Below are 72,089 nucleotides of genomic sequence, written 5' to 3'. Positions count from 1 at the left end.
CTGCAAATTTTCAGTCAAATTGATGATCGTTAAGGTATCGAACTAGATTAAATCAATGAACGAACTGAATCTGTCCAACCTGAACCGTTCGTGTTCATAATTGTAAATCGCAGTTTTGAATGCCTTAATGATTATCAATTTGGGTTAAAATTTGCAGAGATGATGTACTCATATGTACCATGTAAATATGCAATCAAAAAGTGAGTCTATTCAAGGAAATCCTTAGATTTTAATATCTAAGGAGATCCTTAGCATAGAAAGACTATATATATTCATTTAACTTGTAGTTTGATAAGCTAGAGGACCTTCTCCTTTTCCCCTTTTTTTATTGTTATATATTTTGTATCAGACTAGTTCCTGTGTGTTTATTGATCTCAGCTGTAAAAGTTCATAATGTACAAGAGCTGACAATTTACCTACAAATTTAACCCTAAGGAATCAAAGGCCTAAACTTAAGCAATTTAGATAATTGTGAAGAGCGAGTACAAAAGGAGATTGTCATATGGTTGCTTTTGCTGGACACTGGATGCAGCTTTTGACCCATGTTTCAACTTTGCTCAGAAATTATGGAGTAATAGTTCAGTTCTTTTGATCACATACTTGACTGTGATGTTAGGCATGCCGTGTAGGCCATGGTGTATTTTCACAGATGCATAATCTTTTAAGTAAGCAAAATGACCTACCTGCTCAGCAAGTTATTAAGTTTTGCAAAATATTCTGCTACTTTCTGATTATCCAAATTCCAAATTAATCAGGACACCTTCATGACTGGTGATTTGTAGTTCCAACTTGCTTTGACTTTTGGTTCTTGATTTTATGCATTACATTTTAAAGGAGGTTGTCTAACATCATAGGTCATAAGTTTTCCTCTTATATCAGCGTACTGTTTGTTTGTTTGGTTCCTCAGGCTGGACGAGATCTTAGATTCATTAGTCTATCGATGAGTAGCTGCTTCTCTTTAGGTGCACTTCTGCTGCTGGTAGGTTTATGTCTTTCACTTCTCTGGTGTTTTAGAAGAGTATTGATTCTTTATGTATTTAATTACCATCCCAATTTTTGTTTCATCAGCTTGTGAGTAGCCGAGGATGTGGTTTAGTAAGCTGCTGGTGGACACTTGTAGCATTTCAATGGGTAAGAGATCGTCTATAGCTTTCACATGTCTAAATATTTACGATTCAGAACTTATCTAAATACAAGTTTTAAATCTTAGGCTCGGCTTTTCCTTTCTTTACGACGCCTTATATCACCTGATGGCATACTCTACTCTGAAGATATGAGCCTGTATAAACTGGAAGAAGTCAGAGCTGTATAGTTTAGGAATCTCACGAGTGATGAGCATACAAGATAAATGGTTGCATCTTGGTAAGGGTCAAAATTCTTGTATTAATGTCATCCTTATTATACGAAGTATCCAAAGATGAAGTCGACACTAGTCCTTTATTTGCAACAAGGCAGAGAGCACGACCAAATGTGGAGTCAAGATACACTGAGCACATGGAAACAACATATGGCATCAAGAAATTAATCTCAAGTAGCTGCTGGTTCGCTTTGGATCAATTGTTGTAATTGTTCTGTATCTTACAAAATTCAGTCCTAAAGTCCAAGCAATTCAAGGCTCATATTCAAATTCTTCTATCGAACTATTTTCCCTTGGTTCTATAATTTTTATATTTTGGTGGTGTATCAGAATAGTTCCGAAATGGGAAAGGAAATTAAATTCTAGCATACTAGACGCTATTTCCCCTTCAATATCAATGCGTTGCTTCTGAAAATGACTCAAAATGGCTTCTCTAAATTCCATGAGGAATGAGTTTGGAATTCTGTTGAGGAAATAACCTGCAGTCCATAATATCATTGATTTGGAAAGAAAAATGCTAATACAGTTCCAGAGGTTTCCAATTTCCGAAGATATTAAGCAGTAACAACGTCATGAGGACTAGCAATAAAAGTATGGAGAATTTTAATAACAAACAGACATAAAAGACTCCTGCCAAACAGTCCAGAGCCACATTCATTTCTGCAGTTAGGTTCTCCTATCTTAGCCGCAAAGTTCCACAAATGAATCACGAGTCCAAGTAGATTATCTCCGAATGCACCGAGGCACGCCCAAGCCGGAGCAACTTTTTTAGCAGTTCTGAAGAACCATTGACAGAAGCAGGCTTAATAGTCATCCTCTGAAGCACAGGTGAACTTAAAAGCAAAAATCTAATGAAATCTAATTCAGCTTTGGCACCAGAGATGCTGGTTATTTTCACAAGTCGCAGTTTAGTGAATGACCAAATGAGGTTGTCATCTAACCAAGAGTTCACTTCTCCCACAACAGCTCGATCCTTTGGGAAGGCCTACAGAAAGCCTATAGCGTCAGAACATTGAACTTTCAACAAAACAGCTCTTCAAAACAAATTTCTAGAGTAGAGTTGGTTTGTAATTTTTACTTTAACCCATCAAAATATTGCTTTCATCAGTAGAGCAAAACTTACTGTGATTTCTAGTTCTTGTAAAGCAGGGGAGCTTCTCAGAAGGCGTACAGCAGTTAAAATCTCCTCCAGATCATTAAAGTGTATCTCTATAGTAAGAAATTTCAGATGCAAACATGGTTTAGGCACCTTTCTTGTCAAGGCACTAACAGCCAAATACTGGAGCAGGAAGGATGCAGAAAACAGCAGACTCAGTTAATATATGATCTCAAATTCCAAAGGCCATGTAAAATTGTTGACCATCTGAGAGTATGAAACCACGAGTCCATTACCTTTAAAAAGTTACTCCTGATTGCAAGTCTTCGAACACGAGGCAGGTGAAGGAAAAACAAGACCAGATTGCTAGAACTACGGGGAACCCATCTTTGGTCAACATTAGCCTCCAGATAAATGGTAACAGCATCAAGATTTATGGTGTTTTCAAGAATAACATCATCAAAACGACCTCTAAAGCCTAAGAATTGGAGTTTTGGAGCATCAATCTTGAGACGGGTGAAACCATCACAGTCTATGAAAGTCAATGTCTTGAGAAGAGGACAACAAACAATAAGATATTCAAGAACATCTTGGGCCAAGGTAACGCGCACAATATCAAGTCTCTTCAAGCTCCTGAAGCCTTTGAATGTGGGCAAAGGTTTTAGAAAACAATTCTTCAGCTTTAAATGAATCATATCTTGCCAAGAAAACAAACATGAAGGAATGTTGTAGCACTGCCCTTCGTGAAGTTCAAGTTTAAACTCTTTGATAGAGTGTCTTGATAGATGGACAATCCATCGATCGATATCTCTACTGGCTAGAAAGCCTTGTTGAGAAAGCTTGAAGCTATGTAAGGGGCCAATGTGAACTAAGAGTGCATGATCAACAATGGTCACAAAAGATGTGTGGTTTTGAGACGAGACACACTGACCATCAAACACAAGCTGTGGAAGCTTCGCCCATCGGTACCTCCACTTGTTAGATAAAACACTTGTCCTCACTGCATCCCTAATTGGCAAAAGTAACAATATCTTTTCTATAACATCACTCGGTAAGTTGCTAAATTTGTCCAACCCCATTTCCATTTTCAAACGGCACTTGGGTGGCATTTCTGGCATCTGAGATATTCAAGTAAATAAATTCAAAACTCACTGATCCAATGAAATAACCAATGATGTCAAGATCACATACACCGTGTCCTTGAGTGTTTGAATGTTGTTCAAATTTCTACACTATAGCCAAACATGATATGGTCATTCCTAGTCTATCATAGAACCAAATTCCAACAATACCAAACAAGATTAACAGGCAACAAACAAAAATGAAGATAACAATTTAAAAAATGCAGGTTAAAAAGGACTACAAGTCTGAAACTTTCAAAAAGCAACTGAATTAGTGTAAAGCTAATTAAAAGCTCGAAAGGAAGGGAGGATTCCCTAATTCCCTTCACTCCAAAAAATTGAGAACAGCACAATGCACAAGCACAGAAAATTCTCTATACTGTATTAATCAATGCAATGAAAATAATGCAAATTTCCCCAAAATAAAGCGGAAAACTTACCATCTCACTTGCCTTGTTTCAAGAAATGAAGATAGCGAGCCAAATACTAAGTACCCTTTTCTGAGATCAGTGAGAATGCACCAAAATAACACAGATTCAAACTAAATCAAGAAACTCGTTATCATCTCTGACATTTTAATGCAAGAACAGGGAAGCCAATCGAGTTTGGGACAGGAACCGAGCCCTACTAAACCCAAAGAGTCCAAAGTCTTAGAGAGAGAGAGAGAGAGAGAGAGAGAGGGGGGGGGAACTGTTTTCCTTTTGGTCTGAAAACTTGAAAAGTGAACTCAGTTCTGACTGCTTTGGTGTTTAATTTTATTTTTTATTTTCCTCCTCTTTTTGTCTCTTTTGTTGGGAGATTCTCTTTCTCTACATTTTTTTTTTTAAAATCGTTCAAACAGTGTCTGAACTTTTTTGGATTATTAACTTTCATACCTATATTTTGAAAAATATCAAAATGGTACCTGACGATTTAAACCCGACCCAATCAATATTCATACTTAGCAACTAGTAAAAACGTTAACTCCGTTAATTTTTCAAGGGTATTTTCGTCCGTTTAGTATTCATCCCATACTACACACCAAATCATCTGTAGCACAATTTGGTTAGCTATCAACCTGAGTTCGACTCCTGGTAGCGGAGTTTTTTTTTTTTTTTTGTTATTTTCCTTCCCTTCTTTCATGTCCCTGGTTGAAATCGACATCATCACCCATTAACGGCCATGACGGTGATGGCACCCAAAACCCTCTCCTCCTTCCTTTCTCCCTTCACTTTCACACTACCCAACACCAACCTCCACAACAAACCAGGCTACAACAAACAAGGGCTGAAACCCTTTTACAAACCGAGAAACAAAAACACTGTCAAATCCACAAGAGGAGAGGTGAATAAGCCAGAAGAAGGAAGGCTTGAGGTGACTAGCCCAACACTGCACCAGTTTAGTCGCTTAGACATTGATGGTTTATTACTCCAGTCAACTGTGAGTTTATCACCTTGTAGGCTGAACCAACTGTGCATTCAAATGGTGATAATTAAAGTACTATAGTCTTCAGCCAATGTATATGCTCAATTCATTTTTGATGAAGAAAGGCCATGATTAAGAGCCTGTCGTATATGGTTATACAGCACAACCTTGGACAAGCCCTTGAAGCTTTCCACTGCCGTCGTTTGGCCGTGGTTTTGACGACCCGCTTCGGCGATCGATTAGTTCAAGACGCTCGGAGGAAGTTTAACATCTTTCACATGCTTTGAAATCCTTCATGGTGATTAGGGGTGGGCGAAAAAGCCCGTAAGCCCGAAAAACCGGCCCGGACCGCCCGGTTTGGTCCGGGTTTACAAAAAAAAATTGGTATCATTCTCCGGTCCGGTCCGAACAGACTCAAACCCGGTCCGGTCCCGGTCTGAGGTTTTGAAATATAATAAAGCCCGTTGGGCCCGACTATTAATTAACAAATATTTTTTATATGTTTTATTAGTCTTCCTACCAACTTTTCTTTTCCTCCTTCTCTCTCCACGTTCTTCTTCTCTACTCTAATTGTCCCCGGGTCCCACCCCTCCTCTTTCTGACTCTCTCTTCTTCTCTTTCTTCTTTCTTCTTTCTTCTTTCTTCTTTCTTTTCAGTTTTCCCGTCCCTCTCCAGTCCCCCCCCCCCTTCTTTCTTTTTCGTTTTTTTCTTCTCTCTTCTTAAGTTCTTATCTTCTTCCTCTTCTTTTCCCCAAACGCCTCCATTGTCTTTTTTCTTTTCTTTTCCCTTTTCTCCCTAGCCCTCCTTCGGTCCTTCCCCATTAGATCAATTGTAGAGAAATTCCTAATTCTTCTTCTGTCGTTACTCACTTACTCAACCCCAAAATCTCTCTCTCTCTCTCTCTCTCTCAATGGTGGTGGTTAGGTGGCTTTGGAAGTTTGGAGGGTGGAGGAATGGGTTTGGAGCAAGATCTGAGAACAGATCTGTTTGTTTTTTTTTTTTTTTTTAGTCTTTTAAGCCCGAAAGAACCCGAGGACCGGCCCGGTTTTTTTCGGTCCCTGAAACTTAAAAACGAAATTTGAGCCCGACCCGAAAAATTCGGGCTCGGTCCCGGGCCTTGCAAATTAGGTGCCGGGCTGGGACCGTGCCCAGGCCTAATGGTGATTAACCCAAATACTCAACCAGGAAAGAGGAGTTTCGGCCAAGAATTTGGGGATGGAAGATAAAGAACCTTGAAATTGCAGCTAACCCAGGAGAAGAAGCCAACAACACCCCAATCAAACCCACTGAGAAAGATCATTCTTGTGGCCTTAATTGCTGCCTGAATCTAATTCGGATGGGCGACAATGACCGCTGCACCTCCCGCTTTGGCCAACGTCATCTTTTCATCGCCGCCAGCTTCTCTCTTGTCGCCTTCGCCATCTTTCTTGCTTGGTCACCTCTTAGGCGAGTCCCTCGACAAACCCACCAAACCATGCGCCATCGCCGTCTTCGTCGTCGGGTTTTGGATCCTAGCGTACATCTCCGGCTCAGACACCAAGAAGGGATGAAATTAGGTTCTAGAGATCGATTTGGGGAAAAGGATTAGGGTTCAAGTGAAGGGATGAAAATACCCTTGAAAAGTTAACAGGGTTAATGTTTTTAGTGTTGCTAGGTACGAATATTGGGTCGGGCTTAAATCGTCATGTACCATTTTGATATTTTTTAAAATATAGGTATGAAAGTTAATAGTCCGGAAAAGTTCAGACACTGTTTCGACGATTTTCTTTTTTCTTTTCAACTGAACTTCTTACCTCTTCCAATATCTTGTTGAGAAAATGCTTCTCTTTTTCTCTTGATGAACAATGAGTTAAAATGTGAAAAGTAAAAACTTAGAAGTTTTTTTTTTTTTTTTCTTCGAGATATAATGTGACCGGAACTTGGTACAAATTTTTGACAAACTAGTAGTATCTCCCACGCTAATTAGGACAGATTCTCTATTGATTAAATTGAAAATTTCAATCATTTGTTGGTCCAACATGGAATTAAATTTTAATCTAATCCTATTGAGTTCTGATTCTCTGATCAGTATAGCTATTAAGATTGAAATAGCATTTTCAATTTCCTAGAGCACATACTTTGTTATCAACTTCTTTTCCACGCCTCAAATGGTTACAGCCTGGATATGCTCTTGCTTCTCAAATGGGCTAGCTGCTTAGATTTGCATGAGGTTGGTACTCATAATCATGATATAGGGTGGATTTAACTGATTCAGTTTAAATCGGACAAATTTAGTTTGTTTGCTAATATAGTCTATTTAGTATATTAATAATTTTTAATTTGATTGAAAATTTGTAGAAGTCTACTTATGGACAGGGGCGGATTCAAGGGGGGTCGAGTCTAGGCAGTTGCCTAACCTCGAAACTTAAGATAAGCTATGGAAGTCTCATTGGTCTTAGGGTTATGCAGAAATCTTTTCTGAAAGAGAGGGCAAGAGGGTTGGGGACGATACAGTGCACATCCTTTTTGTTTCTTCTCTCTAATAAAGACGCCGCTTGGTAGTTTTTTTCTTCTTTTTTTCTTGAGGGATATTTCCCGTATGCCCAAAAATTCCATGTATTGTGCCCAAATACACCAACCTTTTCGTATCTTACTATTTGCTTAGGAAAAGACTAAAAAGGGTAGTATCCTATGCTGTCCTGAGATTTGGATCTTTTATCTACCTTAGAAACTTTGTAAGAAAAAAAAGACGAAAACAAGACTAGCCTTCAACATGCCTAAGTTTTTCACATAACGGCTCCCTGCCTAGCGGTTACTTTAACAGGCGGAATCACTGCTGCTTGTCTTAATCTTAGTTTTAAAACTGGTTTTTTCTGGTAAGCAAAACATCTAAAAACTTCAGACTGCATATAGGAAACGGATAGTGATAGCTTACTGATAGAAAGCAAAACTAAGAAACAAATAGCGATAGCTAAGGATATTTAATTTTGCTACTTTTGACAAAATGGGTGGGTAATTCTTATTTTATTTATTCAAATAGAAATACATGCTAGAAATCCAGAGCCTCATTCTCAGATAAACAGCAAAAGGCTGTTTATCTGTTCATGAGAGCAACTACTTACTTGAAATGATTGCCCACTACTGCACACCGAACAGGAAGAAAAAGCACACTGCTACTATGGCTTTCTTACTTCTTGAGAGAAGATTCTTCTACTCAATTTTCTGATGCCTTACAAATGGAACTTCAAACTCCTTATATAGGGAGCGGAACTCAAACTAGAATTCAAAACATAAAAATGTACAAAACAACTCCGTGAACTTCTGCTTTTCTGAGTGCTCCTGCTGGTGGAGGTCGTACAGGGAAAAGCCAAAAGTCTAGGTAGGTGAGAGGTGAAATGTTTTTTACTTCTCTTTTTGAAAAAGCAAAAGGTTGCTTTAAGCAGAAGTCTTAAAGACAACAGTTGCTAATTTGGTGCTATTCTTCTTCACCCGTGACTACTTCACATATTCTCATCTGTTTCTGAATTGTGGCCAAAGACAAAGGAGTTGTTGTCTGTCTGGGCCATTTTGACTGTTGTTGCATTGTCTTCGACATCTGTATCAACATACATCTTGTAGTAGTTGTCATTTTCAAGCTTTTCCACCCACTGCATGCATGTCATTGTCGAATCTATCTCTTTTCTGGTGAGAGATAAGAATAGGTCATTGCTGACTACGTCAGGATGATCGTAAGCAGTGATAATAGTTTTTTCTCCTGCTGCCAGGAAGGTATTGCTGATGTCTTCAGAGATGATCTTCTTGATGTATTCTAGGGCCATGGCTTTCATCCATGGGATGCTTGAATTTGGTTGGCCATTGTACCCGACACAGGTAGGTTGCAGATATTGTCTTTGAATAATTCTCACATAGTGATATGGAGAAATGTACTCAACCTTACCATTTGCCTTCTGGATCCATTCTGGGGGAGTGGATCTGAACTTCAGACGAAGCGTACAATCATTTTTTCTAATATTTTTTACTGTGTTGACAATGATAGGGGGCAAGCCTTTGAAATCATCATTTGCTTTAGTCCATAGATTATGGACAAAACCGTTTTCAACAAGCCAAAGCTTGTGTTCTTGAGGATGTTCACTCTGAACATTTACCAGGTATCTTCCAACATAGGGTCCTGCAATGATGAAGAGGGTTGGAGGAATACGATCTTCATAATTATGACTTCCTATCAGACAATGGAATTCATGCCAGTCTGATTCTTTGAGTGCTATGATAGGGACCCTAGCACTTTCTGGATCTTCTAGGAAGTGAATTTTTTCTTTCTTGACAGCACTCTGCTGTAGTTCTTCAAACTGTGGCCTTGCATTTTCATAAAGTTCTTCAACTAATGCAAAGAGAGCTGGAAACATCAGACCACTGCTTCTTTCCTGAAAGGCAAATAAAAGGTTATCCAGAATTGCCTTCTGGTGGTAAGCTAGTCTCCTGCCAGTTCTGAACACTGGAGTATCGAAAGTTCGAAGTTCATAATTGAAAACATTTATTACTCCAATTGGAATAGGTTTGCTTTTTGGCAAAGCAACAGTCGTCAACGGTCTTGATGAGCCTTTACCGTCTGCCGTTTGAGACTGGCTAGCCAATCCTTTACCCTGGGATTGATCAGTTGTAGCTAAGTCTTTTGAACTTAGCAGGAATCTTTTGAGGACTTCTTTTTTCGGGTCCTCAGCAGTTTCATGTTCTACAGTTTCATATTCTTTCCCAGATCTTCTGCTTCTGGGATTGCGACCTTCGTCGTCATCTCTTCGACTGAACATGGCTAATTCCCTTATTAAGGCGTCTGGAAGATAATTCTTGTTTCCTGCAATTAATTCAACAACGTAATCGTATTGGTTAAGAAATAATTGACAGTTGGCTAATCTTCCTCTATCAGCAGCTTTATCAAGTTTGAAATTTTTGAAATTCTTTACTCTGGCACAATCGGTGCGAACAGTAAAGGGTTTTCCAAGAAAAGCTGGAGAATTTAAAATCGTTTTCTTAACAGCGAAAATTTCCTTTTCCCCTGTGGGATAATTTAGTTCTGCAGGGCTGAACTTGCCGCTACAAAATTTACAGATCTTTTCAATGTTAGTTCCAGGCGTTTTTGCCAGAACAACACCGGACCAATAATTATCACTCGCATCTGTTTGGAGGATAATCTCATCATTCTCTTCTGGTTGTTGAAGAGGAGGGAGGTTTTTGCAGAGATTTTTTATCTGCTTCACAGTTTTTTCATCATCTTCTGTGAAGTTCCATTTTCTTTTGGAACTTGTCTTAGGAGATAACATCGCTGTTAACCCTGAGATCTTGGGAATGAAATCTCTCCCATAATTTATGACACCAAGGAATCTCTCTAGACTCTTAGCATCAGGAATTCTATCTGGGAATTTCCAGATCTTCTCAAGTATATGAGGTTGAAGTTTTATCACTCCATTTTTGATATTTATTCCTAGGAAATCAACTTCATCAAGGATAAAGAAGATTTTCTTTTCTCCTAGGATAATTCCATGCTGAACTATCAGTTTTACAACCTCATGGAGGTGTTTCATGTGTTCTTCTCTGTTTTTGAAAAGACCAGAATGTCATCTATGTAGACGACGCAGAACTCCGCAACATGTTTGAAGATATTGTCCATATTTCTCTGGAAGATTGAGGGAGCTTGCTTTAGACCAAAAGGCATCACTAACCATTCGTAATGTCCTTGTGGTGTTCCAAATGCAGTGAGAGGTACACTCTCAGGATGCATTTTGACCTGCCAAAAACCCGACTTTGCATCAAATTTTGAAAAGACTTTAGCTCCTCTGAGCTAGTTGATCAATACTCTTACTTGAGCGATTTGATAACCGTCTTTGACAGTCTTCTTGTTGACATCTCTGTAGTCAATCACCATTCTAGCTTTTCCTCTTAGCGTTTCTGCATGGTTTCTCACGTAGAATGCTGGAGCATGATGATGGCTAGTGGAAGGTTGAATTAATCTCTTGTTCAGGAGATCTTCAATATCTTTTTTGAATTCTTTTTTATCTTCCTTTTTGTACTGAGGAATGGCTTTGACATGACAGATGGCATTCATGTCATGTAATCTCAATTCACAGACCACTGGGTCTTTTTCCCAAAACTTCTGAGGATCTACATTGATGTTCTGTTTGAGTGGTTTCTTGATTTTCTCAAGAGTGGGAATTTTATGAGACTCAAGCTTATTCTGAAAGTGCTTGAGATTATGCTCATGAATGAAACTAGCTTCTTCTTCTTCACTAGTTCTTTCTTCTTCTTCTTCAGAAGATTCGTCAACAAGTAATTCTTCTTGTTGTTTGATTTGGAGTATGGGTTCAAATTTGGGTTTGTAGGGGGTAAGATCACCACTATTCTGTTGCGATCTCTGATATTGGGTAGTAAAGTGAGGACCTACTACACTTTTGGCTTTAATAAGCCGATCTGCCCAGAACACCCGTTCTCCTTTTCTGAAGCCTATCGCTTCTTCATCCTGAATAAATCTCTGTTGGAGAATAAAATCATTTCCCAACAAGAAATCTGAGCCTTGGCCTTCAGATTGCCAGACTTTATGGATGATAAATGTTCCTCCACCAATGGTGATATGAACATTTTTTGCTACTTTATTCATGGTGAGATGGCTTCCATCAAAAGTAACACCTGTAGCTGTTCTTTTCTTATCTTCTTTCCAGAGCTCTTCTGGAATTGGAAATCTCTTTGCGACTGTAAATCCTGATCCATTATCTATAAAGGCATGTAGATGATATTTTTTGTGATCAGGGAATTTTAGTCCAATCTCTATGTAGTTGCTGTATCTACTAGCAGAGACGACTTTCGATTGTTGAAGCTCATTTTCCTGAGCTTGTTCCTTTGGAATGAATGGTTTACATTCTTTCGGAACAATCTCTGGAGGTTCGACCAGTTCAATCTCTTCATCGATTTTTTCTTCATCTATTTTTTCTTCCTTTATTTTTGAGGAAGAGGGTTCCATGATTTCTTGGAACAAGGCTTCTACCTTCTTCTCTTTTTGTTCAGAGAAATATTCTTCATATTCTTGTTCTACCAATTGGCTAACAAGGCCATTCTTGGTTTTTCTTCTTGCCTCAGCTATGAAACATTCTTTGTGATAAGTCTTTTTTAACTCTTCACAAAACATAGGGAGACCATTCTTTTCGTGACATAGGCAGTAGTCACAAACAAATGTACCAGGGTTCACCTGATAAGAAGACATTAAGGATTCTGTCTTGCTTTCTTCCCAGTTTTTGATTTTCAAAACGTTCATCTGTCTGGATTCGAAGTACTCTACTTTAGAATCTGTCTCAGGCTCAGATAATTCTTCTTCTTCAGACCAGGCAGAGTAAACTGACCTGTCGTCTTCTTCATCATCAGAATAGACTATTTCGTAACCTTTCATATTTGCTGATTCTACTAGATGCTCATATTCTTCAATGAGAGCCTTAGTAGATCTTTTACCCTTTTCCGGGCATTCATTGGCATAGTGCCCTTCAGCTTTACATAACCAACATCTGCAAGCTTTCTTGCTTGGTTGTTTATGTTGATGAGTATTCTTCTTTTTCTTGAAGAATTTCTTTTTAGGATCTTCATCTTGTTGTTTCTTGTAATTGGAATTTTTCTTGAATTTCCAATCTTTTCTTTGATTACTCTTTTTGAGTTTTTTAGAGTAATATGTTCCTTTCTTTTTTCTGTGGAACTTGGATTCATGACATCCCCAATTGGTTGGCATATCCAGTATTCCGTAACAGAAATTTTCAACTCCTTTGAGTTGTTTCTTAGCCATCTTAGCTCTAAGATTGGCTTTGCATTGTTCTTTTAGTAATTGCCGGATTCCGTCGGCAATTCCTCCAACTGAAAATCTTTCAATTGGTTTTTCAGCTATGCTTTCTCTCACAGCTGTCCTCCATGGTTCAGGGAGTTTCCTGTGCAACAGGTTGACTAGATCAGTATTCTCTAGTTCACCAATCGTACAGTAATATTCTTGAAACTTATTCAAGTATTCTTCAAAATATCTCATGTCACAGATTTTGAGAGCATAGATATTTGATTTGACCGTTTCTTTAGCCTTTTCACTTAGATTTGAAAGATCTCCACAGAACTGATCGTACAGGGGTACTGCAAAATCATACGGAGATTTCGAAGTTTTGATCTCTTCCAGCCATTCTTTTCCTCTGGCTGTCTCTTTGAAAGAGAAGTAATACTTCTTAGCTACTCCGGTAATGGTAGTTTCAAAGTACATCTGAAGATCAGGAGCTTCAAATTTTCCAAGGGTAAGAGCAGAGGCCATCATCAGGCTATCTACCCATTGGTCAAGAGTTTTTCTCTTGTCTAGAGCTTTGTCTAGATCTAACCAGATACCATAATTAGAAATTGGTACTCTGGGTATCTTGTCCTCTGGGACAAATCTTTGAGAATTTCTTTCTCCATTTCTGCCCGTAGGGGCTTTCTGTATAGGGAGTTTCAGTTTTCCTTTTTCTCTAATGATGAAAGTTTTGGAGCTTTCTCCTTCTTCCATTTCAATATCTTGGTAGTGAAGGAGCTTTCTTTCCTTTCCTGGATTGAAGTTTTTCATTTCTTCGATTAGTTTTTCTAATTGTAGAATAGCTGTAAATCTTATGTAATTATGATTCTTATTTATTTAGGTTATCATGTAATTATAGGAATGATTGTTTCCTATTAGGGTTAGACTACTCCTCTTGTCCTTGTATATATACCCCTTTGTGGGATGAATATATAGTATATTATTATTGAAAACCCTAAATCAAAGTATTCTTTTCTACTTGGTATCAAAGCAGGTTCAATCCTTTGAACTTGCCTGCATCCTTTTGAATCCTGAATCCTGAATCCTGAATCCCAAAGCACACCACAAACCGCTGCGTACCACCACCATTAAAATCAAGTTATCCCTGTTTTTTTTGAAACCCTAGAAAAACCAAACCTAAAAAAAAAAAAAAAAAAAAAAACCCCAAATTCCTCAATGGCCGGACCTGCAATTGAAGGCGAACAGTCAAATCCTGAGAAGACAATGGTGTCAGCCTCACCGATCATCCATCACCACTACACCACCCAACAAGACAATTCTTCTTTCCCCACAAGTGTTGTCTTGAATGAATCCAACTACACCATATGGGCTCCTCTTATGCGAATACGCATTGGAGCACGAGGGAAGGTTGGTTATCTGACCGGAGTAAAGGCTGAACCCGCCATGAATTCTGCAGAGTATGAAGCTTGGGCCACGGACAATGAAAAGGTGAAAAGTTGGCTAATTGACTCCATGGAATCCTCTCTCATGAACAAGTGTTGTCTTGAATGAATCCAACTACACCATATGGGCTCCTCTTATGCGAATACGCATTGGAGCACGAGGGAAGGTTGGTTATCTGACCGGAGTAAAGGCTGAACCCGCCATGAATTCTGCAGAGTATGAAGCTTGGGCCACGGACAATGAAAAGGTGAAAAGTTGGCTAATTGACTCCATGGAATCCTCTCTCATGAACCGGTATATTCGTCTTCCTACTGCGAAAGATATTTGGGAAGCTGTAGAGAAAACCCTTTATGATGATTCTGATGAAACCCGAATCTTTGAGTTGAATAAAAAGTGTTTTGAAGCAAAGCAGAATGGAAGGCCCATTCCGACCTACTACAATGAGTTAGTGGCAATGTTCCAGGAGATTGATCAAAGGGTGGCCTCTCAACATGATAATGTTGCAGCTGTCGTTCAAGAAACTTCAGCAATGTCCTGGATGCGTGTTCACTTGTTTTTGAGTGGACTTGACCCAGAGTATGATCAGGTGCATGGAGAAATCCTACGCAAGGAGCCTAAATTCTCCTTGGAGCAGAGCTATGCTTACATTCGCAAGGTGCAATCAGAGAAACAAGCTATGGGGCGTTCGGTACCTACCGAATCTTCTATTATGGCCGTTCAACGCCGACCAGGTCCTCCTCCAGGCTTCTCAGGTCCTTCTCCACGCCGTCCTCATGACAAACCAAACCCATACGCAAACAAAAAATGTGTTGTCTGTGGGGAAGTAGGTCATACCAAGGAGCGGTGCTACGAAGTGATTGGCTACCCTGATTGGTGGGACTTCACCAGGAAACTGCGAAAGAATCCGTGCAAGGCGGCTATTGCTACTACAGAGGAAGAGCATCTCGACAATGCCTCCGCTAATGTAGCGCAGTCAGGTATGAAGGGTAAGGCTACTTTGAATAATACATGGATAATTGATACAGGTGCATCTGATGATATGACCAATGACCCTAGTCTTGTGAAAAACCTTAGACGTTCCTCTCAAAATATTGTCTCTACTGCTGATGGTACTCCAACTCCGGTCACCGGAGAAGGTTCTATTGTTGTATCTGATACCTTAACCCTTGAATCTGTCCTTGTTGTTCCCTCACTAGCTTATAATCTCCTATCTGTTGGTCAGATTATTTTAGCACTTGCATGTATTGTGACCTTCTATCCATCTTTCTGTGTGTTTCAGGACATTCTGACTCGGCGGATTCTTGGTTATGGTGTTAGAAGGGGAAAATTATACTACCTGGATCTGACAGAAACTGGAGAAAACCAGAAGCATCTTTTGGGGCAAGCTAATCAGATTAATGGGGTAGAGAATGCAAAGGAAGCAGTATGGTTATGGCATCGCCGTTTAGGTCATCTATCTTTTAGTTATCTTAAGAAGCTGCAACCTCATTTGTTTTCGGTTGTCAGTGATTTGGATTTCCATTGTGACATTTGTGAACTAGCCAAGAGCCACCGTATTTCATATTCACCAAGTCTTAATAAAAGTCCTGTTCCTTTTATGAAAATTCACTCTGATGTCTGGGGTCCTGCAAAGATTCCTTCTCTTTCTGGAGCTCGGTATTTTGTAACGTTTATTGATGATTGCACTCGCATGACATGGGTGTCATTACTGAAGAATAAGAGTGATGTATTTGGAATGTTTACCGAATTTCACAAAATGGTGGCAACTCAGTATCAACAATCCATCAGAGTGTTTCAGTCTGACAATGGTGGAGAGTTTGTGAATGGCCCTATGATTGAGTTTTGCCGGTCACATGGAATTCGTCATCAAACCTCCAATTCTTATACTCCTCAACAGAATGGTTTAGCAGAACGAAAGAACAGACAGTTGATGAAAGTTGTTCGTGCTTCCTTATTTGGCATGAATGTACCTCGGTCCTGTTGGGGAGAAGCAGTAAAATCAGCAGCATATCTTATCAACCATACTCCTTCACGGGTGATTGAGTTTCAGAATCCTCATCAGAAGCTTCATACACTTTTGACCATCCCTTCTATGCCTAATTTGGAGCCCCGGGTGTTTGGGTGCACAGCCTATGTTCATATTCCCAAGCCTCAACGCAGCAAGCTTGATCCCCGTGCCCGTAAGTGTATCTTTGTTGGTTATGCTGACTTCCAGAAGGGTTATCGATGTTATGATCCCCTTACTGGCACTTTACATGTCTCTCTTGATGTTGCTTTTCGTGAATCCGAGCCTTATTACTCAGGGGGAGCTTCTCAGTCTTCCCTTCAGGGGGAGAGAGGTTGTGAAGGGAATCCTCGTTCTATTATTGATTTTGATGTCTTTGAAGACTTGGAAAATTTGGAGGATACATTTGAGGGTAGAAATTTGGAAACAGAAAATGCAGTTGCCGAACAGAGCATTGTGAATTCCGAAATAGACAATGCGACTGCCGAACGAAGTGTTGCGAATTCCGAAACAGAAAATGCTACTGCCGAACAGAGTGTTGTGAATTCCGAAACAAAAAATGTAACTGCCGAACAGAGTGTTGTGAATTCCGAGACAGAAGAGATGACTTTTCTGGATAGTTTGAATCAAAATCAAGACATATCTGAAGCTCACACACAAGATATTCCCCCTTCTGCATCACCAACTGAAGATCCCGGTCAGAATGATCCTCCTCAGGTACCCCTAAACTTTAATGAATCTTCTGGGTTAGAAAGTGTCGAACCTAGGAAATCACAAAGGGTTACCAAGGGAATTCCTAAGAAACAATATGAACCAGATATCAAAGCCAAAGCTAAATACCCTATAGCTAATTTTATGTCTAACCATAGGATTTCTGGGTCACATGCACTTGTTATTGATCAATTATCTACTGTATCTATTCCTAGTAATGTGCAGGATGCATTGACAGATCCAAAATGGACAAAGGCGATGAATGAAGAATTGGAAGCTCTTCAAAAGAATGCAACATGGGAGCTAGTACCTATGCCGGTTGGAAAGAAGACTGTAGGGTGTCGTTGGGTATTTACTGTGAAGCTTAATGCAGATGGAACTATTAATAGATACAAGGCGAGGTTGGTTGCCAAAGGATACACACAACGTTATGGGATTGATTATGAGGAGACTTTTGCACCTGTGGCAAAGATCAATACTGTTCGGATTCTAATCTCACTTGCAGCAAACAAAGATTGGCCCTTGCACCAGTTTGATGTGAAGAATGCGTTTCTTAATGGGAATTTGGAGGAAGAAGTGTACATGGATGTGCCCCCAGGTGTTAAGAATTACCCAAGTGAAGTTGGCAAGGTGTGTAAATTGAAGAAGTCTTTGTATGGCCTGAAGCAATCTCCAAGAGCCTGGTTTGGGAGATTTTCAAAGTCCATGAGAGCCTTTGGGTACAGACAGAGCAATTCTGACCATACCTTGTTTATCAAGCGCAAGAATGGTAAGATTACAGTTCTTATTGTGTATGTTGATGACATGATTGTTACAGGGGATGATCCGAAAGAGATGAATGAGTTACAAAAGTATCTGTCAAAGGAGTTTGAAATGAAGGATCTGGGGCAACTGAAGTATTTTCTGGGTATTGAAGTTGCGAGGTCTAAGAAGGGAATTTCACTGTCACAGAGGAAGTATGTTCTTGACTTACTTACTGAAACGGGGATGCTAGACTGCAGTCCAATTGAGACACCCATTGAGATGAATCACAGACTTGTCATTTATCCTGATCAAATTCCAACTGATAAAGGAAGGTATCAACGTCTTGTAGGAAGGTTGATTTATCTTTCACATACTAGACCTGATATTGCTTATGCTGTGAGTGTTGTCAGTCAGTTTATGCATTGTCCTAGTGAAGAACATATGGATGCAGTTTTTCGGATTTTGAGGTATTTGAAGATGGCGCCAGGTAAAGGATTACTGTTTGAGAAAAAGGATGAATTGGAAGTTGGGGGATACACAGATGCAGATTGGGCTGGTGATAAAACTGACAGGCGTTCTGCATCTGGGTACTTCACTTTTGTAGGAGGGAACCTTGTCACTTGGCGTAGCAAGAAACAGAAAGTTGTGGCCAGATCAAGTGCAGAAGCTGAATTTCGAGGTATGGCACATGGAGTCTGTGAAATGTTATGGATTTGTAATGTCCTGAAAGATCTAGGGTACAAGCTTAAACAACCTATGGATTTGCATTGTGATAATAAAGCTGCAATTGAGATTGCACATAATCCAGTTCAGCATGATAGGACAAAGCATGTGGAGGTTGACCGTCATTTTATTAAAGAAAATCTTGACAGAAAGGTTATTCGTTTTCCATTTGTAAACTCAGAAGAGCAGTTAGCTGATGTTCTTACTAAAGGAGTGTCCAGGAACATATTCGACAGCTCAGTTGACAAGTTAGGCATGATAGATATCTATGCACCAACTTGAAAGGGAGTGTAGAATAGCTGTAAATCTTATGTAATTATGATTCTTATTTATTTAGGTTATCATGTAATTATAGGAATGATTGTTTCCTATTAGGGTTAGACTACTCCTCTTGTCCTTGAATATATACCCCTTTGTGGGATGAATAGTATATTATTATTGAAAACCCTAAATCAAAGTATTCTTTTCTACTCTAATAGCTCAGGATTTTCGCAGGATTCTGCCTCTTCATAGAGATCATAGAGCTTTTGTGCTCTAAGCATATTAACTAGTCTGTTTAGATCAGCTTCTAATTCTTCTTCAGTGATGGATTCTGAAGGTTCTTCAGCGTTTTTTGTACCACTTACACTAGCTTCTCTAGTGCTGTAGCTTCTTCTGAGAAGATTTTTGTTTATCCTGATGTTCTCAGGACAGACATCACTTTTGCTATGATTGTCAAAATTTAGACTGATTTCTCCAGTCTTTCTACTTTCATAAATTTTTGCTTTTGCACTTTCTGCTGGTAGCTTCGGACTTGAAAGTTTCCATTCAATAGGAAAAGTTACTTCATTCCAAGTAACCTTATGGATTTGTTGTGAATGGTTCTTTTGACTGGTGAGAAATCCAGTAGTAAGACCAGGGATGTTTGATATCCTTGTCTTTGGCTCTACTGTAGTACTCATCAATTTATAGTATATTCTGTATACTATTTCCAATTCTTGCATATCATTTTTCATAGATATGCCATCTGTCTTGACTCTCAGTCTTAGACAGTGAGCTGCATCTTTCAAGCTGGTTGAGAAGTTTGGGAAGCAGTTGAAATAAGCCACTTGATTGCATAGAGATGCTTCAAGGGTTCCCAAAAGACTAGCCTGAAAATCTGTTAGTCTATTGTCTTGTAAGACACATAGAACTTAACAGTTTATGCCTTCTCGAGCAAGAAGTTTTATGCCTACTTGGACTGCTCCAATATGCATAAATTGATAATTTTTTGCTTTTGCTCTAGCAACTTCAGCAGGAGTGATCAGTAGTAGATCTGTTTCTCCTGTTGTAGAGGGGATTGTAAATTCCAGTAATTTGAAATGATGGCTATCCATCAGGTCAAATGTACCCCTTTTGTAGATTTGTTTGAAATCTAGCTTTGGAATTGAGGCGTTTTTTACCTCATGCTCGATTTCGTTGTATTCGAAGCATTTAGGAGTTGTACTCCTTTCTTTTTCCCGAAGATGCTCATCATTTTGACATTTCGAGTTTCTTTTGGTTTTTCATACCGAATACTAGTTGAAGGATCCAGAAAAATCATGTTTGGAACAGGATTCTTTTCCGGTCTTTCTAATGGTTTGAATCCATTAGCTTTCTTTGTTTTTATTGTAGGCACTTTCTTGTCCTTCAGTATATTCTTCATAGAATCCAGCGTTTTTTGCTGTTCATTGATTTTTCTACTAACACTTGTTAGTTTTTCTTCTTCCGTTTTTGGAAGTTCTTTGATATAATCCAGTTTGTTTTCCAATTTTTCCAATTGGTGGATTATAACAGGAATTTTTTCTAGATGCTCTTGATATCTAGATATTTCTTTCTGCAGGTTCTGATATTTTTCATCAGATGATTTTAATAGAGAATTCAGTCTCTCTATTATTAAATCAGACATTGTCCCCATTGGGGATTCCCCTGCTGAGCTCTTTACAAGCTCTGATACCAGTGATTTGCGGATCTAACCAATGCTCAAATAATCAAGAAGTTTTTGTTCCTCTTCCAGAATATATAAGAGATTATCGATATCTTCTTCTAATTTATAAATTCTGGTTTGAAGTCTATAGATAATATCTCAGTAGTTGGGAGTTTCTCTACTAAGACATTCTCTATATTCTTTCAATTTTCTCAATTTTTCTCTCTCCTTATGCAATTCTTTGCTAGTATTTTTACAGATAGCATTTAACTCAAGTCTGTCGACAATCGAAATTATGAATAGTAAAACGTACTGTTTACCTTTTAGAATAGAAGATGAATTCTAGCACTTCTTGTTTAAACAAATAACTTTTAGAATGGGCCCACCACGTTTCATCAAATGTAAAAAAAATGTTAAAAATGCAAAGAACCAACAGAAGGGTACTGGTGGAAGAAAAATAGATAAGCTGGGTAGGTAGGAAAGAAAGGGACAGGAGTCTGGGTGAGGAGGAATAAAAATAATTTGTTGGGGTTTTTGGGAGGTATTTTGCTTCAGGGTGTATGAGTATTAACCCTTTTCTTGATGACTGAAATAAAGTTTACAAGGAAAAAATAAAACCATGATAAACACCTCCTCCCAGCTGATCCAACCGAAACGCTGGGCACATAGAAAGGGGTAAACAGTAGAACCAGATTTTAAACATTGAAAATTATAGGCTAAACAAGCTAAATGATCAACTACAAAATTCGCATCTCTATAAATATGCCTGAAGATGATATCTTGACATTTATCCACCAAATCTCTAATATCTAGAATCAAAATCTTCATCACCCAGGGAATTGTTGAGGACCACGTATGCAATAAGGGAAAAATTCACCAACGGTGTCTGGACACTTAGGGGACTTTCAGAATGATACCTGAACTTACAAAGTTATCAATGTGATACCTGGACTCATTTTTTCGTATCAACGTCGTACCTATGACCAATTTCCGTAACGGCTCCGTGACGGAAATTGGTCATAGGTATCACATTGATACGAAAAAATGAGTCCAGGTATCACATTGATAACTTTGTAAGTTCAGGTATCATTCTGAAAGTCCCCTAAGTGTCCAGACACCGTTGATGAATTTTTCCCATGCAATAATGAGTAGCTTGGAATCACCCTCCACTATTATACTGTTCAGTCCTTCAAGTTACACGGTATGCGGTATGCAACCGCCTGGTAGTTTGAAATCTTTAATTAGGGATAAGAGTCATAAATAGATTTAAATACAATTAGGGTGGTGTTATTCACACACTCTTTTTCTATAATCAAACACCCCATTTACTTTTCTATTACTTTAATTCAATTTTTTTTTTCAAATTACCCCAACTACCCTCTCTTGCAATTCTATTTTTTTTTTCTTTTTTCAACATTAGGTTGAGGAAAAAAAAAACTTTGGAACATTACTTCTAGTATGTAACAAGTAGATCATATGCAATAATATCTCAAATGTTGCAAAATAGCACTAACCAGCATAAAATCAAAGCACCTTATAATCAACCAGCCAAAAATCCACAGCCATATATACAGTGTCATAGTGATGAGTAGTGATTGTTAATCTTGCAATTAAAAATAATAGGAATGTATTATGCAAGGCCAGAATAATCAAAATATGAGAGAACATACAAGTGTCAAAAATGTTAGTTAATTAGCATCTTCTAAATCATGTAGAATGATAACCTCAGCTAAATTTCATGATAGCACCAGTACTTTATACTACAACACTATAGTTACTCTAGTTTGCAATATCCTGAGGAATCTCAAAAAAGACTCTGCAACCGTTGTTTCCAATCTCAAAAGAACACGAAAAAATAATACAGATAATTGCTGACTGCAAAACAGTAACAATCTTGCAAATATAAAAAGTTACAAATAAATAAGACTATAGTTCATTTCATGTCTCCATTGCAAATCAGATGTAACATTTTCTCCAAAGATGGGTCTAAATTTGCGTATTCTGCCATGATTGAACTTCAAAGCATCACATTAGAGAGACAGAATGACTATGCTAGAGAACTTTTTGATGGAAAAGAAAAGAGGGAATCAAAAAGAGTTTTAAAGTCCTATGTGTTTGCGGGAAAATAAAGGTTTAGGATTTAGAGATGATTGACTTGGCAAATAGAAATAAGAAAAAAGAAAAGGAAACATAATTGCAATGGAGGGTAATTAGGGTAATTTGTAAAAAAAAAAAGAATTAAAGTAATAGAAAAATGAAGAGAGTGTGTGAATATAGAAAAACGGTGTCTGAATAACACCACCCTACAATTAAATATAAATAACATAATACTTGTCAAAGATATAACATAGCACACATGGCATCAGCATCTCTATTCTGCACTAGGTTTAGGGAATTGTGTATGTCACGCCCCGAATTTTGAATAATAAATTCAAATCCGAAACCTGAATAATTACAATTACAAAAAAACAAATCTCGAAACTTCGAGTTCATTATTACAATTCACTCTCACAATATATTATAAAGCTCAAATGAGCATAACACACCTCACAACTTACAATTGTTGTAAAACTCTAACAATTGCTCTAACCGCACGATCACCGTCCTGGTTCTCCTGTCCTGTAGGATTACCCGCTACACAATTTGAATAGTGTACCGGGAGTTGCAACAACACAAAACCCGGTAAGCTTTTTACAGCCAGTATGAGTAAACAAGAAAGAACTGTTGATTTATTAGATTTCAAGACTACCACAAACCCACGTTACTTTCTCACTCTCATATATATATATAGACACTTATGAGTTACTCTCAATTTAGCTCATAAGATCACTCACTCTCATATATATATGTAGACACTTATGAGTTACTCTCAATTTAGCTCATAAGATCCCTCACTCTCATATATATATATAGACACTTATGAGTTACTCTCAAATTCGCTCATAAGATTTCCCAACATTTGGTAGACAGACTCATATATATATATATAGACCCTTATGAGTTACTCTCAATTTCCCTCATAAGGTTACCATATATATATTGACACTTATGAGTTACTCTCAATTTCACTCATAAGGTCACTCCACATTTGGCAGACAGACTAGAGCTCTAACTGAACGTAACCACTCGTCCGGCCACAGACGTGATTACGATTTAATACTATTAATAACCACCAGCCCGGTACGAGAGCGTGATTCACTAATAGATGCCATGGTCACCTCGTGACCTAGTGATCTCCACAGATCACAACAATTTATTGTTCCTCAACAATAAAACTCAACACCTCTCACAATATATTGTTTCTCAACAATAAACTCAATACCTCTCACAATATATTGTTTCTCAACAATAAACTCAACACAACTCCAACAATACATATTATTTCACGTAATAATATATATACAGACATTCACACAGGAATGTCTAGTAATACCAACAATAGTTCATATGATTGCAACAAAATAAGCAATTAATTGTATTGGGTTCGTAATATGAACCACGTGAGGTTTACTCACCTCGATAATCCCGCTGCGTCTTCAATTCAGCTCAAAATACGATCCACAATCGTCCACCAACTCAAACCGTCAATCACCTAGTCCAATAATGATCTTGACTTAGCCAACAACTCAAATATGAAATTAAACGACGATCCAACGCTCAGATTCAAATTAAACGATGATCCAACGGTCGGATCTGAATTTAATGATGATCCAACGGTCGGATCCTCACGGATCGCCTTTAGGATCATCCTCCAAAATTATCACGAAGATCCAACGGTCAGATCTTCCTGAATCGCCTTTACTAACATCTCCACAAAATTATATGAAAATCCGACGGTCAGATTCTCACGAATCGCCTTCCGAATCACTATTTCTCAATTATACGAAGATCCAACGGTCGGATCTTCGTCCGTGACCTCACAAGGTCACCGGGACAGTCATACGATCAACATATCCAAAATTGAAGCAAAACCGATGGTCAGATCTTCACAGATCGTAAACCGAAGATAAACGTAAAAACGTTAAATAGTAACGTCAAAACGTAAATCCACTATTTATCAACTTTTTCTAACATGACCATGTTATATATCAAAACGCTCGTATGGATGCATAGATCATCGCCTAGATAATGAAAACTCGAAATATGGTCTGATGCGCCGCCACAAGCGGTGGTCAGTGGGCGGTCAACGCGGCGGTCAACGACGGTCAACCACCTCAGATGGCAAAGTGACCAACTACAAACTGGTTCAAAATGAAAGGGTGATCGACTTCCATACCTGGAGCTAAGTCTGGTTTGGCCTAGATCGTCCTAGATCAAGCGTTGAAGTTGGATTAATCTCGTGCGTCTGATCAGATTCAGATTAAATCAGGGACGTCGAAAAAGTCAAACCATGATCTAGCGTTCTATACACAAAATCGTGATGAAAGGCTTACATGGGGATGATCAGCATGAGGAGGAGATCACGAAAATGGGGACGATCGGCCCATGCAACGCCGGAAAAGTCGTTTTCCGGTCGGGTCGGGTTCACATGGCTGGGGCGTCTTCGATCTCCATCTGGGGGCAGCGGCGGGGCAAGACGGTGGCAGGGAGCGGCTGGGCGTGCGACGGCGAGCTCGGGGAAGGCCGGGTCCGTGGCCAGAGGAGGCCGGAGGAGGGCCGTTCGGCCGGGTCGGGTCGAGCGGTTCGGCCGCGTGGGAGAGGAGAGAGGACGGAGGGTTTCGGGGGACTATTCCGCAAAATCTCCATTTTTTTTGTCCTTAATGAATAAATCAGAAATTTTTCCTATTTATAGAAAATTCCCAATTTTCAAATATTCATAACTTAATCATACGAACTCCGAATAATGCGTTCCACATGTCCACGAACTCGTATCGACGAGCTCTACAACTTTCATGAAGGAAGTTTTCCCAAATTTTGAACGAATAAAAAGTCAACTTTGTTGACCCCCTAAAAACGTTCGTTTTCGAAAATAAAATCGTTCGAACTAATTCCACAACTTCTCCAAGCTTCGTACTCGCTCCTACTATCGTGAAATCATTTCTAAAAATCCACGGAAATTAATTTGGATTTTTCGGGGTATTACAATCTACCCTCCTTAAAGAAATTTCGTCCCGAAATTTTGAGCGTAAGTCAATTCCTCTCGATTAAGGTTGACCTAATCATAGAATCTCCATCTTTTCCAAATCTGTAGTAATCTACAAAGCCACAATCCTTTGTATAAAAATACATTCCTAGGGCCACTAAATCCTTTCATCACAATGTAAATTCACAAAACAACTGCTCAACAACACTCCACATCACATACACAAAATCGTTACATGGATCATCTCATAGATCCTCACATAGATCTTCACATAGATCTTCACATAGATCATCACTCTGTACTGGCATACAAGCACAGTAAACACTCCCACAAAGTGTTTCGCTACTCAATTAGCATCACGGTAAATCTCCATAGTAAAACTCAAGCATGCACCTTTCTTCACAACAATAGAGATGCATCACTCAAAACAAATCATCCCCAAAAGCACGCCAATAAAATATGTCACCCAGTGACGATGACTTGGGCTTGTTCAATCCTTGGGCTAAGCATTAGGGCTGGCCAATTGGGCCTGAAGAAATCGGACCATCCACATTTCGAACCGGCCCAAACCACTTTGGGTTTAACATTTGGGCCTACTATTCGGGCCGAACAATTGGGCTTACCATTTGGGCCTACCATTTGGGCCTACCATTCGGGCTTACTATTTGGGCTTACTATTTGGGCTTACTATTTGGGCCTACCAATCGGCCCACCAACTTCCAGCTCGGCTACGGTATGAAATTGTACATACCGTATATACGTATGCATACCGTACAGATCGTATATACGTATGCATACCGTACAACTGTATATTCGTATGCATACCGTACAGACCGTATATACGTATGTATACCGTACATACCGTATATACGTCGTATATCAAGCATATACGAGATCCAAAAATATTTGTAAGAGGTAGGGTTCGAACTCCCGACCTCAAACACGAAGGTTTTGCTCCCAACCACTGAAGCAAGAGCTGCCTTCATTAATATATGCTCACGTGTTATATTTATTATGTCATAAGCGACATAAATAAAATAACGGGGGAGGCAAGGTTCGAAACCTCAACCTGCCGCACGAAACCTTTGTCCCCCAACCACTGGAGCACAAGCTGTGCTTAATATAATGTGTACAAATTTTATACTTATTATGTCATAAACGAACATAATAAAAATAAACAAGAGGCGAGGTTCGAACCTCAGACCTCTTGTACACGAACTGTACACTCAACCACTCGAGCACGGCTGCTCACGTTATTATCCATACCAATCCTTTTATTTAAACCAACTGTTTCAACTGTTTCAACAATTCGGCCCAAAACATCCAAGACTGTTGCAGAAACCCAGCCCAACGTATCCAAAACTGTTACAGAAATCCAGCCCAACTCATCCAAAACTGTTTCAGAAACTCGGCCCATCATGTCCAAAACTGTTTCTGAAACTCGGCCCATCAGGCCTCCACCCACAGCTACAGTGATGCCTTGATCCGAGACAGGCCCAAGTACGGCCCACTTGTGTCACGGCTTATCCCTTCCGTGATTTACGGCAGTCAAATCTGCTTTCGGCTACAGCTGTCTGCCACAGCGCCTCGAGATTCCCTCGGTCCCCTTACACGCTCTCCACGCGCCAACAGCTTTTCCGGGTTTCGGGGCGACTTTAATCCAACGCGTGGATTGAATCTCAGAGATCGTCCATCCAACGGTGGAGATCTGCTCACCTCGTTCTATAAATAGGTGCATCCTGGAGAAAAACTGTTCACACCAAAGAAAAGAAATTTTCCCCAGCCATTCTCTCTCAAACTCTGCAGCCTTCCTCTCGAAACTCAAATCCTTTCTTCATCAATTTCAATCCTTCTCTTCTGATCTTCTCTCCCATCTAGTTGATTCAATCCCATCTTTCCTCTGAACTTTCAGATCTTCAATCTTTTCCTCCAAATCTTCAATCCTTCTTTCTCAGATCTTTTCTTCCATTTGAAGATTCGATCTCATCTTTCCTCTGAGAATTTCAGATCTCCAATCACCAGTTCAACAACTCCAATCCTTCTAACAAAATCTCCCTCAAACACTAAACCATGTATTCCTCGATTTCCACATCCTCTCACCCCATGACCCAAGAGCCACGAACTCTGCAACTAATGGAGCTCCAAACCCCGCAACAAATGGAACCACAACAACAGCAACCAACAGAGGAGGGAGGAAACACCCAAGCAGCTGGAAGTAGTGCCAACATGGATTTCTGGCGAAGCCGTACCAGGTGGATTCCTACTCCAGAACAAATAAGAATCCTCAAGGATCTTTACTACGTCAAGGGATTTAAGTGCCCAACTACAGAGCAGATTCACGAGATCTGTCTCCAGCTGAACCAGTATGGGTATGTTGAGGGTAAGAACATTTACTTTTGGTTCCAGAACGTCAGGGCTCGAGAGAAGCAGATGAATAGGTGTAATCAGGCTGCTCCAGTGCCCATGAGAACTAGTTCTCTTGGTACTGGTAGATCCATTGATCTCAATTTTGGGTCCACTGGTTCTACTGGTGCTGGTGGATCCATCGACATCAATTTTGGGCCAGCTGGTGGATCCATTGACATCAATTTTGGGTCCACTAGTTCTACTGATGATGGTAGATCCATTGATCTCAACTTTGGTTCCACCTATTCTACTGGTAATGAAGGATTTATTTACTTAAATTTTGTTTCATATTCTTCCTCACACTTCAACACTAATACCAGTCCAACTCTTTTGGCACAACAGGAGGACAAACATCCCTGCAACAACGAGGAGGAGATCACCAGGAGGTTCAAACTCTTCCTCTGTTCCCCGTGCACGGCGAGGACGTCTTTGGTAACCTGAAGACTACTTCCGAGGAAGGTAGTGCACATGATTACTATTTCGGTGGCTCAGGCGGTTACAACCGTGGATCTCCAGTTTCTCTTGAGCTCAGCCTCAACCCATCCGGAGCTACTGATTAGGCTTAGTATAGCGTAGTTCCAATTTCCTTTTTGTAATAATAAATCAATAAGATGGTGTGCATGTTGTTTCTTCTTTTTGTTTAACCAACAACAACACCAAGGATCGAACCTTGGTCACCCAATACTATTTTCAAAACCATAAACAACTCTACTGCACACATCTTTCATAATGATGCAATAAAAACAATCACTCAAAAAGAATCCAACAATCAATTAAGTTGCACAGAGGTCTAGCTAGCATCCTCTGAGTCAAACCAAACACAAACAATTTCGTCGCTAGAATTCAGGGATTAATAAAGCTAAACACTTCCCATTCAGAAACACCTATAGAGCACCAAACTTAACACCTCTTACGCTCGTGATCTTTAGAACTAGAACACTAACATATCCTTCACTGGGCAGGAAAGTACATGTCTCAAAAGAATGCTACAAATTCGCTCCAAGTCATTATCGATAATTCATATCCTTAGTACCAAATCTAATCATGGTCATGTTTCACCTTAAAGAAGGAACATAGCCACATTCTTCTTCTTTCTCAATACAGTACCATCATGGAAAAATACTAGCTCTAATGAATCTCTACTCAAGTAAACTCTCACCTTGAACTTTCAACTCCTTAAGTTCAGTTTCATCCAATAAGGCGACATTAATATAGGTATCTAACCTGGTATCACCTCGATAACAAACTCCACCACCCTCCTTATAGATAACCTAAGTATCTCCAAATTACCTCACTACACTCAAAAATTTATATCAATCTCTTCCCAAACCACAGAGTCAAGAATCCTGTTCAATGGCTAACACCTTAACCAAGGTGAGTTCTATCAAATGGTTACATCACACAACTACCACTAAAGCACTACAAGCACTGCCATAAAAACTGTTATAAAATAAACACTACTGGCACCACCACAAGGCTGCCATATGCACAAGTCTGCTATAGACATCAGGGAAAAAACCCATACTTTTACTCATAACTTTTCCTTCTAAAAGTTCATCACGTAGTGTATATAAAATCACCACACAACCTTCTTAGTCTACACTAAGAATTCAATCTCACACAAGGTCAGCATAATTGCCTCAGAGTCACTTTAATCACGTATCACATGTCAATTACCAAAACTCCACTAAGACGTCTCTTTATAAAACAAGATATCTAATCCTTGATACGTACACCTCATCTAAACATCTGTACGTCCAACTTAAGAAGACAAAATTTATAACAATTCATACTCGTATCCACACTAGGTACGTGCATAGGTCCACACCATGTCCTCAACCAAACACTTCAACAATCAAAAGAACCTCATTTCCATAAAACAATCCTCGTTGACTTAACAGAGTTGAATCAAGAGGTTCCTATTCCTCAAGGATTGTAACTCGCGGCCACTGAACTTATTCCAATACGAACCTACAAGACAACTGTAAGGTTCTAAGTACAACCCCTTCGAATCTCCATCACCTAAGGAGTATAGTATGCTTGGCTAAGACATGTATAACACTTAAAACACAGTATAAGTCAAATACAAATTCATATTAACCAAGTCAATACTATAGGGAATGTATTCACGTTCCCTAAACGACCTAGCGGCCTAAACAACTCCCAACACTCACGCATACCCAATGACTTAGCCAATACCGAAGAGCACACGATGGGGATCCGCTGCAGACGGGCCATCACTCGGAAGGTATTGACACATCACCAAATATGCACCTTACGCTCTGATACCAAACTGTCACGCCCCGAATTTTGAATAATAAATTCAAATCCGAAACCTGAATAATTACAATTACAAAAAAACAAATCTCGAAACTTCGAGTTCATTATTACAATTCACTCTCACAATATATTATAAAGCTCAAATGAGCATAACACACCTCACAACTTACAATTGTTGTAAAACTCTAACAATTGCTCTAACCGCACGATCACCGTCCTGGTTCTCCTGTCCTGTAGGATTACCCGCTACACAATTTGAATAGTGTACCGGGAGTTGCAACAACACAAAACCCGGTAAGCTTTTTACAGCCAGTATGAGTAAACAAGAAAGAACTGTTGATTTATTAGATTTCAAGACTACCACAAACCCACGTTACTTTCTCACTCTCATATATATATATAGACACTTATGAGTTACTCTCAATTTAGCTCATAAGATCACTCACTCTCATATATATATGTAGACACTTATGAGTTACTCTCAATTTAGCTCATAAGATCCCTCACTCTCATATATATATATAGACACTTATGAGTTACTCTCAAATTCGCTCATAAGATTTCCCAACATTTGGTAGACAGACTCATATATATATATATAGACCCTTATGAGTTACTCTCAATTTCCCTCATAAGGTTACCATATATATATTGACACTTATGAGTTACTCTCAATTTCACTCATAAGGTCACTCCACATTTGGCAGACAGACTAGAGCTCTAACTGAACGTAACCACTCGTCCGGCCACAGACGTGATTACGATTTAATACTATTAATAACCACCAGCCCGGTACGAGAGCGTGATTCACTAATAGATGCCATGGTCACCTCGTGACCTAGTGATCTCCACAGATCACAACAATTTATTGTTCCTCAACAATAAAACTCAACACCTCTCACAATATATTGTTTCTCAACAATAAACTCAATACCTCTCACAATATATTGTTTCTCAACAATAAACTCAACACAACTCCAACAATACATATTATTTCACGTAATAATATATATACAGACATTCACACAGGAATGTCTAGTAATACCAACAATAGTTCATATGATTGCAACAAAATAAGCAATTAATTGTATTGGGTTCGTAATATGAACCACGTGAGGTTTACTCACCTCGATAATCCCGCTGCGTCTTCAATTCAGCTCAAAATACGATCCACAATCGTCCACCAACTCAAACCGTCAATCACCTAGTCCAATAATGATCTTGACTTAGCCAACAACTCAAATATGAAATTAAACGACGATCCAACGCTCAGATTCAAATTAAACGATGATCCAACGGTCGGATCTGAATTTAATGATGATCCAACGGTCGGATCCTCACGGATCGCCTTTAGGATCATCCTCCAAAATTATCACGAAGATCCAACGGTCAGATCTTCCTGAATCGCCTTTACTAACATCTCCACAAAATTATATGAAAATCCGACGGTCAGATTCTCACGAATCGCCTTCCGAATCACTATTTCTCAATTATACGAAGATCCAACGGTCGGATCTTCGTCCGTGACCTCACAAGGTCACCGGGACAGTCATACGATCAACATATCCAAAATTGAAGCAAAACCGATGGTCAGATCTTCACAGATCGTAAACCGAAGATAAACGTAAAAACGTTAAATAGTAACGTCAAAACGTAAATCCACTATTTATCAACTTTTTCTAACATGACCATGTTATATATCAAAACGCTCGTATGGATGCATAGATCATCGCCTAGATAATGAAAACTCGAAATATGGTCTGATGCGCCGCCACAAGCGGTGGTCAGTGGGCGGTCAACGCGGCGGTCAACGACGGTCAACCACCTCAGATGGCAAAGTGACCAACTACAAACTGGTTCAAAATGAAAGGGTGATCGACTTCCATACCTGGAGCTAAGTCTGGTTTGGCCTAGATCGTCCTAGATCAAGCGTTGAAGTTGGATTAATCTCGTGCGTCTGATCAGATTCAGATTAAATCAGGGACGTCGAAAAAGTCAAACCATGATCTAGCGTTCTATACACAAAATCGTGATGAAAGGCTTACATGGGGATGATCAGCATGAGGAGGAGATCACGAAAATGGGGACGATCGGCCCATGCAACGCCGGAAAAGTCGTTTTCCGGTCGGGTCGGGTTCACATGGCTGGGGCGTCTTCGATCTCCATCTGGGGGCAGCGGCGGGGCAAGACGGTGGCAGGGAGCGGCTGGGCGTGCGACGGCGAGCTCGGGGAAGGCCGGGTCCGTGGCCAGAGGAGGCCGGAGGAGGGCCGTTCGGCCGGGTCGGGTCGAGCGGTTCGGCCGCGTGGGAGAGGAGAGAGGACGGAGGGTTTCGGGGGACTATTCCGCAAAATCTCCATTTTTTTTGTCCTTAATGAATAAATCAGAAATTTTTCCTATTTATAGAAAATTCCCAATTTTCAAATATTCATAACTTAATCATACGAACTCCGAATAATGCGTTCCACATGTCCACGAACTCGTATCGACGAGCTCTACAACTTTCATGAAGGAAGTTTTCCCAAATTTTGAACGAATAAAAAGTCAACTTTGTTGACCCCCTAAAAACGTTCGTTTTCGAAAATAAAATCGTTCGAACTAATTCCACAACTTCTCCAAGCTTCGTACTCGCTCCTACTATCGTGAAATCATTTCTAAAAATCCACGGAAATTAATTTGGATTTTTCGGGGTATTACAGTGTATTTCTTTAAATATTTTTTTGTTTAAACTTCAGTACATTAATGTATCGATACACTAGTGATAAAACACCCGATAAAATGGTAGAACAATCCTTTGTAGTGGCAAATGAGGGATGGTTGGCCTACCACTACAAGAGGCCAGTCTACTATTGATGTACCGGTACATAAATGTATTGAAGACTTTTCTGTTCATGTATTTTCCACATTTCCTCACCAATAACAAGAAGTTGTGCAAATGATGGACATCAATGAATTTTTTTTTTATCAAATAAGTGCATTCATACGGAAGAAGTTATGAGTAGTATGAATGATAAAAGCAAGAGCCACTAATAATTTTAGAGCATATGATTACCTGGACATTCTAGAGCAACATTGTCTGGTCATTGTCTATTAACTATTGTCTAGTTAATAGTTCTTGTTTTTTTTTTCCTTTTTTTTTAGGAAGGAAGAAAATTTGTAATAAAAATGCATGTTAGAATTCCAAAATCATGCATTCCTATCTTCCTATTAATGTTGAACACTATTCTTACAAACTAACATTATTCTCTTCAATTTCATAGCTACAAAGTAGAGGTGGTTCTTGAAGACGCAAGTCATGCTACAATAGTCGTACTAATAGGAAAGGTAGCAGACAATCTGTTTGCAATCAATAGTGAAGACTTCAAAAGGCTACACAGATACGAGCAGCCTTCTAGAAGAAATCCTCAAAACCAAAGGTCAGATCAAACTTTTACAACTGAAATTAACTCCCAAGATGACCTCATGATCAAGGTAGCCTACCTTGACATTCAATTATCAGCACAACAGAAACTACCAAACACCGCATAAGAACATCAATCACCATCAAGAACTCATAACGTTGAATCAATTCAGAAAGAGCTCTTTATAAGTACTTGTGCAAGCGATTCAAGAACGGGATATAGACTCATGATTTCACAGTCAAGTAAAATAAAGTCTTCTGACTCAAAGTGCGTGAATGTATTTGCCAGAAATCAGATAAGATCCCTTACTTTTTCACCGTCGTACTCAACACCTTGACGGCTATAAACAGAACCCAATATTTTAGAGTCACTCAGTTTATCCGGCCAATTTAAATACTCATTTGTAAACTCATTTTCTTGCAATTCGCTCATCAGTAGATTGGCTCTGCAAAGCTTATTTGTGACTATGTCATGCTCTATTTTTGCGAAATACTTCGTTCTGTCAAAGGAATTCCTCATAGATGGATGCTCGATCAGTTTATTGACAAAGAGGTTGTACCCATGCCTAAAACCAAAAAATTGTAAAGTTAATAATACCTATGTTTGCTAAAGCCATCAATAGTTCTTCTCACAACATAAACCATTTTTATTCATCCAAACCTAACTCACCAAGTAACTAAATTTAGAAAAACCTAATTAATAGACATGAGAGAAGAAAGCAAATAGAAAAAAGTTACAAAGATATCTTATATGGATTATGCAAATAACTTTAAAATGACGAGATTCTATGACATAAAATAACTATCCATATAAACAAGCCACATCCTATAAAAATCAACAGGTTACCTATAGATATTGGCAATGTAGGATTCATGTGAAGAGTTAATTCCACTACTTCATCTCAGCTTATGTATACAGCATCTTACGCATACCACTTCCATCCTCAACGTGAGGGATGGGGGATTGCGTGATGGTTGGCCATCCCAGTAAGTTTGCTCAGTTTGGGGAAGCAACAACAGCTCCGTGGCCAATTCCGGCTTCTAAGTAGAAGTTTTGTTAGACCATAATTTACACATGCATTCCCCTAAATATAGAATTTAACTTGTTTTTGAGTCTAGTTTAGCTTTCATTAAATAATTTTCTTATTTATCTAGGAATATTGCAAGAGTGAAGGAAACATCCATTTTAGGCTTTGAAGTGGAGAATCGAAGCTAAGAAAAATGACCATCAAATGTGGAGCAAAAAATAAAATTTCAAATTTCTGCGAACCACCACAAATGGCGGCATAAGTGGGGGCGCATCACCACTCACAGTGGTGTCATGCATTTTCCGGCCATACTCGTGGAGGAACAAGAAAGAGGAGTAATATTTCACCTATTCCATTACATCCATTCACCATCATTCTATCATGACCAAATCTTAAATCTTTTCGTTCAAAATCAACTCCATTACTTTTCCCTCTTTTCCACACCATCTCAACTCGATCTCCATATTATCCAAAAGTCCACCATCATCATTACACAAAAATCTACTAGGTTTTAGGGTATAATCACAATATTTTCTTCATTATTACCTACCCTAATCTACATCATCCCTCCCTTACATTTTTTCCTTGATTTTGAGATCTATTACCACTCCAACACTCTTTCTCTTTACCTCTTACAAGAAGCTAGATGCTTCCTTTTTCTTCATCTCCCGTTTTCACACATCTTCTTCCCCTATATAATAACCTCATCTCCCTACAAGTGAAATCATCACCCATACCACCATCCCCTTTCTATCTCCATCTCCACCTCCCAAAATTCAAACTCATAATACTCATACTACTGCATCTTCTCCATCATCACCACCACAACTACCAACTTCTACCACCACTACTCCATCATCTAACACTCAAAGTTAGTCAAATGAGTTTCATATCTTCATCACCATTCCATTCATCATTACCATTAAGAAGTTCACCATCCATTTATTCCACCATCAAGGAGGATTCGAGGAGCATTAAAGAAGGAAAATGAAGGAGAATTTACCCATTAATTTGTCAGGCTTCAACTAGTTCCTTCTTTCCTTAACTCTTTAAATTTACCTTGATGTACTTTATAGATTTGATGCTAATTTGTATGATTATGAGTGAGTAGTTACTTTGTTGGGGGCTAGTGTTGAATGCCCTAGCCAAACTTGTATGAATTGATGTTTTAATTTACATTTGATGTTATTTGTGATTTTCATCTTCATATGCTAATTCAAGAAGTGAATACATTCATTTAAACTTAACTACTTTGAATATATTGTGTTTGTCATCTCATGAAAAAATATTTAGGGAGTAGTTAACCTTTAACATTGATAGCATGATAGCATCCTTTATGTGCATGTGAAGGTTGTGAGTTAAAATCACTTAAATCTCAAAGCTTGCTTGCATGATTATCTAATCTCAAAGCTTTATGCATCTAGGAACAATGAATTAAGACTTAACCGGTAATAAGATTTGTTCTTAAGTAGTTAATTCTAGACTTATCCGGTTATAACTGATAACATTAAAGGAGTTTAAGCCTTTGTAGTCTTATTCGGGTCCAAAGAAAGTAATTGGGAAATTAGAATAGCATTACTTGTATTTAAACTTCAATACTTGTAATGGAGGTTAGTGGTACACAATCCAACCCCTAACTTTATCCATTATATCACTAGTTTAGTTTAGAGTGATTTAGTTTACATTTGAGCATTTATTTTAATTTGGTTCACCATTATTAAATAAATAATTTCACTACCACCACAATGCACATACTCAACCATGAGCCTAGATTTCCTTGTGAATTTAAGTTTGTGATTGTACATTTGCATATTCTAGCTCTCCTTAGGTTAACACCCTATCTAGTGAAAGAAATCCAATCCTCGTGGATTCGACAACCTTTCTTAGATCTCTATACTATTACTTGTACCTCTTATACTTGAGGGTGACTATTTGGCTAACAAGTTTCAGGTCGAGATGGGTCGGCTAATCTTCGATAGAGGTGTTGGGATTTCTCTGCTACTGTTGTTACACACGGTGTTGTTGGGCGATAGACTTGTTGGTCTGCTATGGCTGGTGTCACTGCCGAAGTTGTAGCAGTCGCTGAGAAATTGGTGGCTCGTCGTGGCGTTTGGTTGTCTAGATCAGTCTGGTCTACTTGTTTACCACTGTTAGGGATGATGACGGTGGTCCAAAGAGGTGGATAACTCTTGATTTGTTGGTTACGTTGGTTGCAGATGCCATTTGAGACTAGGTGGGTGGCGGCTACAACCTGAGGTGATATCTCACTAAAATCTTGAAGATCGATGATCATACTCAAGAAAGGAAATAAACTAGTAACAATGTTACATATTTAGTCGTATAGCGAATCACCAGAAGAAGCAACTTTAGAAGAGGATAAAAATCTACTGCAACATTTTCAGACTTTCAAACTTGAGGTCAAGTTTCATGTGAGGTTGCTTGGAATCTAGTTAATTAGGAAAATGTGATGTTGTTAGAAATGATTATCTTGTTTTGTCTAAGAAAATGGTGAGTCACATAAGATATTTTATTTTCATGTGCCCACACTTTTGTTTTTAATTATCTATACTTAAATATTTAACTGTTAGGCTTGGCGCTAGTTCTTACTTCTTATTGATTGATGGACACGTCTCCGGTGTCCAAAATTTCTTGATGATGGCTACAAACTCTGTACAACCTGCCCTTGTAAAATTATCAAAGTAAACAAAAATCTGTTTTGTTTCACTTTCATTCTCAATAATCATGTAGAGAAATTTTTCAGTGCTCTTGTCAAATCATGTCAGCATGCTTACTTACGTGGTTTGACGACCCAATAAAAATTTAGGGTCCTTGACCAAATGCCCAAATTTGGACAAACATGAACCCACTTACTCCAGTAAGAGATTAGTGTACCCACTTACTTCATTTAAGTGTGAAATTATAATTTTATAATGTAACAATTAATATATTACAACTCTGCCACTCTAACACTTACTCTCTCTCTGTTTCTGGATTCAAATCACAGACTCTCTCTTCTCTCTCTGTCCTCCTCTCCTGGCGGAGTCAGGTGTTGATGTTTAGCTGTGGGTGCTCGAGCTCCTTCTCTGTGACTGCGACAAGGAGACCGTCGCCAAGCGAGTCCTTGCCGCCTCGCCTCTTTCAAACTAAGACTGGGGGTTGAAGAAGACCATCCTCCGAACAATCGAGTCCTAAATCTTCGACGAGGCTTCGGTGAAAGAAGCCATCCTCAAATCCTTGGAGTCGATAGAGGTTTTGGACCGCAGCCAAGGGATTCCGATCACAGACTCCATGAGAGCGGCGTACTACGCCTTGGCGATGGAGTGTGTGTGAAACCCTGAGTTTCTTTATGCTTTTTTCTTCATCGAAGCTAATTTAGTGAAAAATTCTGAGTAGAGCAAGGGCCTTCGTACTACCTATATCGAGGTGGTGTTGTTTTAGCCAATTACCCAAAACGACAAATACAGCCTAATTATTCCCTTGCGCCAAACCCAAGAAGCACATTTCCTTGCGGTGAGCTTGGATAGCCCATGCGGTCGAGTAAAACTAGCTTGGGACCTATTCTTCTTTTCCTATTGATGAAAATGTCCCTGAATCTATATTTGACACATAACAGAGGAAAATAGTGGGAGATTCCCCTAGTCTCATACATGTGTCCTCTTTCTATCTTCTCCGTCTTTGTAAGTTCCGACACCGACTTTCAACCATCGTTTGGTGGTGGTCCACTAAGAGAAAGGGGAGGACACCGAACAAGACCTAAGCTTAAACGCCTCCATGCATCCTTAGAGAATCCTGTAGACAAATGACAATGAGAGAGAGAGAAGAGAGAAGAGAAACGAGATTAAGATCCATGACTAGATTGAGATCCTCATCTAGATCGAGATCAATTGGGCTGGCGAATTTGAAATTCTCACTCAAAGGTGAAGTTTGGTTCCTAAATTTGACAATTTGAGGTATGCATATTGAGTTTCTCAATTTTACTTCTATCGAATTCACAATGAATTGTTCATTTCTTTAATATTTTTACACTTTTTGTTACTGAAATATGTTTTCGATTTTGTTCTCGGTGTTGTCGCTGATATATATTTGATTTCACTTAATCGTTCATAAATTGATGCTCTGGTGTTCGTGTTTAGGTTTATAGGTATAACTCTGTTTTCATAGATTAGTTGGTTAATTCAATGATTATTCTTGCTAGACTTTCTAATTTGTATTATGTGGCCAAGGTAGTTGTTTTGTTTCTCATTACACGTCTTCTTACCATTGCATATATTATGACAGTCAAGTTCTTAAGAATTTCGATCACATTATCTAAATTCCTATTGATCCTCAGTAGCAATATTCTATTCTTACTGACCTGCAGTAGTAATTACCTTGTTCCTACTGATCCTTAGTAGCATCCATTTTCTTAGACTCGTAGTCAATTCCCTACTGGTCCTGATCCTCAGTAACACTTATCCAGTTCCATACTGTCCTTAGCAACACTTACCATATACCTTATTGATCATTGGTTTCAATTACTTAATTCCCTACTAACCCTCAGTAGGAAACGCATCACTGCAGTTAGTAATAGTTACTCAATATATCACTTACAATTAGTAATACTGTAGTAATCACCCATGTTCAACCAATAATGAGTAAGATTATCCAATTTCCTACTTATTCCTAGTAGCAATTGCCCAATATACTAACCCCCAATAGCAATTACCAAATTCTACTAACCCTCAGTAGCAATTACCAAATTCCACTAACCCTCAGTAACATTATCAATTCTACTAATCCTTAGTAGCAATCCAATTATCTACTGGAACTCAGTAGTAATCATCCAGTTTGCTCGATAACAATTTTTCTATGTGTTTTGAATGACGATATTTGTACTTCACTCACTGCATACTAATGAGTTCAAATGTTTTTCATTTGCAGTTTCACAATGCCTACGAAGAGAAAGGTCCATATAATAAAGACATTAACTATATAAGTGCAAACAAAAAGGAGAAATTATGGACAGGCAAAAAATTCAAGATCATGAAGATCAGCAGCAAAGACCAACAATTTAACAAAGGAGAAAATATACTGATGTAGTACAAATCAGCCTTGAAAATTTTTTGTTATCAAAGTTGAAGGTGTCTATTATAATTTGTGTATAACATTGCCTTGCTTTAGATATAATGGTTGAGCGGCTTGAGCCTAAGTAATGAAACCTGACGTAGAAATTTTTTTATATTTATTTTTTTATTGCATAACAGAGATGGCAATTCTGTAAATACTGATAAATTTAAAGATGCGGTGGTAATTTTGTAATTAATGAAAACTTTAGTGTTTAATTCATTCCAGAGAACAAATAAAGAGACCGCATGGTCTTTCATGCAATTGCCTCTGCGCGTGGGTATTAAACTGGAGCAGTTTACCTTATTGGTAAATCACCCGTGTTGTTTCAGTAAGGGGCGGAGCGACATAGGGGCCTAGTGGGTCGAGTGACCCACTAGAGTTTATGTACAAATATATATTTTGCTTCAACATAGTGTAACAAATCTACTCTGGTGTAGTGGCTGTTTGGTTGAGTCAATAATAGCATGGGCATGAGTTCGATGCTCTTTGTCCTAGGCTTTAGGGGTCTATATATTTTTTTTCTTTTTTGATATGAAAATGTGGGTTTATGTATGTAACTATATATTATATATGTAGTTAATTATATATTACGTATGTAGTGCTATTGTTCTACTTTTTAATTATAAAAGTTAATATAGTTATTGCTTTAGACAATTTACAAGATGTATATCACTTTAGTTATTATTATTATTTTTAATTAAGTTTTGATATTTCGTGAGTGCCCCACCTTAAATCGAAACCTGGCTACGCCACTGGTTTCAGTTGTGGTTGTTGCTCTGTGTGCTTCGAAAAGCTTTGGTTTCCGATGAGGGTGCGGGAAAAGCATGAGGTCCCTCATTCTTCTTTCATTTTATTTATTTTTTTATTCTGCTGCGAACAAACCTCAGATCTACATAGACTCATAGAGGGCGGCTCCTAGAGTGTAGGTCCCTCATTCTTTAGTTTCTAATAATCCTTGTTTAGGTAAATTTAAAATTGAGAATATATGGTGTTATGTTTCTCTACTACTTGTTATACTTGGTTTGGTAATATATTGACTTGCCCAACAAACTTTTTCAAAATTGACTTGGCAATTATGATTTCAATTGGTATAAATGTATAAGCAAATGACTACATCTTATGCTTTGAGTCACCATAGTTTGGTGTTTATTGGAATAGACATTAATCACTGTAATTTTACATGATTATTGGGGGGCAATAAACTTTTTATTGGGTGGTAATAAACATTTTATTGGGGGACAATAAAGTTTTTATTGGGGGTATAAACATTTTATTAGGGGGCAATAAAGTTTTTATTGAGGGGTAATAAACATTTTATTGGGGGGCAATAAGCTTTTTATTAGGTCTTAAACATTTTATTGGGGGGGGGGGGAAATAATATTCTTCAGTGACCTATGAGATCTTCGGCGATCGGTGATCGGATTCGAAGGACCAGTGACGGGTGACGGGAGTCCAGCAACCGGAGTCTGGAGTCTTGTAATGCCCCGTACCCTAAATTTTTACTAGTTACATTTTACCGTTATTGACCGAGGAGTTGACTTTTTCTTTGTCCGTTGAGTTAAGAAATTTCTTTGAGAATGTCGAAGTAAACGAAAAATCGAGCTCGTGGACACGTAGTTTGTCTAGATCGGAGTTATTACGGGAAAGTTGTGATTGAATGATTGAAGTTACTATTCATTTTTTTTTAGTTTATTGGTTTCTAAAAGAGGAAAGTGGGTAAATAAGAGTGAGAGAGAGAGTGAAATCAGGAGAACCCGACTCCAGCCCCCTTCCCCTTTTCTTTTTCTTTCCTTCATACCTGGATCCTTTTTCCGGTGAAATCACCGCCGTCGGACCACCGCCGGGCTCGACACTGGCTATCACAGGATCCTCTCTTCCTCCTCTTTCATCTAAGGTAAGATTTTCGACTTGGGTAGCTTTGTTTTGGGGGAATCGAAGAGGAAATTTCCAGAAAAGGGGGGAAGTCGGAGATTGCTTCGATCTCTGATTTCCGGCGGTTTCCGGCCGGATTTCTTTGGGGTTTTGGTGGCTGGGACGATACTAACCTTCATCCCTAACCTCTTGCAGCTTCTCACGACCGGTGGAGGAAGAATAGATGGTGTTTGAGAGCTTGAACAGTAACTGACGAAGTCTTGATTTTGGGATCGAATTTTCGGCTATTTCTGCTTGTTTTTGGTTGTTGTTATAGGTATAGAAATTGTTGGGTTGGTATGGAGATTATTTTGAGCTTGATAGGTTGGCCGGATTTGGGAAATTGGTGGGCTGGCGCGTGAAGCCACGCGCCGCTGCTGGTGGTGGTGGTGAGGAGGCTCAGTCAGCCCCTCAAAACCCATTATTACAGTTGTTGAATTATGCTTTAGGATTGAGAAATGTTTAGTTATTGAATTTCATGGGAATTTGATGTTGGATATGGTTGTTTTGAATATTATGGTTTAAATCTCTTGGTTGTTTGCTCTTGGTTATAATTTCGTATTGAAATATTGTGTTGGGAAGTTGGAGAATTGATTGTGGGTTAAGAAGGAAAATTTAAGAGAGAGAATTTGGAGATTTCGAAAAGGGAATTATGTTATAATTTGGTGGTTAATTATGGTTACGAAGTTGAAATTTAATTGACTAAGTTATCGAAATAATCCTTACGAAGATTAAAGATTAAATGAGGGTGTTGAATCGTTAAGGAAATTCCGTAATCAAGAATTTAAATCCCAAATTGAAGTGTGGGATTTTTAGAAGAATTTATGAATAACGAGTATTAATTTTTGAGGGAATGAGTTTTGATTCTTAGATTAATTTCTTATTGAGGTTAATTATATCATGTCAATGGTTACAGGACGTACTGAGCCCTCGGGCGAGGAGGACATGGCCAGGCAGCAGGGTTAGCTGCGAGACTCACTTGTGAGTGGACTTTTATTTTATTTAAATGATGCATGCAGCATGGCATTAAATTTATAAACGTGGTTTTCGTGGAAAGAAATGAGTTTAAAGAAATGAGTTGGCAAGGAGGCTATTTTCGGCGCATGCGTACATTACCTAGTCGGCAGTCCCCTCTAGGTAATAGTCTGGTCGGCAGTCCCCTCCAGACTATATCCCGGTCGGCAGTCCCCTTCGGTGAGTCATCTGGTCGGCAGTCCCCTCCAAATGAGGTAGTTAGTCGGCAGTCCCCTCTAACTACCTGTGGTTAGTCGGCAGTCCTCTCTAACCACCGCCTCCTACATTCCGGTCGGCAGTTCCTTCCGATGCGTCATCTGGGCGGCAGTCCCCTCCAGATGGCATGAGATGACTAGACAGCTGTCCTCTCTAGTCATTGAACGATGTTTCATGAAATGATGGTTTTCAAAGGAATGAGTTGGAATTGTTTTATAAATCCCGCTTCATGTTGGATTTTTATTAACAAGAAAATGGGGAAGCATTCAAGTATTGGTTTCATAAATTACTTCAGTTTTGTCCACTCACTTTAACGGTTTTTAAATGTTTTCCCCTGGGCCCTTCATTTTCAAATGCCCAGATTTCAAATTTGCCGAGATCGCGTCCGGGAACTCGAGGCATAGGAGTCAACGATTTCGTTTTGTCCGTAGGTTATTACTTAACCTACCTTGTATGATATCGGCTTAGTTATGTAGAATTTCTCTGATAACCCTTTTAAATTTGGAGAATGCTATTGCCTGAGAATTTGTTATCGTGTTGAAGTTGTGATGGAATTCATACTTTCTGAATGTAACATATACACTTGGAATGTAAATATTGGAATCTGTATCTGAGTAGGAGTTTAACTTTTAATCATGTCCAGGTTTTGTAAATTTTTGGGTAGTCCATTTTAGGGGAGGTTCTGCCGATTTTTCGGTAGGATTTTACCTAACGTGGACCCCGCAGACTCGTATCCGAGTTTTAGGGTGAAACTTGGGTCGGGTTCTGTCAAGTCTGGCGACCAGTGAAGTTCTCTGATGACTTTTCTCTCTCTCTAAGTGACAAAGGGAGGGAAAAGGGAAGGAGGGCAAATTGTCTAAAAAATAAACAAAAACCAATAAAACAATACTTAATGGGGTATTAGGACAAAACCCTAGAGGAACCCCTCTCTCTAGAACGGCTAGAGGAACCCTCTTTCTAGAACGCCGTTGGCTGCGCATATGCCTGTCCGGCTGCTCTTCGGAGTCGGCGATGGCCTTTAGGCCTAGCTGGTGCACGTTTGGGGGTGGCCGGACGGGTATTTTAGTTCGAAGATCGGTGGGTGTTCTACCGCATCTCTCCCGGTTGTAGGTGGTGGATGTGTCGTGGCAATGGGACGGGATCAAAGTGGGCATGAGTCCTTGCAAGGGCGGAGGCGACGTCTGGTGGTGGTCAACAGTCGGCCGGCTGGGTTTGAATGTTTTGGTTGGTTGGCTGATCGGACGTTGGTTTCAACTCAGGCAGAGGCGGTTGGTGTGGATCCGAATCGCGGTCACTCCCCGTTGGTCGGGCGGCGATGGGTCGTGTTACAGGTCCGACACCACTGTTTGGGAGGCAGATGTGGAGGCAAGGCGAGGCAGTCTGCGGCTTGGGCCTGGAGGGTTGGGTACGGCCCACCTTCTGGGTTTGGGCATTGGCTGTGGGCCTTTTTTGGGCTGAAGCTTGGGTTGGGGTTTCTTTTTGGGCCCTGCCTTGTGATTTTTTTACGTTACTTTACTTTTGTCTTGGGAACCCTAGGTTAGTATTACTCTCTAATTTTGTTAGGGAACTACGCACTTTCGTGCCTCTAGCAAATCCTCTAGAGTAGTAACGACGGAGGATTCTCGAGATAAGGGCAAAGGGAAGCTTTTGGTTCCCGGGTCTCCTTACCTAGTACTTGAAATTGAGTCAAATAGTTCTCTCTAGTTGTACACCAATTGAGGTCTCTAGGCGACTAGGTTTACTTTTCAAAGAGAGGCTTGTGGTGAGGGTTTGATCTCTTGTATGTAGGCTCAATAAGTGAGCGCATGTGTTAGCAGTGAGGGTCACCTGTCCTTTGTTTGGTAGATTAATTATACCATTTTTGATTTTGGTGTAATACAACATTTGATGTACGTGCCTTCTGGCCATGGATAAATGAATGAAGTTATCAATTTTCTTAAAAAAAAAAAAAGGGGTATTAGGACAAAAAAAATGTAATTTTTTGAATAAGCGGAAAATCTTATAAGATATTTGGGTAAATGAGATTAATGTTGTTCAAATTTGGGTAAATGGATATTTTCCCAAAAATTTAACAAGTGATTATTTATTTATATAATTAAAAAGCAATTGTTTCAAATAATTTTTGAAAGACAATTTTTGGTCCGTTAACACCCTTAATTCTGATGTTAATTTCTACCACCGGAACCAATAGAAAGCGAAGAAAAGGCCGCCAACTGTCCTACGTGGCTTCAGCGGTCAGCTCATAACTCATTTCCGTTTGAATTCTTTTCCTTTCCTTTTTCATCTTCCCCATCACAATATTTTTCTATTTCAAATTTTCAATTCACCTCCTCCTCCTTCTTCTTTTTCCAACAAACCCAGCAAAAATGCAGACCAAAACCCTAATAGCTCACCCTCCTCACCCCCGTCTCCTCCCAAACCCTAACCGCCACAACTCCCTTCTCCAACCTTCGTTCTCACCCCTCTCTTTCACGCCGCGCTTAAAAACCACGCGCCAACTTCCGAAATTGCTCTCCTCGGCGCCAATACGGCGTCGTAACAGGCTATTAACAGCTTGTGTTAGCGAAAACCTCGATGAAGGAAACGACGACGCTTTGGAGGTGGTTAAGGTTGAGGAATTGGAGAGTCGGAGCATATGGAATCAGATGAAGGAGATTGCAATGTTCACTGGACCCGCTACTGGGCTTTGGTTGTGCGGCCCACTTATGAGTCTGATTGACACTGTCGTCATCGGACAGGGAAGCACAATCGAGCTTGCTGCTTTAGGTACTAGCTTCAATTTTTGATTTTAACTTTGTTATTTTTAATCATGGCAGATTTTGTTTAGATGAGGATGTTGAGATTTATTTACCTTTTTTTTTTTTTTTGCTGGGCAGGCCCTGGAACTGTAATGTGTGACTATATGAGTTATGTGTTCATGTTCCTTTCTATTGCAACTTCAAACATGGTTGCCACTTCGCTTGCAAGACGGGTTAGTTCCTCTTAAGAGTTTCGACAAATCTGCATGCTTGTATTGCTATGAAAATGGGTTTGATATGACATTTTAATGTTTTGGGTACTTTTTTTCGCACACGAAGTTCTTGGCCAATCCAATGCACCTTGCAAAGAATTAAGAATTGTTAAAGGAATTGGATTTTGAATGACTGGCACTTGAAGTTAAAATCTGCCTCGGCTGCTACTCAAAATGGCGGCTGTTGCCAGATTGGTTTTTGAGATCAATCATGAATTCGTTTTGAAATTTTGGCTCCCTTTTTTTGTTTTGTTTTTTTTTTCCTTCATTTTTTAAAAGGCTCCATTCTAGATTGATAACTTTCTCTATCTCAGAATGCTATCTCAAAGTGGGTTTCAGTGCTTCTTGAACTTTTAACTCTGCTCTTGCGAATTTCCTCAACTTATTTTTTGTGAAAGTGGGCTCTTTTAAAGCAGAATGTCAGATTGTCTAAAAATGTGTCATGATTGGCAATGTTATAGGCTTAGTAAGACACAGAAGGCAGCAAGGCAGGTGGAGTCATTTAAGTCAATTTCTCAAAATGAATTTAAGTAAAGAGGCCCTAATTGAAGTAAATGCCGGTTGAATAAGTAGTCTTTGAGTCTTCTGTTAACGTGTTTATGCAGATATATTGCCATTTTTATCACATGCTTTGTTACTGAATATACTTGACTGCAGCTGTACTCTAGATGTCAACTCCTGTGATATGAATTAATACACTTTATTCCATCCCATGCTGGTGAGGCAGTGAAACATAGTTAATGTCAAGTACCATTGGTTCCAAAGCTAAGTTCTTAGGATTTAGAACAACATATTAAGCCTAACACACACACTAACACTATCTGTCATATGTAAGGACCATCTAAGGACTGCGAACCACATGCGAGATTTTATGCTCAGAAGTCAGGACCTAAAATTTCATCACAAATGCAGTAACAAAATGCTGTTTATGTTCTGATACTGTGTTCACTTACTGTTTATTATAAAGTGGGGCATGAGATAGTAAGTCTGTCACAAACACACACTAAAAATTTAGGTGTCAATGTTTATATGGCTGAGACCATATTTCTACATATTTTGGTTCCTTATTGAAAAGTCAGTACAAGTTTTCTCAAATAACACATATATAATGAGAGCTCATGAATTTCATTAGCATTGGCATGAGATATTAAGTGCCTTGTTCACATGTAAATTTGATAATTAAACCGTTAGGGTGGAGATTTTCTCTTACCACATTGTAACATGCTACATCTATTGCTTTTCCATATGACCATGTTCCTCCTTTCCTCTTCTTCTTTTTTTCCTTCTGTTTTTTTTTTTTTTTTGAAATTTTTTTATTATTGTATTAAATCTATTACTTTCTTTAGGGTTGTGAGTGCTCATGCTCGATAATGTGCTACATTAATCTTATTTTCTGTGCCTTCTTTATTTTTATTTTTATTTGTATATTTTATTATTATTTAGTATTGGTACAGGACAAGAATGAAGTGCAACATCAGATATCTATCTTGCTTTTTCTTGGATTGGCATCTGGCATCTTAATGCTTTTATTTACAAGATTCTTCGGTTCATGGGCACTAACTGGTAAGAAGGATGTCTACACGCTTTCACTATCTTTGTGTCACTAAAAGATAAAGGTTCTGTTTGTTTGTGTCTTTTTTTTTTTTTTTTAATTTTTTTTTTATAGTTTATTTTTTATTTTTTTAATTAATGTAGTAAATAGCGGATGATAAGAGTTATCTGAGTGGGTTTAAGTAACATAGGCGATTAATGACCTATGCAATTATGCCTTTTCAGCTTTTACTGGATCAAAGAATGCAGAGATTATTGCTGCTGCAAATACATACGTTCAGGTGTCTATGCATTATCTTTTTTAATCATTCATGTGCTTTTCTCATTGAGCTGTATTTATTGGTTACTCCTCTTTGAAAGTTCTTCCTTTATAATTGGTAAACCATAATATCATGTAGATGGTGTGCGTCCCTGATAGAACACAATAAAAGCCTTTTCTCTCTATTTGTTCCTTTTTTTACATTTCATATGCTCTTTTCTTAGAATTATGACATTGGGGGAGGGAAGATTCGAGGCCGGCTGGTGTAGGGGTTAATTCTCATAACCACAGAGCTACAAGTCCCCACTGCATTTCATTTGCTATTAGTCCTTACATGGTCGACATATACCGGAAATTGATGTTTGTGCATGTGCGCAGAGTTGAGATTGATAGTTGCCAAGATAATTTGACCCAATAGTTTATCTTTATCATATGGAAGGTCTACATAATGGAAAATCAGTTTATCTTGAATGGTATTTCATTCTAGTGAATGGACACATATGAAGGAATTCCACATATATTGACATTAATTTGTACCCCCAAACTTATTACCTAATTGTTGCCTGTCATCCTCCCCATGCATGATGATCGTCTGAAATATCTCTCTACTTGATGGTCTTCTATGATCAGTAAAGACACTGTCTTGGTTTCTTTTAAGTGTAATTGAACACTATATGTCTGTTGCAGATACGAGGATTCGCATGGCCGGCACTCCTTGTTGGTTGGGTTGCTCAGAGTGCAAGGTTAGTATATCTCATCCCATGCATTTCTAGAGCATAAACATGTAACTGTTTGTAAATATACAAGTGATCTCTAAATCATAAAAGCTCCTGTGGTCCTCTTGATAGTCATTGGCAACTACTCTACATGATGGATATTTTAAAGTAATAGCTCTCAAGCATAGGGAATGCTGACTCTTTTTATTTTATTTATTTATTTATTACTATTATCTTTTTTTATATTTAGTTGCTGCTAGAGAAAGAAAGTTTGGTACCTTCAAGGCATTGAAAAATCAACTTATACCAAGTAAATATGAACGAGTAAATGGATTAGCATGTTAAAATCTAGCATGAAATGTGCATAAATTTTCACTTCAATAAATCTTTATTGCCCTATGGAAAAATCTTTGGCAGCAGTTTATAATTCCTTTGTTAATGAGATTGTGATTTGTGAGCAGTAATTACTTCATGTTCATACTCTGATATTTTCAATTTGTTTTGCAGCCTTGGCATGAAAGATTCTTGGGGTCCTTTGAAGGCCTTGGCCGTGGCCAGTGTTATAAATGGTGTTGGTGATGCACTCCTGTGCAGCTATTTAGGCTATGGTATAGCTGGTGCAGCATGGGCAACTATGGTTTCACAGGTGTGTTTGAAGGAGATACTAAAAGGCCATATATGGTTTGAATTTTATCATATTTCTTATTGCTATATTGTTTTTTGCTTCCACTACTTAGTAACTGGTGTAAGTTTAGGTTGTTGCAGGATATATGATGATTGAAGCTCTGAACAAAAAAGGTTACGATGGCTATGCCATTTCTGTTCCATCGTCCAAGGAACTTCTAACAGTACTTGGGCTTGCTGCTCCAGTATTTATAACATTGATGTCAAAGGTTATAATTTACTCAATTGTATTCGTTTATATAACTCATGCAATTCTTTCATCATTCGACATTCATTGCTAATCTACAACATCCTTAATTCTCTTAATTCCCCCTCCAAATTGTTCATCTATCCCATTCATTGTGGACAATTCTTGAAAAAGAAAAAAGGACTGAATTATTTGAGACTAGGTCTATTGATGTCAAAGGTTACAATTTACTCAATTGTATTCGTTTATATAACTCATGCAATTCTTTCATCATTCGACATTCATTGCTAATCTACAACATCCTTAATTCTCTTAATTCCCCCTCCAAATTGTTCATCTATCCCATTCATTGTGGACAATTCTTGAAAAAGAAAAAAGGACTGAATTATTTGAGACTAGGTCTATTGTTCATCTACCCCATTCATTGTGGACAATTCTTGGAAAAGAAAAAAGGACTGATTTATTTGAGATTAGGTCTCAGATTGATATCCTCATACCATGTTAAGAAATATGGGAGAGACTTAGTTTGCTTTATTGACAACCTCAATGGGATTTCATGAGAATCCTACCTTTATCATATAAGGAGTCGAAAGAACATCAAGCCACCTGACTTGAGAAGCTGAATCACGCCTGAAACACTTTAAGCAACCAAAATATTTTAACTTGGATCTTCATTAGAATATACTTTCATTTTCTAAAACAGAGATTGTATGTACAGGTAGTTTTCTACTCTCTCCTTATCTATTTTGCGACGTCTATGGGAACACATACCATGGCTGCTCATCAGGTTAGTTTCGGTCAAACTTGTCGCCATAGTTGATCTTCTTATTGGAGATAAGTGATTCTTATTTGTATTGATGATTTACATTTACTTTAGGTCATGATACAAACATTCTGCATGTGTACAGTGTGGGGTGAGCCTCTCTCTCAAACTGCACAATCGTTTATGCCGGAATTTTTATTTGGAGTGAATCGTAGTTTGCCTAAGGTTTGTCATACTCAAAGTTATTGATGTCATAACATTCAACTTTTATTACTTGTGTTATTGGTTAAGATTCAAGTGCTCATCTGTATTTTGTTGTGAAGAAATAAACTGTATGGAATACTCCCCTTTCAATGAATATAATTTAATTTATTCCTATTAACCGAAACTTTTTTATATTGATCTTTATATATTCTGTCTTCTGAAAATCTTACGATATGGAACAGGCCCGCACATTGCTCAAGTCACTTGTCATCATCGGAGCTATACTTGGTTCAGTATTAGGAATAGTTGGAACATGTGTTCCATGGTTCTTTCCCAGTATCTTTACACGTGATCAAAAGATCATACAAGAGGTTGGTTCTGTCCCTTTTGAACTCTTTAAAGTATTCCCAATTCATAACTGGTGCTTCAGTATCTTCATCAAGGGAACAATGAAAGTTGGGTTTTATGGCTCCTTTCTTAGTTGTTCATCATTTTAGAATATCTGCAGCTTTCCACCAAGCTACAACCAGTGGGTTGTGACTGGTGCCTACTGCTTTTAGTCTGAATCATTACTAATTAATCTACATTAACATTGAGTTTTTGAGTTTGACCCATGCCTTCTGTTCATCATGAATTTATATTCACTAAAGAGAAGTTCGCTAAGTTTAATTCCTCTTGATACTCGATCGTTGTTGATGCAGATGCATAAAGTGCTAATACCATATTTCCTTGCATTAGCTGTGACGCCCCCGACTCACTGCCTTGAGGGAACATTACTGGTATATTTTCTTTTACTTCACTGATGATTTTCCCGTGCTTTCATTATGAGCCTTATCATTGCAAACCTTGTCTTTTGGACCAAAGATTGATGAAAACTATGAGTCTATGTCTCCAATGTTAATGATGTCAGCTCTCATGGAAGGATTTTAATGAATCTAGTAGTCATGTTATCCTTGAATGAGATTTTTGTATGTATGGCATGGTAAAATGCTAAGGGAGCTCCTTGGGATTTTTCTTATCAACCATGGAATATGCACTGATCTTTAGGGGACTAATATACCCAGCTGTTCACCATCTTAGGTCCGATTTATGGTGATGATACAGCCCCTTTTTTCTTCTTTTCCAAGAATTTTCACTGGTAAGAAACCTCTATTGCATATGAACAAAAGGAAATTGTCTTTGTATTGCTCTTGCTGGAAAAGGGATGCACTTTCAGGCCTATGGCTCACCTTCACTAAGATGGTAGTGTTCAGTTCTCTTCAGCTTACAGTTCACTTAGATATTGGGCATTTTCATCCTTCTGCCAATCACCCAGTGATTGTTTTTATCACATAAATTACCTAATGAGAAAGTACATATAAACATTAGGCTCCTTGAGATAAAGTCCCCCAGAGCTCCTCTTAGGTGTTTTGGGAATTTCTGTACAGCTGGAAGTGATGAAATTTCTTTGCCTATCTAATTGACCTATAAACAAGATAAATAGTTTTGGTAAATCATGTGCCTATCTAATTGACCTATAAACAAGATAAATAGTTTTGGTAAATCATGTGCCTATCTAATTGACCTATAAACAAGATAAAATGATAAATAGTTTTGGTAAATCATGTGTTTTCTGAGTATCCAAATTCCAGGGAGAATTTCATGACTGATGATTAGGAGTTCAAACTGGATTCAATTTGTTATAAGTATGGAGATAGCTCTTTGATATCGTAAGCATAAATTTTGGCTCTAACAGCAGTATTAATTTATTTTCAGGCTGGACGAGATCTGAGATTTATTAGTCTGTCAATGAGTGGATGCTTCTCTTTGGGTGCACTTCTATTGCTGGTATGATCTGGTTGTTTTTGTGTTGTTAACTTACTTCAACAGTTGTTATTAAACCAGACCCTGACCCCACTCCCCTCACCATGTTCATATGACCAGCTTGTGAGCAGTAGAGGATTTGGTTTAGCAGGCGTCTGGTGGGCATTAGCAGGATTTCAATGGGTAAGACAAACATCTATGGCTTTACATATCTAAATATTATCTATTTGAATTTTTCTGAATACAAATCTCCTTTCTCAGAGTCGGCTTTTACTCTCTCTACGCCGCCTTATATCCTCGGATGGGATACTCTACTCTGAAGATGTGAGCCGGTATAAACTGGAAAAGGTCAGAGCTGTTTAGTGTAGGAATAGATGAATACGTGAGATAAATGGTAACTTCTTGATAGGGATCAAAATTCATGTTTTGATGTTGCTGCTTTATCGAAGATATACACAGCCAGTGGCGAAGAGGCTGCCCCTATTTTTTTCATGTGCAATATGAGGCTGCCTCTATTTATTTATCTATTTATCTACAATATTTATCTACAATATGCTGGAAGTGGACGCAAGGTGCTACCTCTAGATTCAATGAACAGATAGAGCCAATGCTGGTCTCACGATTTAGTATGTCTAAGCTGCACCTTATTCTCTTTGATCGCTTGTTGTAATTGTTATTTACCTTACAAAATTAGTAATTAAAAGTTCCTGACCCGGGTTCAAGATGTCTTGTATATCGTTTTTGTTTTGTGGATTGGAATTTCGAAAGCAGAACTTTGCCAAAAGACCACCAAAATAAAGTGCTAGGAGCATAGCCATAACACTAGTATCTTTCTTTGTCTTGGGAGGGGGAAATTGAATGAGACTAATGGTATTATAGTAGTATCTCATAATAAAAGGTATGAGATGGATTTTAGGCAATGGCAAATCAATCCACTTCTGAATGTTTTAACTGGGTTTTTGATCACCCCTTACACATGTATGTTGAGGAGGAAAAGAAACATCTTATCAATTGGAATGAAACTGTTGACAGCTACATACTTTGACCAGAATATTGTTAATCAAATTATTGGTATTTCTATCCCTACAACTGAATAGAAAGATGAGTTCATTTGGGGGCCCTCCTCAAATGGACTGTTTACTATTAAATCAGCTACCTGGTTACAGTTAAATACCAAGGAAAAGCATGACCAAATTGCTCTTATCAATAAATTATGGAAACTGGATATCCAGCCAAAGATTAAGCTCCTTGGCTGTTTCCTCCTTAGAGGGAGACTGGAAACAAGAGATTGGCTCTGTAGATTTGGCTTGATCAATGATGACTCCTGTCCTATGTATAATACTGACAATGAAATTGTAGATCATCTTTTCGGATATTGTAGCTTTGCTAATGAAGTTTGGAGATTAACAGGTATGCCTACAAATTTGGACTGGATTGAGGGTTATCTCTTAAGGTCTTCCAAAATTTATCTCTCTAGACCTTATGATAGCCAACTCTTTGCAAAACTGATCACCTCTTGCTGGCAAATATGGAAAGCTAGAAATGGCAAAGTGTTTAGAAATACTCACTTAAATCCACAATCTGTGGTAGCAGCTTCAGCTGTTGTACTAGCTAATACCAGCTCAACAATTGGACAAGCGGGAAGAGATTCTTCTCAAAACCAATCTTCCACCATAAGGTGGACTTCTCCTTCTGCTTGCTCCGTTAAATTGAACTTCAATGGCTCTGTCAACAGATCCTCCGCTGCTGGTGGTTTTGTTGTACTTGATTCACATGGCAGACCTCTTATTGCAGCCACTAGACAAGTTGGCAATACTACAGTACCTTTAGCAGAAGCCCTTGCTCTGAGACGGTCTTAGATGCACCGAAGAGCAAGGCCACAATATTATCGAAGTTGAAGGAGACTCCAAACTAGTCATTGTTATCAAAGTCATTCTGCCCCCTTGGTGATTGATCAAGATCATCCAAGATATCCAAGCCATTGCCACAAGCTTTGAGTCAATTTCTTTCAAACACAGAGAAGCAAATTTTGTGGCAGATGTATTAGCTAATTTAGGTCATAGTCATGTAAATGGCACAACTTGGACCAATAGGAACTCTATTGAGGTCTCGAGAGCCTTAAGGTTTGATGTTGTAAACTCAGGTTGCCCTAGAGGCTTCCATCTTTAAGTTATAGTCTTGTCCTACAAATATATATATATATATATATATATATATATATATATATATATATATATATATATATATATATATATATACAGGCCTTCTCCACTGCGGACGTCCGCAGTTTTTCATTGGTGCGGATTTCCAGTTTTGACCCACTTTCCGATCATATTTTCACATCTTAACCGTTCAGTTTTTAGGTCCTAATGTATAGATCACCTCTGCAAAATTTCAGCCAAATTGGTGATCGTTAAGGCATCCAAAACTGCAATTTACAACAATGTACACGAACGGTTCCGGTTCTGCAGATTCGGTCCGTTCGTGTAAATTGCAGTTTTGGATGCCTTAACGATCACCAATTTGGCTGAAATTTTGTAGAGATGATCTATACATTAGGATCTAAAAACTGAACGGCTAAGATGTGAAAATGTGATCGGAAAGTGGGGAAAAAATGGAAATCCGCACCTTTTTTCTTAGGTGCGGATATCCGCACCTGAGAATGATTCTATATATATATATATATATATATATATATATATATATATATAGGGCCTATCCCTATAAAATACCAAAAAAAGGGATCCCTCATTGGAAGGCTTCTAAATATATATATATATATATATATATATATATATAGAAGCCTTCCAATGAGGGATCCCTTTTTTTGGTATTTTATAGGGATAGGCATTTTACCAACTTTTGGATCATATTTTCACATCTCAACCGTTCAGTTTTTAGGTCCTAATGTGTAGATCACTTCTACAAATTTTCAGCCAAATCGGTGATCGTTAAGGCATCCAAAACTGCAATTTACACGAACGGACCGAATCTGTCGAACCGGAACCGTTCGTGTTTATAATGGTAAATTGCAGTTTTGGATGCCTTAACGATTATCAAATTGGCTGAAATTTTGCAGAAGTGATCTACACATTAGGACCTAAAAACTGAACGGTTGAGATGTGAAAATATGATCCCAAAGTTGGTAAAATGCCTATCCCTATAAAATACCAAAAAAAGGGATCCCTTAGAGGAAGGGCCCTGATATATATTTATCTGATTAATAAATATCACATTTTCCCCTCATTCAACATTGTGGATAAAAGATATCACCAAGACTAATAATTAAGTTTCTTGTTGTGTTTGTGAGGTCTGAATAAGCAGTCTCTTTGGTCAACGTCCCACTGGAGAAGGGAGAAACCATTCTTCCAGTAACGCACTTTTATGCCTTTCCTCTTAACCTAAATATGATATAAAGTTCTGAAATGAAATATACTAATACTTGTGAGGGAATTTTTTATTTTCAGATGCAATGGCAAAGAACATGAAGTAAAATAGTATATGCATATTTCGTCCTTGCAATTCCAAAAAGGCATAATACAAGGATCACCATCAAAATCCAAGCACCTGTCCAAGGTACTCAATTCATGAACTTACATTCTAAGTTTGTCAAAGGTGTTGATTTTGCTCACTAATATCAGCTACACACCGTCAGAAAGATCCAAAGAAAACTTTTGGTTTATATTTCCTTTGCACACATGCATAGCTTTGACGGTACAAGTACGACAGCAGTTCTTAACACGTCCAGAGTTACAATACCATAATTTGACAGAAACTAGACCTTGGGTCTTCCACGGCTGTCACGCACAAACATCCTCGGTCTTCCTTTTTTCTGAAATTCCATAGATGATGGTCGTGAATATCTCTGCTTTCGCTTCAAAAAAATCTTCCGCATCTGCTCTTTTTTCTCCTCAGCTTTCAGCTTGGTGAGACTTGGCCTGTAAAGAATCACTGTTCTACCAATCCGACCGACAACAACTGAACCAGTTGCAGCCTCCAATTGCTTCACCGTATCATCTAGCTCCTCTGGACATGTCCCATGTATTTTAACCTGTTCACCACATTCAAGTTGGCAAACGATGTTAGCTGAGTACACACACTATCTTTCAATCCTCTATCTGAGCAAAAGATATTTCAGTCCGCTACAGTACATTGGTAAGTACAAGAGAAACACACTAGGAATGAAATACAGACAGCATCAACAAATTTTCTGAGGAGAACTCATCTTATCTGAGTTAGTTCTCATTGTACATCTTACTTCAGTTGCAGGACTACTAGGCAGATTTCCATATCAGAATTTCTGAGAGTTGCATGATGTCATCCAAACCAACTTGGAAATTTGGTGATGCTTCAACCAGGCTCATAGCCCACACTAGGGACAAGGGATTGGTTTGTTACCGGTTCCTGGTATCTCAGGAGGTGAAGCCTTGTCCAAACCACAGCGTATACTAATAAAAACATCCTAAACTTAAACTACAAGACTTTTCTTCTTACAAAACCACAAACTTAAACCGGAAGGGAAGCTTATGAAATATGCAATTTGAATAGCTTGTTGGGATTCACAAATAGGTCTGGTCAACAAAATATGATACCAAGAAAGTAACTAAAAGCAGGGGGGAAAGTCCGATAAACAAATACACATGAACACAGGTAATGCGGTCCCCTCGTCCTTGAGTGTCCACAGGCGCAATCCAATCCTAAACCTGATCAATACTACAAGTTGTACCATTTCACACTATATTTCATACTCACACCCTTAATCCCTTGCACACCCCTCTTAGCTCACACATTCAATATCTAGTAAAGATTATTCTCTTATATCACTTGATAGGCAACTATCAATGCCAAACATGGTAAAGAGCATAATAAATGGAAAAGCAAACTCAAGGTTTTCAGCTACTTCCGTTCAAAGTTTCTAAATCTCCGTATTACTTGTGAAAAGTTGAGCCTATTCTTTGGTTTCAAAGAATAACGACCTTCAAGCAAATAGCCCTCCGTTTTGCCACATTCCAACAAAGCTGAGTGTCCATGAACTTTAGCTTAACCTGGCTAAGTCCCTACCCTAATCCTTCAAATTATTCGAGAATTTTCTCTAATCTCTAGAATCCTACGATTTAATGTCATTCCAATCCTTGATCAAACCAATTTGAGACTTGAAAAATTAATTTACCAAAAACCCTTAAATACTAGACATTCAAAGAGAAGTGAGAAAGCTAACACATATTCGAATCAACAACTTTGCACTCCTAACATAATCAACATTCTTACACACGCATTCCATAGCTATTAGAATCAACAATACCGAATTGAGCTTCGAACGAAGTAAAACATTCCTACCACAATGGGATAATGTGAGAAAATGAAACTTGAAAAGGAGAATCAAGTAGTAAAGTACCTTGAGAAGCTCATTAGATTCAAGATTCTCTACAAAAGAAGCAGCCACATTGGCCGTAACACCAGACTTGCCCACCAACTGGGACTTGAGCTTCTTCCCCAAGCTGTTGGCATACGACGCCAATTCCTTCTTTTCTCTCACCGTAAGCGTCGGAAGGTCGACCGGGTCGACCCGGTTCCTCTTCAAAACGGTAGAAGGGTCCAAATTCATTCGGGCAGCGTCGTTGGTATCCAATTTCCCAGCTTCAGTCTCACCTTCCTCACCATTTTCATCGTCTAGACTTCCGAGAACAGAAGAAGAAGAAGCAGAATCCAAGTTCTCATCTTCATTCTCAGCTTCCTCATCGAGTTCTTGGGTTGGTTGTTCTACTTGCAGAGAGGCTTTGATGGCGGGAAGGGAGTGGCAGAAGAGGCGTGAGGGGATGAAAGGAAAACAAGTGGAGATAAGTTTGGGGCGTCGCATTTGGGGTTGTTTGGATACGGCGGTGGTGGAGATGAGAAGGGGTTTGAGGAAAAAGGAGGGTGGTGGGTGGTGGAGGAGGCGGTGGAGCCGGGTTGGAGCTCCAACTACCGCTGCTGCTACTGCTACTGCCGCCATTTCTTTTGCTCTGCTTTCTCCACTTCTCCTCTGTGCTTTCAGTGCTTCACCCCAATTTTATTCAAAACAATTGTGTTAGAATTATCTTGATAAAATAATATTTAAAAAAAAAAATGATTTCTAATTAACTTTTTAAGTCTTGCCATGTGTTAGATTTTCCAAATCAAACTTTTTGTTAAGTCATCTGTGATTTTAATTAGAAGTTGGAATGTTAAATTCCATTTGCATTGGTTTACAGAGTGATGTAGGTTTGGTTTGCATCTCTTTTTGACATGCACTTGCCATGTGGTGCATGATTTTAATTACATGACATAACTGATGCAGGAGGACAGGGATAAGAAAAGTGTTCCAACATGTTGTTATATATATCACAGGATATCAAGTTAATTTTATCTAATGAGTTTTGGCCCCATGTTTGAGGGAGCTTGAAGAAACATTTAGGTGCTTACTATGAGGGCTTAGGGGTGAGACATTCTGCCATTTTTATTTATTAATAATTAAATGGTAACAACTTATTTTTCCATTCTTCATTACATGAGGTAGCTTCATCCTATGGATATGCAACCTGATTTTATATGCAAATTAGAAGCATGATACACAAACTTTTACACATAATCAACTTAGAAAAGATATTGAACACATTAATCCATCCTATATTTATTGGTATACATTGGCCTAATCGGTAGATCAACTACCTTCATATATGAAAATAGTAGAAAACAAAAATTTGAACACAGAAAATAGAGATCAAGGCAATGGAAAACACAAATTTATCCATCTTGTTGAAGGAATATCGATTTAGTGTGCCTTATCAAACTAGGAGTAGCAATAGGAGAGAAGGTTCTAGATTTCCCAATCCTACACGGATTGGTATTCCTTGTAACATTAGAACTAGTACTTTGTAATCCCTATATATAGGGCTCCTATTCTCAATAATAATACACATCTCTCTCTACAATTCTCTCTCGAATCTATTTTACTTAAACACGTTATCAGCACGACTCTAGCCACAAAACAGAAAACCAAAAACCGAAACCAACTCATTCACAAAGCAGCCCCTAGCCCGAGCTAGCCGAGCCTTCGCTGCAGCTCCTTCGCTGCAGCCCGCGCGCCCGTGCGCCTGCAACCTTGCACAGCAGCCCCTGCTGCCCTGCGTTCCAGCCTGCTGCCACCGAAGCATCCCTGCACCTAGCCCATTGCTAGCCCGCCTGCTCCTGCAGCCCCTTTCGGCCAGCATACCTGCTAGCCCGCGCTCATACTTGCTAGCGCGCCCCTGAGCCTACTGCTTCTCCACTGCTCCTGCACCACTACTACCACCGCAGCCCCTGCTGCCCCGCATTCGCTGCACGACTCTACTCAGATTGCTTCGCTCCATCACGCCTGCATCGACACGCGCGTGATCCAAAACCAACAAGTAAGTATCCAACAGAGTAAGTTTTGAAGTTCCTAAAATTTGAAATTTAAATATTTCTTCTTTTTCTCGGGGACTTGAAAACCTCCCTTCTTCTACATCCCACCTTTCTTATAACATGGGTTCGATTTTGAGAAAGCGGAATCGTGGGGATTCGCGCTATAAACGAACTAAGAGCGTTCGTAAGACTTCGGACTAAGAGCGTCCGTAAGCATCGATTTAACGAACTAAGAGCGTTCGTAAGCTACGAACTAAGAGCGTTCGTAAGCTACGGACTAAGAGCGTTCGTGAGCACCTATTTTGACCATTCAAACATCATTGTTTCGGTCTAATCCAATTATTCTTGGAAATCGATTTCTTGGTAGCATTAAGGCTCAGAAATCTTATATTAGTTTGCGTGGCAGCATTGACTCCGAAACTAATACGTTCTTGCTTTCCTCTTCAGGATGTAAGACTTGAACGAGCTCGATTTTACTCCATTGGATTCTACGGGCACGGGATATTTATTTGCCTACAATCCAAGAGCCCTGTTCTAAAGGAACCGCTCAAGACTCACAAACTGAGATAGAAAATTCCAGGGCATTTACCCTGATGAAGCGCCACATGAAAATGGCCCTCAAGTTTAAGTACATGAATGAGGATAACGCTAACAACCTTTGGGTTGCGCCTAGTGAATGTTTTAGTAACATTCACAACTTTCCGAACATAGAAGCAAGATGGAATAATATATGCTTCACTAAAACTTTGAAAGAGTTATGAAATATTGTTCGGAGGCTCTCTGCATCATATTATTTATGCATGCTTGTGGAAAAACACAAAAGAACAAATTGATTGAGAAAACCCTAACATGACTGTAGGAGTCATGACGTTGAGGGTATAGGGTTGGACACCATGGCGCCACTTTTGGCCATGATTGCACTGTTCCAACGCCATTGGTCCTAGGGACCATATGTATTGTATCAATACACCTCAATCAAGAGAGCATCCTCTTCATGGTATTTTATGGAGTACCTGATCAATGGTAATCAAGATATCGAGCCATAAAAGACTTCAAATCTGGAGATGAAGAAAGAATGCCGCAGATTTTTATATAGCATAGTCTTTTAATTTCCAAGAATTATGTAATGGCAATTATGCCTTAATCAATAAAATGACTTATTGGATTATCTATTTTCCTCTAGGCGTACTCAATTAAGTATGATGTCTACGAAAATAATTGAGATTAGTGGTATTTAAGAGAGCTTCGCTCCACCGACATCTCTCTCTACTTCCCTGGTCATATTTAATTGGAATTACCGAACGAATTGAGTGACTACAATTTGTCTAAAGTTTGATTTTTATATTGGATTAGATTATGGTCACGAAACTTTGATGTAATCATTGGCTATTAGTAATAAAGTATCGATCTATTTTATCTCATGTCGTAGACATATTTTCCGAACTTTATTACTTCAAATATATAAGAGCCAATGGTTTTCATGTGGAAACACATTGTGAGAATGGAAAAGAGTTCCTTTGCATCACCTCTAATGACTACGGACATAAAAGAGTATAGAGAAACTTATGTGTCGATCTAGTGGGTTGTATGCCACCACTATTCGAGCAATTGAATCCAATCATGTTATGAGAGATGATTTATGGGATTCGGACACATATAGGCTTTGGCACGACCGTTTGGGACACCCAGGTCGTGATATGATGATCCGTATATTAAAGACTTCACACGGACATCCATTTTTCAGAACGAAAAGAAGTAAAACTCGGTTTTTGGACACCGAAGGAGCCCCTGCGCCTCACGGCGCCGTTCACCCCCAAATCCGACCATCCTTGGCCGGCACCGCCATCCCCCTGCGGCCTCAGGGTGGCATTGACGCCACCAAGGCTCCTTTGTCTCCAAATTTTACTTCTAAAGTCAATTGTGACTTCGTGGCTCAACCAAAATCCTCATTGGTTGTTTCTAAAGCCCATTATTCGTTCTGCAAAGCCTGCTCTTTAGCAAAATTAGGATCGAGACCATCCTATGCAAAGGACACTAAAGACAATATATACCATTCTTGCAAAGAATCCAAGGTGATATTTGTGGACCTATTCAACCACCATGCGGACCATTTAAATATTTTATGGTGTTGGTTGATGCATCGACATGCTGGTCACATGTCATGCTATTGTCCACTAGGAACGCTGCATTTGCTAAACTCCTAGCATAAATTATTAAGTTAAGGGCTCACCACCCTGATCATCCTATTAAGTCTATAAGGTTAGACAATGCTGGGGAGTTTACATCAAAAACTTTTGATGATTATTGCATGTCCATTGGGATTGAAGTTGAACATCTAGTTCCTCATGTTCACACCCAAAATGGTCTCGCAGAAGCCGCCATTAAATGACTACAAATGGTCGCTAGGGCATTGGTAATGCGCACCAATCTCCCTATTTCTGCTTGGGGCTATGCAATATTGCATGCAGCTGTGCTTATTCGTCTGAGACCCACTGCCACTCAACCCTTTTCTGCGTCCCAGATGGTGACTGGGTATGAGCCTGATGTCTCACACTTACGCATATTTGGGTGTGCAGTTTATGTGCCAATTGCGCCGCCACAGCGCACCAAAATGGGTCCTCAACGACGATTAGGCATTTACGTTGGATATGATTCTCCAACAATTGTCTGCTACTTAGAACCCTTGACAGGCGATCTCTTTACCGCAAGATTTGCGGATTGTCACTTCGATGAGACAGTCTTCCCGTCGTTGGGGGAGATAAGAACATGAATGTTCAACAAGAACGACAGGAATTGTCGTGGTCTGTCCCCACTCTGTCTCATCTTGATCCCCGAACCGCACAGTCCGAAATTGAAGTGCGGAGAATTCTTGATCTTCAGAACGTAGCAGAATCGATGCCTAATGCGTTTTCTGATATCGCTAAAGTGACGAGATCACACATACCTGCTGCAAACGTGCCTGCAAGGATTGATGTCCCTAAAATTAGAGGACATGACGCCATCTCAAGGTTACCAGAGCATGGCGCCAACGTCCCCACTCACAATGATGGTGACGTTGTGGCTAGGCCCATGGCTCCTGCCAAGAAGCGCGGGAGGCCTATAGGTTCGATGGATTCTCGCCCAAGAAAGAAAGCGAGTTTGGCACAAAATAATCCATTAATCATCGATGTAAATAATCCATCTCATGAGAATATTCCGGATTATGGTTATGTCCAAGAGACATCATTGGGGGACGCTCCAATGTCAGAACCAACTCCAAAGAATAGAGAGATCTCCATAAATTACACTAGTGTACATGAGATGATGGATAGAAATTCTATGGCAATTGATGATGCATTTGCATATCATGTTGCAAAGGAATTATAGAATATGATGATATCGAACCTCGCTCTGTCGAAGAATGTCAACGAAGAGCGGATTGGCCTAAATGGAAAGATGCGATCCAGGCTGAATTAGATTCACTAGCAAAGAGACAGGTATTTGGGCCCATAACGCAGACACCCCCAGATGTAAAACCTGTTGGCCATAAATGGGTATTTGTTAGAAAGCGTAATGAGAAAAATGAGGTGGTTAGATATAAAGCCCGCCTCGTGGCGCAAGGTTTCTCACAACGCCCTGGAATCGACTATGAGGAGACATATTCTCTCGTAATGGACGTTATAACGTTCCGCTACCTTGTCAGTTTGGTAGTTTCCGAAAAACTTGACATGCAGCTTATGAATGTGGTTACAACATATCTCTATGGGGATCTAGATTCAGAGATATATATGAAGGTTCCAGATGGACTTCAATTACCCAAATCAAGTGGCTCTAAACCACGGAGCGCGTTTTCAATAAGATTAAAACGCTCACTATATGGATTAAAACAATCCGGACGGATGTGGTATAACCGTCTAAGTGACTACTTGATTGGGAAGGGATATATTAATAACGAAATATGCCCATGCGTGTTCATTAAAAGAACAAGTTCCGGATTTGCAATCGTAGCAGTTTATGTCGATGACATGAACCTAATTGGAACTCTAGATGAGTTAAAGGAAACTGCTAAATATTTGAAATCCGAATTTGAGATGAAAGATCTTGGGAAAACACGGTTTTGTCTCGGTTTAGAACTTGAGCACCGTAGTGATGGGATTTTGATCCATCAGTCTGCATATACTCAGAAAATCCTAAGGCCCTTTAATGAAGATAAAGCAAAGCCTGTGAGTACTCCCATGATCGGCCGTAGTCTTGAGCCCGGAAAAGATCCGTTTCGTCCAAGGGATGAGGACGAAGAACCATTAGAGGCCGAAGTGCCCTATTTGAGTGCAATAGGCGCATTATTGTACTTAGCTCAATGCACAAGACCGGATATCTCATTCGCAGTGAACTTGTTAGCTCGACATAGCTCTGCGCCAACACGCCGCCATTGGATTGGTGTAAAGACAATCTTTCGATACCTAAGAGGTACGATTGATATGGGCCTATTTTATCCCTACAGAGAGAAGAGGAATGACGGAAGAATGGGATCGGACCCCATTAGGCATGGAGCCACCGTCCACCATGACAAAGTGGCCGGCCATATTGCCGCCAACGCCGCCACCAACACCAAGGGTGGCCGGCCTCACCCTACTCCCCTCCATCAAAACGACAATGATGGGATTTGCTGATGCAGGGTACCTCTCTGACCCTCACAAAGGTCGCTCCCAAACTGGTTATGTCTTTACCATGGGAAGCACTGCGATATCTTGGAGGTCTACGAAACAGACCCTTGTTGCTACTTCCTCGAATCATGCAGAGATTATTGCTCTACATGAAGCCGTTCGTGAATGTATATGGCTAAGGTCTGTGATTCGACATATTCAAGGAAGTTGTGGTTTGAAGTCTACCACAGATGAACCTACATGCATTTATGAGGATAATGCAGCTTGTATTGAACAAATGAAGTTAGGTTTCATCAAAGGCGACAACACCAAGCATATATCGCCTAAGTTCTTTTATAATCAGCAACAACAATCACTTCTAAAGATTGAAGTGAATCAAATCCGATCAGAGGATAATGTAGCGGACTTATTCACTAAGTCGTTACCTAAATCCACCTTCGAGAAACATGTGAAGAGCATCGGATTGAGAAAGTTATCCGAACTCCCACGATTGTAGCAATCAGGGGGAGATATCGACATCAGGGGGAGTTATGATGTCTACATGTTCGATCTCGAAGAGTGAAGGACGTGTTGTGCTCTTTTTGTCCTTCGACCAGGGTTATTTTTATCCCACAGGGTTTTTGTTACCTGGCAAGGTTTTTAACGAGGCAATGGATGAAGCGTCACCACCAAGTTTGAAGCGGCACAAGGGGGAGTGTTGAAGGAATATCGATTTAGTGTGCCTTATCAAACTAGGAGTAGCAATAGGAGAGAAGATTCTAGATTTCCCAATCCTACACGGATTGGTATTCATTGTAACATTAGAACTAGTACTTTGTAATCCCTATATATAGGGCTCCTATTCTCAATAATAATACACATCTCTCTCTACAATTCTCTCTCGAATCTATTTTACTTAAACACATCTAAATTAGTATATAGTGATAATATATATGATTAGAAATATAATCATATATATGATAGTCAATCATATATAGTATTTGAGATTGATGGATCTGCAGAAACCATCAATATTATGTGTAATAAGACAAATCATAGTTAATCAAATACTATCACTAGTCTTTCTCTAGTTTATTCTGAGGTAGTAACCATTGAGAAGGATGGTTAAGAATACTTGAACTGTAAAAAGAATTTAAACAAAATGCTTGAATATTTCCACTAAAGAGTCCCAATAAATTTTGGATGAGTTGATTTGGCAAGCCCCAGTCTCGAAGAAGGTTAAAATTTGTGTGTGGAAGGCGGCGTCCAATATTCTTTCATCTCGGAGTCGACTAAGTGAAAGGGGTATAGACATTGATACCCAATGCCCATTCTGCGATGAAGAAATTGAGTCCCCTCTATATGCATTAAGAGATTGCTTCCATGCCAGCTCATTTCTTCAATTGGCAAATATTCCCAATGTTCCCTCTTCTGCAAGTGTGATCGATTGAGTGGTTAGTAGCTTCTTATTCTCAGTCCCCTACTACCTTTGCTACTTTGTTGATGGTGATTTGGGCAACTTGGTGTAATTGAAACGCGAAAGTATGGGGAGATGAAGCTAAGTTAGCTTCGGAAGTTGTGCCACTTACTCTAGGATGGTGGGAGGAATTTAAGGTTGCTCATTCATCTTCTCGCCTTGCATCTCCAATACAGAATGTTAGATGGAAGAAGCCTCCTATAGGTATGATCAAACTAAATGTGGATGCGGCTTTTAGCAATGTGGATGGGAATGTAGGTGTTATGGGTGTGTTTCGAGACTTTGAAGGCTCTTGTTTGGGAGGTTTTCGCCACACACTTCCTGCAGCTTCTTCCGCTCGGCATGCGGAACTGGTAGCACTGCTGGTGGGCGTCCAGCTAGCTATCTCTCATCAATTTGTCCCTCTGTTAGTGGAAACTGATTGTCAAGACTTGATACAAGCTGTGGCACATGATTCCCTTTATCATTCGAAGCTGGGCTACCTCTTAAGTGACCTTCGAAAGGCCCTACAGCTAGCATCCTTTGCACAGGTTCGCCATGTGCGCCGAGCAGCAAACATAGTGGCTCATACTTTAGCACAAGTTGCTAAACTTGGACAGTTTTTTATGCAGCTCTTTACTGTACCTCCTCCAAATGTGGTGGAGCTTATATCCATTGATTGTAATGACTTGTAAGTCAATGAAATCTATTTCATTTCCCTCAAAAAAAAAAAATAATAATAATGTATAAATTGTCCAGCGCCAATGAAATTTGGGTGGACTGTAAATCTGTGTAAATCTCTTTTTCTTATGGTGTAGCAGACTCATTTGTAGCTTCCAAAATGTCTCAATGGTCTTCAGCCAACAAGTTTTGGTAACTCATAGGCTCGAACTGATGCAAAAATGGAGCTTTAGACCATCGTCTTGCTGATATCAAATAGCAAAACTCGATCTATAATATTTCTAGAAGTACAATACTAGATTTGTTTTTACTCAATTGTTATTGATTGAGAATATTCTTTAATTTTTTTTCTTCTTTCTTTTTACTATGTTTACTTCATGCATCAGGTTATATGTTTGCTTTGGATAGATCTTTATTCATATTAAATGTCATTACAAAATGTAAGCTTGCTAAGTTAACTGTGTTGGCAACAGAATCATAGCAGTATTTGGAATATATTTATTATGTTTGCTTATATGAAGATGAATTGCTTGAATGTGAATTCTATTAGCAGAGCTTTAGTTCTTTTCATATAGATCTATAAGCCCTAAATACTCATTGGATTAGGACAATTAGCTGCCATGATTTCTCTCTACTTTTTCTTTATCCCAATTGTACATTATTCTGTTTTTGTCTTTATCAGTTGATGATCTCCTGTGGTTATTCACTATTAATCCTATGCTGTTATGATATGCAATGAATGCTAGATGTAGCACATCTCAACATCAGACGAACCAACCGAAGGAATTTAATGTTGAAGAATGTTGACTATAATGTGCCTTGTTAAACTAGGATTAGTTCTATAGTTGTAATAGGAGAGAATTCCTACTTCAAGTTAGAATAGGAATCCTTGTACTTTGTAATCCCTATATATTGGGCTCCTATTATCAATGAATAGACACAACATTTCTCTCTACTATCTCTCTTGAATTTCATATCCTAAAACACGTTATCAGTACGAGCCTTAACCCTGAAATCAAAACTCAAAAATCATAATATTTTCTCTTTTTGCGATGATACCCTAAAACCCTATCCTAGGAATACCTTGAGCTCACCCCTGTGCTACGCCACCACCTCCTGCGCGCTACCACCTCCTGCGATCCTACATGCCTGCACCAACACGCTCGTGTATCAAGTTTTCAACCATAGAAATCTCCAAGTAAGTTTTTTCCTGTTTTCTATATTTTATTATTTTCTTTTCTTTTCTCGAGAACTTCCAAAATCCATTCTTCTTCATCCCAACTTTCTTGTGGCGTGGGTTCGATTCATAAAAGCGGAACCTTGGGGAGTTCACGCTAAACTACGAACTAAGAGCGTTCATGAGCATTGAAAATTGACCATTCAAACATCATTGTTTCGGTCTAATTCAAACTTCTTGGAAATCGATTTCTTGGTAGCAAAGAGGCTCGGAAATCTTATATTAGTTGTCGTGGGAGTTTTTACTCCGAAACTAATTTATTTCCTTCGTTTTTTGAATGTCGAATGCAAACTTGCAAAAACTCGACTTCACTAAACTAGATTCGATTTGTACTTAAATTAGCATTTGCCTAAGCATAGATTAGCTACAATGAGCCATGCGCATACTGCCGCCAGCGGCACCAACAACTGTCAAGGGTGTGACCTACAGAAACACCGCCAAATAGGCTATCACCTGAGCTCCGGCTCAACTAGAGATCACCGCTGAGGCGCCGTCACGCGCCGCACCAAGATCACCTCGCTGAAGCATCAGAAGCTCGGAACTGAAGCACATCAGTCCCACATCAAAAATAAGGAAGAGATCAGTCGCTCCTTCACTTATAATAAAAGGTTCACTCCTCTCTCCTCATTAACAACGCATTTATCACTTACCTAACGTTATTCTGTCAACATAAATACATTGACTGACTTAGGCATCAGAGCAGAGAAGATCGCCAACCGCGGTCTCCCTCTGATGCCCTTTGTATTTTACTTGACAGGTAGCGATAGTGCTACAACCTCCTCATTAGCGGTTCAGGCTTGGGCTAGCGTTAGCAAGATTCGGCTACTGTTGAATCTCATACATCAACATTGGCGCCGTCTGTGGGAATCCTTGAGCAAAATGTCATCCCATAATAATCCACCATGACTAACAGTAGCGGGGAAGTCGTTGACGAGCAAGCGGACCAGTCCGCCAACCCCCAACCCACCAACCCCGTGGTTGCCGTCAACTGCACACTCTTCAATACTCTGGTCAACCCCGGCGTTGAACCCCTCTAATTCCACACACCCAGTCTGCGGTGGAAAATCTACCTAGTAGCAGCCGCCTGCCGCTAGGACAAGACCTTGCCGCTAAACTAGAATTAGCATTAGCGGATCTTCACAAAGCAAACAGAGAGCGTGAGCAAGAAAAAATGGAAAAGGCCGAAGCCCAGAATAAGTGGCCACACTGATGTCCAAATTTGATGACCTAAAGAAGGCGCTGGAAGCAAACGCTATCCCAGCACAGAGCGAGAACTCGCGAAGCGCGAGACTCAGCCTAAACGCCAGGATGAGGATAAGGTCAACACCAATAATACAGCTGGGCGTTCCTTTAAACCCCCCTGAGCTAGCGGGATTGGGCCCTTCACCAGGACTAATGTTGGAACAAGAGGCAAAATCTCAACCACGCGCCAACCCCAGCACAAGACGAGCAAGAATAGAGGGCAATCCGCCAACCCCAAGGTGACACCCAAATCAGGCACCACAGAATTCATAGGCAAGACCCACTGATAAAGCCACCGCCTTGATTCTATAAAGGATGCAATAGCTGGAAGAAAGATTGGTCAGGGTAGAAGCAGGTGCCCCAACACCAATCCAAAACCTACTTTTCGCGTCAAGGCCAGGACCATTTATCACCAAAATCTTACAAACCGTTAGGCCAGCGTATGCAAAAAGGCCAAAAATCACTCAATATAACGGCTTAACAAACCCCTTCGTGCACATGGACACACTTAAGAAGGTAACCAACAACAAGGGGTTTGATGACGCCACTATGTGTCACTTGTTCAGCGAAACGCTAGATAACGAAGCAATGAGCTGGTTCTTTGATGCCTACCCAAATCCATCGATTCCTTCTCCACGTTATCAAACGCCTTCTTATCGCGGTTTGTCCTCCTAGCGGCAGGATATCACAATACCAGCTAGCTGTTTAATGTCAAGCAGGGCGCAGAAGAATCACTAAAGGCATTCGTCACAAGATGGAAGGCCTCGGCATCTCGATGTCGCGACCTTGAAAAAATGATGGCATTGGCTGCCTTTAAGCAAGGACTCTTAAAAGGACCATTCCTTTATCATCTCAATTACAATTTCCCAAACGCGGCATATGACCACGTCATGGGTGATGCAGTCCTCCACGCACAGGCAGAATACATCACATATGGTGAGACTCCACCGCCACCACAAACTCCAGCCAAGACAACTCAGCCTTCTTCCTCTCAGCTGGAAACAGCTAACAAATCCTCCGCTGCGCCCTTAAACGATAAGAAAAAAGAGTGGCAACAGGGCAATCACCAAGACAAGCGGCATAAGGACCAACATTACCACAACAAGGGTAATCGCTCCTTCCAAGGTGACAGCCGCAACAAGCAGACAACATCCTCCAAGCGGTACGCGGTATTCACCGTCCCCACAGCCTCATATGGGGAAATTTATGATTAGTGCAAGGACCAAATCCCACCGCCACCACCCAAAAAATACCCCAGAGTGGGAAAACCAAGGAACACTGGCAAGTGGTGCAAGTACCACTAGGACAACGGTCACAACACCAACAGTTGTAATGCCCTCAAAACGACAGTAGAGACCCTCTATCGGGATGGTAAGTTAGAACAATTCAAGGTGAGAAAACCAGCGCCAATGCTTCCAACATTGGACTACTGTGCCGCATCAACATAATCGACGACGGCACCCCCATCGGGAACATGTCATACAGGGTGAGAAAGCACTCTGCACGTGCCAACCACCCAAAAGAAATCTTCAATATCCGCTACAAGAGATCTGCCAAGATACCCAAGTCTGGTTGGGAGCCCATAACGTTCTGTGAAGAAGAAGAACGAGGTGTTCACCTCCCCCACGATGATCTTCATTCTTAATCAACGCGATACTCGATAAATGGTCAGTGGGAAGGGTATTAGTGGATAGCGGATCGGCCGTTAACGTCATCTTCAATGGCTACTACAACCAACTGGAACGCAACAGAAAGCTCCTCCAGGATCACACAACCACTAGGGTCAGACTACATGCGTCTGTCAATCGGGACCAGTCCCTGCACAGCGAAGATACACACTAAATTCATGGTTGTTGACTACTTTAGCTCTTACAACACCATAATTGGGCGCCCAGCCCTCAATAAGCCGAAGTGCATCATCGCTGGGTACATGTTACTCATGAAATTTCTCACCCCTAACGGCACCAGTTGCGTAAGGGGAAGCCAAAAAATTGCACGGGAATGCTACTCAACAACAGTGATACAATCAATGTGCCACCATGAGATCCTGACGATAGGAAGCCAACCATCGCTAACGGATAAAATGGACGATCCTAGGGACGACTGTTAGGTCCACAATTACCTAGTAATTGTTCCCATAATCTTGCACTTTTGCTTAACCTTTGTGTTTATTTATATATATTTATTATATTTTCCTTATCATGCTAGGAAATGATGGAGAAGCTTGGAAATGCACTAAAAATTCAATCTTAGGACATTTTCCTACTCCGGCTAGGAGAAACCAAGCTAGGCAAGGAAGAAGGAGCGGCAGACTGACCAAATGAATTCCAAATGAGTTGAAACTTTCCATATCCATTATAGACATCCTAAGGATCATATTTTTATGAAGAGTGCAAGAGCTAGTTTGGAATGGAAGACCTTCAAAAGATCAGTCCAAGTTTCTGCGCTAGAAGATGAAAACTGCAAAACCGGATCTATACTGATTCCGGCAGCATTTCCGGCCAAACCACAGTGAACTAAGCTCTGAAATTTTACCAAGATGATCTACACTTCTCAAGAAATGTTCGATATGAAGAAGTCGAACGTCAATTCTGAACTCTCGATGGAGATTCAATTGAAGGAAGAAAGAAGAAGTAAGTGCACAAACGGACAAAAAATAGGTCAATAGAGGTCAACGCCGAATTCCAACCATTTCCAGCCAAGGACATGTATGGAGGGCATGGAACAGCTGTTGACTAGGGTTAGAGAGTTTAGATGGGAAGACTTTAGGTGTAGGTTATTTTAAAATTCAAAATTTGAAAGATGACAAGTGGTTCTCTTCTTACATCTTACACCTTTGTCTCCCAATGACACTTCTACTCTTACTTTTTCTCCTCTACTAAAATATCTGTGGGTTTTCTGGATCATTTTTATGTGGATTTAAAGACTAGATCCACATTTTGTGCTTACACATTTGTCAATCACATCTAGCCCTTCATTTCCTTTGATCTCCACCCTCCATTCATCACTTTTGGCCTATAAAAACACCCTCCCCTCATTCGGACGTTTTACATACTTTCCTTCATCCATTTCATCTTCTTCCTCTCTCCATTTCCTCTCTCTGACCCCAACCTCTGAACCATAAGCATGCTAACCCACCAGATAACCCATCCAGCCGCACTTATCGTGCACCAACGAGGCGCAGCCGGACAGGCGCGAACGACCACGGTGGCCTCAAAGTTTCTCTCTCTAGGTTTTTGCTTTCTCGTAGTTTTCAAACATAAAATTTTTCAAAATCTCATTTTTCCTATAAATACAAACATCATTTATCTATTATTTCACACCTTCTATTTTCTTTTATAATTCACCTCAACATAGATATTTTATCTTGTCAAAATTTTGCACGTTAGAAAAAATATTTACATCTCAAAATATAATCTAGCTTAGAATAATTACAACTAATAAGATCATAAATTTTAAAAAAAATTAATCAAACAATAATAAAATATTAGAAAGAGGTAAAATTTGGCTTTGCCGTTGCTGGAGACCATTT

At 39.4% G+C, this 72,089-nt stretch overlaps 4 protein-coding genes and 1 long non-coding RNA gene across 7 annotated transcripts in view; 3 read left to right on the top strand and 2 right to left on the bottom strand.

The window, feature by feature from the left end:
• The window catches only part of LOC133740526 (protein DETOXIFICATION 46, chloroplastic-like), a 6,766-nt gene extending 5,017 nt beyond the window's left edge, over positions 1–1,749 (top strand). For both annotated transcript variants that reach the window (XM_062168484.1, XM_062168485.1), the window contains 3 exons: positions 908–979; positions 1,069–1,131; positions 1,211–1,749. In XM_062168484.1, the coding sequence (XP_062024468.1) occupies positions 908–979; positions 1,069–1,131; positions 1,211–1,312 (237 nt within the window). In that variant the 3' untranslated portion in view covers positions 1,313–1,749. The remainder of the gene's footprint in view (positions 1–907; positions 980–1,068; positions 1,132–1,210) is intronic.
• Positions 1,750–1,852: 103 nt separating this feature from the next.
• LOC133740527 (F-box/FBD/LRR-repeat protein At1g13570-like) lies at positions 1,853–4,287 on the bottom strand. Of its 2 annotated transcripts, XM_062168486.1 has the most exons (4): positions 4,015–4,287; positions 2,750–3,571; positions 2,481–2,636; positions 1,854–2,342 (listed from the first exon to the last, which is right to left on the bottom strand). In XM_062168486.1, exons 1-4 carry the CDS (start codon positions 4,015–4,017, stop codon positions 2,064–2,066), a joined length of 1,260 nt encoding a protein of 419 aa, XP_062024470.1. In that variant the 5' UTR covers positions 4,018–4,287; the 3' UTR covers positions 1,854–2,063. The 2 variants fall into 2 exon arrangements, with proteins under 2 accessions (XP_062024471.1, XP_062024470.1); XM_062168487.1 differs by lacking the exon at positions 4,015–4,287 and having other exon boundaries at positions 1,853–2,342; positions 2,750–4,004.
• Positions 4,288–41,336: 37,049 nt separating this feature from the next.
• LOC133740654 (uncharacterized) lies at positions 41,337–42,056 on the top strand. The gene is made up of 2 exons (XR_009861354.1): positions 41,337–41,494; positions 41,668–42,056. It is a non-coding gene; the product is annotated as an uncharacterized LOC133740654 (long non-coding RNA).
• A 2,961-nt stretch (positions 42,057–45,017) lies between these two features.
• On the top strand, positions 45,018–52,651 carry LOC133740525 (protein DETOXIFICATION 46, chloroplastic-like). Its single transcript, XM_062168483.1, has 14 exons — positions 45,018–45,507; positions 45,618–45,712; positions 47,206–47,314; positions 47,528–47,583; positions 48,249–48,304; positions 48,785–48,923; positions 49,033–49,170; positions 49,867–49,935; positions 50,026–50,136; positions 50,358–50,486; positions 50,817–50,894; positions 51,871–51,942; positions 52,039–52,101; positions 52,180–52,651. The coding sequence occupies exons 1-14, from the start codon at positions 45,108–45,110 to the stop codon at positions 52,279–52,281; spliced, it is 1,617 nt and encodes a 538-aa protein (XP_062024467.1). The 5' UTR covers positions 45,018–45,107; the 3' UTR covers positions 52,282–52,651.
• A 2,752-nt stretch (positions 52,652–55,403) lies between these two features.
• LOC133738223 (uncharacterized) lies at positions 55,404–57,977 on the bottom strand. The gene is made up of 2 exons (XM_062165687.1): positions 57,314–57,977; positions 55,404–55,969 (listed from the first exon to the last, which is right to left on the bottom strand). Exons 1-2 carry the CDS (start codon positions 57,908–57,910, stop codon positions 55,694–55,696), a joined length of 873 nt encoding a protein of 290 aa, XP_062021671.1. The 5' UTR covers positions 57,911–57,977; the 3' UTR covers positions 55,404–55,693.
• Positions 57,978–72,089: the final 14,112 nt, after the last annotated feature.

This window comes from Rosa rugosa, chromosome 3 (genome assembly GCF_958449725.1).
Source record: "Rosa rugosa chromosome 3, drRosRugo1.1, whole genome shotgun sequence".
NCBI classification, from domain to species: domain Eukaryota; kingdom Viridiplantae; phylum Streptophyta; class Magnoliopsida; order Rosales; family Rosaceae; genus Rosa; species Rosa rugosa.
This window is presented reverse-complemented; position numbering and strand designations above follow the sequence as displayed.

Bases quoted from the DNA above. Each gene is read 5' to 3' on its own strand.
- LOC133740527 (XM_062168486.1), bottom strand. The intron at 2,637-2,749 runs GTAATGGACTCG...TTCCTGCTCCAG, and splicing joins TCAGGAGTAACTTTTTAAAG to TATTTGGCTGTTAGTGCCTT. The intron at 2,343-2,480 runs GTAAGTTTTGCT...GGCTTTCTGTAG, and splicing joins TACAAGAACTAGAAATCACA to GCCTTCCCAAAGGATCGAGC.
- LOC133740525 (XM_062168483.1), top strand. From the start codon at position 45,108: ATGCAGACCAAAACCCTAATAGCTCACCCTCCTCACCCCCGTCTCCTC. The intron at 45,713-47,205 runs GTTAGTTCCTCT...GTATTGGTACAG, and splicing joins CCACTTCGCTTGCAAGACGG to GACAAGAATGAAGTGCAACA. The intron at 49,936-50,025 runs GTTAGTTTCGGT...CATTTACTTTAG, and splicing joins ATACCATGGCTGCTCATCAG to GTCATGATACAAACATTCTG.
- LOC133738223 (XM_062165687.1), bottom strand. From the start codon at position 57,910: ATGGCGGCAGTAGCAGTAGCAGCAGCGGTAGTTGGAGCTCCAACCCGG. The intron at 55,970-57,313 runs GTACTTTACTAC...TGTGGTGAACAG, and splicing joins AATCTAATGAGCTTCTCAAG to GTTAAAATACATGGGACATG.